Source organism: Lactuca sativa, chromosome 8 (assembly GCF_002870075.4).
Source record: "Lactuca sativa cultivar Salinas chromosome 8, Lsat_Salinas_v11, whole genome shotgun sequence".
NCBI classification, from domain to species: domain Eukaryota; kingdom Viridiplantae; phylum Streptophyta; class Magnoliopsida; order Asterales; family Asteraceae; genus Lactuca; species Lactuca sativa.
The window spans coordinates 81535228-81607316 of NC_056630.2; the positions used below are offsets into that span (position 1 = coordinate 81535228).

Sequence of the window (72089 nt, forward strand, 5' to 3'; positions counted from 1 at the left end):
AGCTTATTAGTTTATTACAGTGAGAATAAACATTTTTTTAAAATGTATTTGGATTAGCTTATTACGGTGGGAATAAGTAATAAGCCATAAGCATTTTAAGTGATTGGCAAACAAAACAGTTTATATGAGTAAAATGACTAATAAGCAATAAGCAATAAGCAATAAACAATAAGCATTTCTCTCCTTGCTTATTAAAATAAGTTTGTTTTGCTTATTCCTACTGTAATAAGCTGATTTTTAAAGACTCCTATCCAAACACTTAAATTTGCTTATTGCGGTGGGATTAAACAATAAGCAATAAACATCCTATTTTTTCCCAATCCAAACACCCCCTAAGAGATATCACATTGATGAGTAACATCCTGTTTTCACTTTAAGATTATTAAAGAATAAGCTTTAGTCTTTAAAATAGTTAGTAAAACTCTATTACGTTTAACCAGTTTGTTAATCATGAAAGTTGTAGTAGAAGGAATTATGAACCCATTGATATAAAGAATGTTGAAATCGGAGATCATATGATAAAGTTATGAATTTTAAAGTTATTAAGAAAATAACATGATACTAACAAATTAAAAGGCAGTTGGCCACACATAATGTTGCCAACCACCCAGCTACCTAGATTAAATGCCACCTACGTGCATTAATGTTGAAGGAGCAGGTCTCCTGCAGGGGTGCAACACGAACATCTATGGGTGTTGCGCATCCAGTGTAATTCTAGTCCTATAAATAGAGGGACACCCTTCACTTCTTCCTTGTACTTTTTTACTTTCAAGAATCTATCAACCTCTCGAGATCTCGGTCCCTCGTGATTCAATTTCTCGTTCTGTAATCGTGTTAGCGGAGTTCTGGAGGTTTCATGATAACTTTAAGGAAAATAAGCAAGCGTCGAAGTTCCGCTGTAACATCCTAAAGATTACAATAAATTTAAAGTTAAAAACTTTATTTATTCAATATAAAATCCTAAATTTTCATTACTTACCCAAAATACATTAAGCTAAAACATAAATAAATCGTCTGACAACTTTCATTTAATTTTGCAAACCAAAACTAACATCGAAAATAAAAACAATAAGTAGTTTTCAAGACAAGGATCAAATCTTCCAATCGTGCCACATGTACAGTCAAACCTTGCCTTTTCCGTTACTTGTACCTGCAACTCCCGAAATAGTTGTTTAAAAGGAAAAGGGTAAGTATGAAGTTTAGTGAATTCCAACAAAACATACCATCAAGCTAAAATATCTTACTCCTATAATTCAGGTACATCTATCATGCCAACAAGTTATAATTTAACCATACTTCACCTAAAAGCAAACACATTCATACAATGTATGCAAGTTCAAGAACACATCAATAAACAAGCATACCATAATGACTCGGTATTACTACCTTCGGTCCATGGACTCAGCGCCACCGCCTTCGGCCCTATGACTCAGCACATATCCCTTCAGTCAACCTACTTATCCTTATGGCCTTCATCCCAATATATCATAAACAATCAGAAAAACCTTACATTCTAGTACTAATCATACATGTCCTAGTACTAATCATACATGTCCTAATAACACACATATGAACTAAGCAAGATATAATACATCAAGGTAATGTATTGAGGAACTCATCTCAAGTCGCAGGTGAGTTGCAACGAGAACGCACCCGATCTCCAATTTGTTACGTCCCAAAAATTACAATAAATTTAAACTTTTAAAATCTTTATTTAATCAGTATAAAATCCCAAACTTTCATTGCTTAACCAAAATACGTTAAGTTTGTAACACCCATATATCAGGTAATATTTTTTATCCAAAAGATAAAATATGTTTCAAAAGAGGTCCCTACTGTAATCTTACTTGGGGCGTACGCTTGGCATAACTCTTTAAAGTGGGACGCACACTTAAGTGAGTACGTTGGGTGTACGTGTCAGGTGAGCAAACCCTAATTTTTAGGGTTTAAGCATTATTTAAGCATCCTTATCTCCTCAAAAGCCTTTGCTTCATCACCCTCCATCTCCCAAAAACGTCCCTTGCAAACCCTAGTTCCTTGCGTGTGATTATGAGCTTGATAAGAGTGTATTCTTGTACTTGTGATTTGTGAAGGAGGAAGAAGGTGGTTGATCATCTTGGAAGCTCAAGGCAACCTAGATCCAAAAGTGTTTCACCCTCAAGCATTCCTTGAAGGTATAAAACATGGATCTTGATGAATGTTTTCCTTGGATCTTGCTAGTTCTTAAGTTTTTATGCATTTTAGTCCCATAATCTTAGTGTTCATGAGTATGGCTTACTCTAAACCATAAGAGCTATCCTTTCAGACGTTTTTGAGTATTAGGAATCAAAAATGTGATCGTGGTCCTTTTCTTCCCTCCATGCAAGAGTTATAATGCTTTGGTTGTGTATTATGTTAGGGTTTTGGTTTTTGGACTCCTTCTAGTCATGGAAAGCCATAAAGTTGGAAACTTTATGACTTAGAATGTTAGTTGGGACTAGATCTGACCTTTGGATATGAGATCTTAACGAAATAAGCACTTAATAGAGAAAAAGGGAGCCAACTGATTACGCTGAGCATACCTAGTGGTACATTGTACTTACCTAGTTGATGCCATGTAACTTGGCCAAGGATGCACTACGCTTGGCGTAGTGACTGAGTACATAGAGCATACTCAGTTTATGTTGATTTTCTTTGACTTTTTGACTGTCTGACTTTTGACCTTTGACCAGGGGTTTGACCAAGTTTGACTGAGGGGTATTTTGGGTATTTTGAGTAGTAGTTTGAGTTTAGGTCACTATTTATTGTATAGGTGACCGGTAGAGTCAGCAGTTGCAGAAGTGATCTGTTCAGCTACATTTCGGACTGTGAGGTGAGTTTTCCTCACTATACTTATAGGTCGAAGGCACCAATGTCGGCCCACTAGATTATGTCTCTTGTTATATTGGATTGATGTCATGTTGGTTATGTGTTAGACTGGTAGATCTATATGATTACCTATGTTCACTGAGTATGTGTTAGACTGGTAGATCTGTATGATTAGTTGTACTTGTTGGTTATTGATTGTTTTTGTATATGTCGACATGTTATGGTTTGTTGGGTTGAGGCGGTCCTGCTTTGTGCTGAAGGCCAAGATACCCAGGGCGGTCTGGATAGACTAAAGGCTCGTGAGGCAATCCAGTCAGGCCGAAGGCCCGAAGAGCGATCCAGATAGGTTGTAGGCCCTATGAGGTGGTCCAGTCAAGTTGAAGGCTCATATATGCATGACGTTATATGTATGGTGGTGTGTGGTACTTTAGGGAAACTCATTAAGCTTTGGCTTACAGTTTGATTGTTATGGTTTCAGGTACTTCAGATGATAGGGGTAAGGTGAAGGCTTGACTGTGCACATCCTTTGGGATTATGAGATTTGATTTGGGATACTTTGATTTATGATTTTGACATTTGGGAACTATGTTTTGAAAACAATTATGACTTTTGGTTTGGTTTTAAAATTGAAAATTTTACCTTGATATTTGGGATGTTACAAAGTTAAAACATAAATAAATCGTGTGACAACTATTTAATTTTGCAAACCAAAAACTCACAACAAAAATAAAACCAATATGTAACGTCCCAAAAATTAAGACTAAAAATTTCGATTTTTAAATTAGTAAAACTATTATTCAAAACAGCATCATAAAAGCCATAGTAATCAGAGTGTATCAATAAACATCCCAATACATCAAAGTAATATAAAATGCGGAAGGATGTGGTGTGCGCACTGCAATCATCCTGGGATCTTCCCTATCGAACTAGAAGTACCTGAAACATAAACTGAAAACCGTAAGCACAAAGCTTAGTGAGTTCCCTAAAATACTACTACCATACATATCAAACATATAATGCCCGTCATCGGGCCCCGTCAGGTATACATATAAACACATAACACATGCAAGAGTCATGCAGAGAACTAGCCTCCTAAATATAACAAACCATGGGTCGGCATTGGTGCCTTCGACTCGCTAAACATGGTGAGGAAACTCACCTCATGCTATTGAGTCTCTCAGATAAAGTCTCGATCTGTTGATCCGGAAAATCCCCGCACTAACATCATCAATAATACCCAATTAATAATTAGGTCTTAATCCAAAATCAAGAGTCTCGATCACTTGTCCAACATCTAGGGTAAAATACCATTTTACCCTTTTTCCTACTTGGCCCAAAATCAAGGCCCAATCCATTTGCTCCCTAAAGGCTGAATTTCCTAAATGGCACACCTAAAGCCCAATATGGCCCAATCTAAGAAAGCCCAAAGTCCAAAAATTATCCATAGGAGTTAGGAGGCCAAGCCCAAATGAAAAATATCCCAAAAACCCAAGCCCACAATTCCTTCGGACTACAGTCTAGCAAACGCTCAGCGTACCAAGCTCGTACGCCCTGCGTACGGGAGCGATTCAGAAACGGGCACGTAGCTAGTACGCCCATCGTACTGAGGAGTAAGCCCCGCATATTGGTCTGGTCCCAAACCTTTGGCCAAACGACTTAATCACTTCAAAACTTATCATCCAATCCACAAAATATCATCATATTAAGGTCCTAACCCATAAAGTCGAAGGCTTTAAGCTTTTGCATTGCTAAAAACCTCGCAATGTCCAATTCTAGCATCATAGCTCCAAAAAATGAGACATCAACTTTGCATGGTTGCACAAAATCCATCAATGTGACATTTTTATGCATTGGGGACATCTAAACATCCAGATCTAGAGACTAAGCTTCTGGGGTAACCTTTACTCACAAGGACAAACCAACGGGACTAAAATAACCCATGAATCACCCCAAACTAGATCTACACAAAGAGATGTCAAGTTAAGAACTTTTTGCCTTCAATAGCTTGCAACAGAGGTGACAACTATGGATCTCTAAGCTTCACTCCAAGAAATGAATCTTTAATGACCTTTTATCTCTTCAAAATGCACAAGAAAACACTAATATCCTTCACAAGACCTCAAGAACACTAAAATGGTGGCTAAGGGTCGAGATTAGGGTTTAGAAGATATGGAAGTTGATAAGAGGAAATACTCAAGGGACATAATGAGCTTATATAGGGGTAAAACCTTAAATGTTAGGGTTTCTAGATGGTTGGAGTACGCCCCCACATTCTTCCATGTATGTGCAGCGTACATGGGTGCATCCACGATCCATCATAGAACCAGTATGCTCAGTGTAACGCCCATGTTTCTGGCTAAGCATTATTATGATGATTTAATAGTTATGGCCAACAATTGTAACCTATTTCATGTAATGAAAAATAATTATTCGAGTATTATGTGATTTATATGTAAATTATGTGCAATATACGTGCTTATATTGATATAATAAAATAGGAATAAAATATGTGTCTAAAACAAAATAATAATTAGACCAAATATCTTTGAAGAAATATGAAGTAGTCGTATTTAGGATTCCGAAGATATAAGGAATGCTGAAACCCGACTTATAACGAAGACGTTATGACCCTTCGAAGTTTTGCGATTAAACCATCATGGCTCTGCGTATCTTAAAAAGTAATTTTTTGACAAAATACTTTCTAGCCGTACCGATCAAAACAAAAGTCGTAGTAGACGTTAAGCCGAGAGCGTACATATAGAGAACGTCCAAATCTGACTTCGTTTGAGGAAATTATGATTTTTCTAAGATTCAGCGTAGCAGTATACAACTCAGAAAATCGAATTTTAGATCGATCGATTATTAGCCGACACAATCTAAATGAAAATTGAAGATCTTGTTAATAGGATCTCAACGATATAAAGACAGTCGAAAACGGACGCCGGACGTGTGACATCCCCATTTTCACGGCCAGAAAAGACCGATTTTGTTTATGCTTTATAAAAGTCAGAGTACTTCTTTTCATAAAAAATGTTGCGGAATTTGTTCCCAGAAAAACACGTTAAATACGTTATTAAAACATTTTTGAAGAAACGTATTTTATTCATTTTAAAACATTTGGGATGTCATTGTCAATACAGAAACATAAGCATAAACAGAACTTACATTTATTTACACTAGTGATCTACATCTCTTTAATCTCTCAGTGTAATGTGACTTCATATCAACACCTGTGATATAAATAAACTGAGTGGGTCAGGTTGGGAAACCTGGTGAGTACATAGGGTTTTCAACCCACGATAATATAATTATTATGTTTAAACAATCAAGCAAATAAGCCCAATTACCCATCCTCATTATCTTCTTTACTCTTAAGGATCTACCCTAAGAATCAGTTATTTCTTGTTCATTCATTCCTAAGGATTATCCTAAGGAATCGGCACGAAGTCCATCGTTACCAAAGCTTATAGATTACAACTGTTGAACACGTAGTCCAAAACATCTGGTAAACACTTAGTTCAAAATACCTAGTGAACACACTCAATTCAAAGATACGTAGTGAACACACTCAGTTCAAAATACCTAATGAGCACCTAGTTCAAAAACACCTACAGGTTACGAGCTTACTAGCGTTCCACCGGACCGTCTAGTATCGCCCATGGTCATCATCTATACTCCACTAGATGACTGGATCACTAACAATATTGATGTCTCCCATCGTGTTATCACAAAACAACTATTTCATCTACCCATGTTTTACCCAACATATTTTGTAGATATAAAATACATATACATTTTAAATCATTTAAAACATGTATAAAAATCTTTCACCCATCATAGACAACAAGTATTCAGATAATATGCACACACAGCACGTAATTTATATTAAAATACTTCATATCTATGTGTAAGATGAAAGAGAGTATGCACTCACCTGAGAAGGTGGTGACTCGGTACTCGGACAACGCTTCGTTTACTTTAAAATAATTTCCTTCGACGAAACCTAGTATTATTACCACTAGATTTTAGTCTAATATTTACCGTGACTAATTATTAGTCTTATTATTATTATATAAGCGTTTAAACAATACTTTCCAACCACTATGTACAGACAGGGGTCAGACATAAAACACCGGAGGACAGGACCATTTTGGCATATAGCACTTCTGAAATCCAACAACCCTATGCGGCCCTTTAAACCAGATTCCCCGTACCGCGAGTAGTTAAAAAGATATTATAACGACACTTATATAAGTCATAATAATAGCTCAAATATTTATTATAAATTTATAATAACAATACTAATTTTAAATATAAACTATATTCAAAATAAGGTAAGCATAACTTACTTACAAGGGGATTTTAGCTAGGAGTCTGGCTCTGTAGGGGCAGAACTTCGTCGCTGAATCTTTCTAAGAAAGATTCGTGCAACGCTTCAGCGCTCACCTTACTATACTAAAACTACAGAAAGAGAAGTCGAATCACGAGGGACTGAAATGCTCGGGGGATAAGGAGAGAAAGACTCTTGAATCAAGAGAATGGTGCAAGAAATATGAGAGCCCAAGCCTCTTATTTATAGTAATTGAATTTACAAAAACTACCCTCCATAATTATTTAATGACCTTATAGTTATATAAACAACTAAACACCCCTTTATAATACTATTTTAAATAGATTTAACAATATTTGCACTAAACTAATGTCGAAAGAACTCAACATTAGTCTTATAATGACCGCATCGTCGATACATTTCTAATGATATATACATATGTATACATATGTGTACGTATATATGATTTATACTTTATTTTAATACGTAAATATGCTATTATAATTTGTAACTCGCTCATACGAACTCCTTTTTCTACGTTCTTTATATCCACGCGTAGGTGGAGACGTACTCTACAACTTTCGTTTAGACTCTGTCGGCTAATTTTGACTTTATTTTCAAAGTTATATTTTTAACAGGCCGGGACAGGATTGGTCCGTTAAATCCTCATAACTTCTTCATCCGGCGTCCGTTTTTGCCCATATTTTTCTCATTATGCTACTCTTAACGAGATCTGCGATTCTTGTTCAGGTCATGTCGGCTAAAAATCGCTCGATCTAATATTCGAATTTCGGGTTGTACACTGCTAATCCGAAACTTCGAAAAATCATAACTTCTTCATACGAAGTCAAATTTGGGCGTTCTTTTTATCGAAGTTCTTAGTTTAACATATTCTACGACTTTCATTTAGAGTGCCAATGCTAAATCTCGCTCTATCGTAAATTCACTATTTACGCCTCCCGGTATCGAGCCGGTTCCGTCGCGAAACTTCGACGGGTCATAACTTCTTCGTTATAACTCGGATTTCGGCGTTCTTTATATGTACGAAAACCTAGTGACATATACTTCAAATTGGTTCAAATTATTTATAAGCTTCTGTCGGAAAGTCGTTTTCGACACTTATTGCCTCTAATTTGACTAGCCCGGATTTGCGAGCGTTACAGGACGACATAGTTATGAATTTTTAACGAACTTTAACTATCTAAGACTGTTAAAATATAACTTTAAGAATAAGCTCAAAGTTAGCTGACAGAGTCTAAATTAAAGTTATAGATTACATCGATACCTACACGTGGATATAAAGAACGTCAAAAACGGAGCTCGTATACAAAAGTTATGGATTTTACAAGATAATTAATTTTCTGATAAACTAGAGAACGACACGTGTCGCGATCTGGTACCACACCTTCTTCCCCATGGCTTGCCACAAGATGCTGACATGTGACACATTATGCCCAGCGTAATGTTTAAGTATACTGGGCACTTCCAGTCTATAAATAGAAGTCAAGGTTCACTCCATTGTTCACACAATTCCATCCTACTCTCTGCCAAACCCCCCAAGGCTTCAATGCCTTTCTCTAGAACTTCCTAGGTGTTAGTAACGAAGCTCCGGAGCGTCAAAAAGCCCCAAGAAGTAGAGCTTTCGGCTTACAAGTTCTGCCCGTGCAAAGTCCGGTTTCTTGCTAAACCACCTATAAGTTGAGTTATGCATACCGTACTTTACGTATAACTTATGTTTAAGTTCATTATCGTTATTATGAACCTATAAAAAAAGATTTATCATTCATTCCAAGTCGTTATATTGATTGATATACTTACGGGGATGATGTCTATGATGGATTTAGTGAGGTGTTTAAAGTACGATTTCCAAACAGTATACTTTGTATAACAAACAGACCCTACCTCCGATATGATCCTACCCGATTGTCCCTTATCAACTATAGATCAGTAGACTTTGAATTAATGATGAATCTAGACTAATATTTAGCTGCAACAAATATTAGACTAAGACTTAGTAATAATGATACTAGATTACGTCAAAGGAAAAGAAAATTGCTAGAAGCGAATAGCTATCTGAATTTCGAATCATCACTTTAACAAGTGAGTGCATAGTTACTTTCATCTTACACATAGATATGAAGTATTTAATATAAATTACATGCAATATGTGAATATTATCTATGTTCCTTATATCTATGTTGGATGAACGATTTATACATGTTTTACTTGATTAAACTGTATATGTATTTTATACCTATAATTATGTCGGGTAAAGATGGGTAGATGAAATATGATATAGATGATGAAAGGTGAAAAATGAATGATAAGAGGCATTAACTTTAAAGATGATCCAGTGGTCTAGTGGTGTAGAGATGACGACCACACACTATTCTAAACAGTCCAGTGGAACACTAACACGCTCGCCACCTGTTTGTGTTTTTGAACTAAGTGTTCACCAGGTGTAATCCATCCCCCTGATGGTTGCCGTACTGACATATATTGCTGAGGAAGACCCTAAGCATTATTTTCTATCCTAAAGATAATCCTTAGGATAAGTCCCTTAAATTAGATGCTTTAGAGACAAAAAGTGAGGATAACGGGAATGGGTAATCGGGTTGAATGATTTGATGAAAACAGAGAATTTAATTATTGTGGGTTGAAAACCATATGTACTCACCAGGATCCCAAGCATGACCCACTCAGTTTCTTGTATTACATGTAGTGGCACAAGAGCATGTGTGTGATGATCAGATGAGAGATTTATGGATTTTAGGCCAATAGAATAATAGATGTTTGTAAGGCCTATGTTATTTCCATTTATGCTTATGTATTGTATTGACGATGACATCCCAATGTTTTTAATATAATTAAAATACATTTCTTCGGAAATGCTTTGATAATATCTTTATCATATTTTGGGAACAAATTCTGCAATATTATTCTTCAAAAGGATACTCTGATTTTTAAATAAAGCATAAACAAACCGGTCTTTTATGGCCTTGGGTGGCGTGGAAGTCGAAGTGGTGACATGGGATGATTTTGTAGTGAGGTTCAGGGCTGAGTTTGCTATAGTGATCGAGTTCCAGCAATTGGCGAGGGAGTTTCAGGATCTTCGCCAGACTACTGAGATAGTGGCAGAGATTACTGTGTGTTCAGGGAGAAGGACTTTTTAGTTCCGTAGTATATGGCAGACGAGGAGATGAAGAAGGCTCGATATCATGATATGTTGAAGGATGAGATACGAGAGTTTGTGAGTATATCTAGTTGTTGAGGCCACTGTGGAAAGTACGGTAATACGCACAATGGGGTCTGTAGGGCGAGTGATTTTGGTTGCTTCAAGTGTGGTAGGACGGGTCACTTCAGCAGGGATTGCATTGCTACCACCACCACCCAGGTATCTGATATGATTATCTTTCATTGGAATCAGAGGGGCCTCAAAAAGGCCAATTGCCCGAGTTTAGCAGCAGCAGGACCAGTTGCAATACCTGCTTCGATGACTCTGAGGATCACTGATGGTTGCCAAGGCAAGGCGAAGGTGCCAATTGTGAGAAGCAGAGCATTTCAGCTGACTGGTGAGGAGGTTGGTGCAATGCCTGATGTGGTTATAGGTATGTATCATCTCCTTATCTTTTTATTTATGTTACTTATCATGCTTATATATGTGTTGTTTTTTAGGGTCATTCCTTGGAATTTGGAGAAACTGTAATATCCCAATAGCCATCTGGTGGTGGTTCAACATATGTGAGAATTGGTCTATAATAAGAACCCAACAGTCTTCGGGTAGGTTTTACCCAGGAGTTGATCAAGGACTCATCAAACATAGTATCAAACCCTTGTTCTTTCCAGATTTCATCAGCGAATTTTGCAGCTCTCCAGTCATGTTTCTTTTGAGATGTGGCAGGGGAGTCATCAATGTGATCTGAAGACATTTTTTCTTCCACTATATTGGGGTGAGGAGAAGATGATGGTTGGGGAGAATCCTGAGGAGTTGGATTTTTAGGAGGCGGCCGATGATTTGGTTCTTTGTTGAGCTCTACACTTGGTGGTTGGTTCTAAGGAGGAGTTTGAAAATTTTGAATTGAAGGGGTTTTGGTCTTTGACAATTCAGATGTCGAAACTGTTTTGATCCTTATCCCTCTATCGGATCACTATCACTCCCCCACCCCCCACCCCTTTTGAGGAAGCAGACTCCATATTCTCCTCAAACCAATGCTTTAAATCCTCAATTTTCAGAAAAGTGGCATTAAATTATGTTTTCATTTGTGCACACGCATCTTTATTGTTGGGGATCTCCAGGTTGAAGAGTTGTTGATAAATCTCCTTTGTGAGACGGAGAATTTCATCAACATTTTGTTTTGTAGTTAACGATCTTCTCAGCCCCTTGATTGTTTCTTGAAGAACCGCAAACCTTGATTCTTATGCATTATGAGTTTCATGAACAAGCTTCTTTGAATTGTTTACTTGAGTTTGAAGGGTTTGTTGGAGTTCGGTTTTTAGCTCTTTCACTTCCTTGATTAGATCTTTGGCCTTGGAAAGAAATTCCTTGTGATCAGTCTTCCTTTGATTGTCGAGTTGCCAAATGCCCATTTCGATGAATAGAAGAATACTTTCTGCAGTCATTCTTTCTCTAGTTTCTTAGACTTCAACACGATCAATGAGTGATTGTGGTTGTTTTGAGCATTCTAACACTCCTATGGTGTGCATGCAACCCTATGTGCCTTGGATCTATGTTTTCACTATTATACATGCAAAAATACAAAATTCCAAAGCATCATTCTAACTAGCATATTATGGAGCAACTATACTACAAAAGTCTAGTTAGATGACATACCTTTTGATGGAGCTTGAAGTCTTGAACCTTTAAGAGATTATCCCCAATAGTTTGGAAGCCTCAAATGGAATCACACAACACCACCAACAAATGGAATAACTTGAGAAGAAGGTTACTTTGGTTCTCCCTATGAAATCGGCCCTTGCCTTCACTATGTGTATCCACTAGTGCCATTTCATGAACCATGGGATCCTTTATATAGTGTGGCTCATTAGGGTTACACCATGTAAACCCTAATGTGCATGACTTTCGATTTCCTTCATGATCCATGGGTTTTAACCTCCATGGAGTATCCATGGGTTACCACATGGGTTAAGCCCAACATCAAGGACAATGGATCACAAGCCTACATATATAAGAATGAATGATTTACATAATCAATCCCCATATATTTAATTAGTTTCTTTTGATCACAAAATTAATTCCAAATTAATTCTTGATCAATACTAATTAAATAATATGATTTCATATTAATATATTAGAACTTATAATATATTAATATAAATCATAAATAGCCTTTTCTCACTTGTCTATCCAATGGTTCCGATGCCATGCAACCCAAATGGACCATGCTACTCTCGGGTCGAGTACATACCAATAATGGTTATGGGCTTAGATATCTAATCAAACAGTCTCCCACTTCGATAAGTCTAAAACTATTATTCAAGTATGACTCCAAGATCCCGGCTAGCAATCGTAGCTCTAAAAGTCGCTGTCGAACTCTGACCTAGTCAAATGACATGTCCATTAGATAAGGGATCATATATTCCTCCATTATAGATATCATATGGACTAAGACATGGATTATAATCATTCTCTTTGTCCATTTGTTATTTCCCAGTTTCCGATTTATGACGACTGACTAATTGAACAAATCAAATCAGTCCAGGCTTGACCAAGCACTTAGGGGTGTCATCACTAAATCATCAAGGGGCCCATAGATATTGCTTTTATCTCTCCAAGGGTAAAAGGAATGGATAAACTTTGACCCAAATGCTCGCTTGTACTTACTCATCAAACCACACACAACGATATGTTTTATAACAACCAAGTTACTGGTTGCGTTCACATATGTCAATGTGCAACCAACTCGCAACTATAACTCATACGTCTCCGTTTGAAGAATATAAGATATTATCGTCTCATGATCACTCATGATAAAATCCATGAAGTTATTCAAATGAGCGTGGGTTGAATCCAATACTCGAATCTCATTCTAGGAACACTCATGAACACTGCAGCCACTTTGTCCCATACAAACTACAGACCCATTCATGACAGTCTTGCCTCAATACCTACTTCCAAAGTATGATCGATTGTGGATGGTTTGAAAAACTTAGTTATTCGGGAAGTCAAAACATGCAAAGTGAAACACAAGAATAATCGAATCCAATATGGTCTCGGAGCTTATGAATATAAATAAAACACCTTTTATTTAATCACCATATTGATTACACATTATTCATTGCATAATGTTTCAAATAATCAACTTAATAGTTGAACTGGAACAATAGTCATGCCATGCTCCAAGCATGCACAGTATGTTTGTCCAAAAAATAGTTATTCCATACTGCAAGTATGCAAATTATGTTTGTCTATGATCCTTACTTTGTGAAATAGAACAATTGAACATGATTCCAATGATGGTCATTTCCCAATCTCAAATCCTTACCGTAAATGTAATAATACCAAATTCTTGTCATTTACTATAATCGGTTAGATTTTAAATTCATATGCATTGGTCCTCTTGTAATGACTATGTACAAAAGTCACAAAGACTTGGCAACAGACATTACAAAGTATTCCAGTGGAGATCAATTCCATGGAAACGAAGTCTAACGTTCAAAGTACATTTCTTTGAACATCCTTATTGCATTAAGTTTTTCTAATCTTACACAGATTTTGAAGAATAACTTCCTCCTATGGAACCATTTCCATATTCCCATTTTAACTCTTACTTCTGAACAAGAGTTGCCTTTTTTCAGAATATGTCAATATGGTCCCTCTCCAAAATTTTACAGCATACTTCCAACTATCCATGAGAAACTAATCTTAGGTAAACCTCGGATTGTCCTCGACAATTGCTTAATCATTTCATTCATAGCCGGTTCTCTTCCTTTTTCCCTCTTAATGCCCTAGGCATTTGGAAAATTTAGAACGAATAAGTATTATAGCACATGCAATCGATCCTATATTTGAAGCATACGAGACACGATTCATGATGTCTCACATAAAGACATGATACTTGACCAGTCTTTTGCTACAATGTTTCTTATAATTTGTCATGTTCTCATAATTCAAATTATGAAAAGGGATGTCGTAATCATAATCAAATTTTAGAACGCAAATAATGTAATCATGACTAAATTGATTAAAATCTCATAATCTAAGCTTTTAGATTTGAAAGGAAGTATAATTCCCTCTCCCTTAATTATAGCAAAACAACCTTTTCAACCCCTGCAACTTCACGAATTGAAACTTTTGTTTTCTATAATTAACATTGCTAACTTGCAATATTTACCGTAATTAATTATGCTCCTACTAGCATAATAATTATTATCTTACCAGCATAACACTTATGCTCCCGCTAGCTCTGACACGTACTTAGAAATCAGCTGGACTTCTAGAAATCGATGCTTCATTGACTTTCATTACGAAAGTTTAGATTTGTGATACAAGATGCTTCGATAAAACTTTATCTAAGCTTCTCAAAATCGTACACTTTTCCTTAGACAGCTCACATGTGTGTCTAAAGAATTATGAAGAGGGATGCCGTAATCATAATGTTTAGACCTTTTGCCATTCTCACAATTCAAACCATGAAGAGGGATGTCGTAATCATGATCGAATTTGAGAATGCAAACATCACAATTGCTATCTCCTTAAAATCTTCTTAGTGAAAGCGTTTCCTCACCATCATTTTCATGAATCGAAGAGAAACCTTATGACACTTAGATTTTATGGTGTATGTGTTCCTATCCATGTGAATTTGTCAAAACCATAATCAAAAGACAAGGTTAGTGACAAATTCTAACTCATATGGACTGAACTTGTTCAATCTTAATTTCTTGCCACCTGGCAGCACAAGGGCCTACCATTTCTTCCAAGTTGTTATTCACACAATTGAGAACTCACAGAACTTGCATACATAGTCAATTTTACCGGAATAGGCACAAAAACAAGAATTATGTCAGCACGATAGGTTACAAACCTCAAGTCGTGTGCTAGTGATAAACTACAGGTTTTATTCTTGATTAGTTCTTGAAACTCTTTCAGGATCTTTAAGACTCCCACTGACCTCTTGACATATAAGTTTCTCTTTGTCAAATACCATTACTTGACAACAAATATTCAAGAGTTAGTGTAGATTCTTATCAAGACAAACACTTCGCATAGTTGGTTCTGCCATACATGGAAACTTTTCCAATGTTTCATAATTATACTTAAACTTGTAAGTATAACCATATTTACTAAACTTTAGTAAATCATGACGAATAGTCTTATCGATATTGGTGGTGGCCTTGACCAGTGCACAAGAACATGTACTCGATCCCTTAGTCCTTTACTTGACTCACATATACATGTGAACAAGGAATTAGTCTCAATTTCCCAAATATGAAAATTCTCATTCATCATACAATACAACTTGCATTATTCCAAGTTTTTGTCCAATTGAAACTTGGGTGATGAGAGTCTTTCCTTATTTGGTAAATTTAGACACTACCACAAATGAAAGAATCAAATTCATATTTCCAGTATTGCTAGAAACATACAAACATCAATTTTTTCATAAATTCCATTGCAAGGAGATAAAAAACAAAAACAAAATTTTATTTATTAATAAAATGCGGAAAAACTTTTCCTTACAACGCAATTACAAGTGAAAAACTATGCTATTACATATTTCCGAGAAATTTATCATAACTCCCAAGTAGTAGCTCAAAAATCCGATCTTCGAACCATGTGATTGAAATCCAAATTCGCGATCAGATTCAACATACTCTTCTTTTAAGCTTCCTTCCCTTTGCTTGATCCTGCCAAACATCAAAATGCAACCAAGTCACATCATGTATTAAGAATCAATAATTAGAAACTTAACAAAGTTAGATAGTGTACTTACCTGAAGCAGAGTCAAACATTTTGTCTCTACTTTTTTTTCAGATCTTTCAGGTAGTCAGGGCAGCTTCGCTTCCATGTCCCTTCTCTTGACAGTAAAAACATACAGACTCTTTGGGAATGGTACACGGGACTATCACAGACTTAGCCTTTCTTTCTACCATTTGATAAATCGGGTTGACCATGGACAATCGCTTTCCATTGGGAAGAGAAAACTTTTTTGTACTTCCATTGTTACCATTTTCAATGTCCATGGAAGTTTGAGAAGTAGATCTTCCACCCAAATTTACTTTTCCAGTGCGCCAAAACATTGTTGATTCAGCAGCAACAAGCAAATAGGTAAGATCAATAAGGGTCATGTCGTGGTATGTCACATAGTAGTCTTTAATGAACTCACTGTATGACTCAGGAAGTGATTGAAGAACTCAGTCAACAGCTAAATTCCTTGAGACTTCGACACCCAACACTCTCAGCCTGTCGATATGTGACTTCATCTCCAAGACGTGAGTACACACAGGCCTTCCATCTTCATGTTTCATTTCAAGTAGGGATTGAGTGACCTTGAATTTTTCAAGTCTTCGAGCTTGTGGGTCAGGGAGAATAATTAGAGGAGGTGGAGGAAGAGAAGTATGATTTCCATGATCCAACTCCGGGACATCATCTTCATTAGGAAAGCTTGTTCCAAGGGATTTGGGAAGACCATAGTTGTCCGAACCAGACATCTACAATGGGAGAAATTCAAGTAAGTTTATTTAAGTCCTTAATATAACACCCAATATGAAATATTAAGGCTAGGACCCAACACAATATTTTATAACTTGGAAGAGGGATGTCGTAATCCAAGCTATAAAACATTTGAAGGTAGGCGAATGACGATTCACCAATTTCCACCATGAAAAATGAAATAGGTATTAGGTTTTAATTGGATTGAAACTCCTAGATCTTTTGAGATTCATTGAAATTTTCAATGGCATGTTTAAATCTCGGTTGTGCCCTCTCAAGTTTGTGACTGGGATGCCGAGGATTACAAACAAGGTGTGAATAAGCATGCAAGTTAACTTGGTACCCTTAACTTTATCACCTAATCGATGTGTCGGTTAACTACACACGCTCCACCAATCTATGATAAACATTAAGTTACCCTTTGTCAGCCTTACTAGTCCATGTTAGTGTGCTAGTTAACCACACACGCTCCACCAATGACTTGGTAAGGTACAAAGTGTAATTTCATGGGTTAACACCATATTCACATTTTCCTAAAGTAACTAAGATTGAGAATTTATAAGTGTTTAGTTACTTTATATTTATCATTATACTTATAATGAAGGGAGAATTAGAGTCCTATCCTACCCGTTCGACTAACGACCCTCCACCAGTCAAGGAAGCGGTGGGTGAGAGTGGCACCCATTAAACTATCATTTTATAGGCAGTAACCTTATACCCCCCCCCCCCCTTACGGGCTTCGTGAATGAGGCCTACTAACGGTAAGATTGTATTTTACTCTTATATATATATATATATATATATATATATATATATATATATATATATATATATATATATATATATATATATTAAACCTATAATATTATAATAGTATAAGGGTTGAACTTTAAACTATTTAAAATTCTAGGGTTTGGAACTAAAGTATTCAAAAGTGTAACTTTACAAATTCCAAAACTTGAGGGCAAGTTTTGAACAATTTAAAAACTTTTGGAATCTATAACATATGAGTTTAATATGGATTTTAATGGCAAGACTCTTGAAAATCCATAAATTGAGGACAAGTTATGGATGTCATAAAACAATTTATGGGAAAAAAACTCTTCAAAACCATTACTCATGACTTTTTAAAGACTCGTTAACAAGAAAGACTTTTGGTTTTCCATAACTTGAGGACAAGTTATGGAATCCATTATAGGTCATTTAGATCATCTAATAAACAAACAAACATGTCAAAAAAAACTATGATCTAGATTAAACGCATATGAACAAGACAATTCAAATCAAACAATTTTCATGTAATTAGCCTAACCATTAAACTAATACAAAACATGAAACTTTTGACAATTATCTTTTGAATTGGATTACAATGATCATTACCACATCAAAAACACGTTTATAAGTTCAAAAACAGCTTAGGGTAATGATTCTAGTCCAATTCCAACCTTAAAAGTCAAAAAACTGGGCTCTGGGCCTCCTACTCGTCGAGTGTATGAACAAACTCGGTGAGTTGGTCAGTTTTTGCCTTGGACTCGGTGAGTCCACTGTTCAGAAAGCCAATTTTTTGGTTTTTCAGCAATTGCATCAAGTATAATTGAAAACCAAGCCTGGGATCTGATACTACTGATGGGTTTTGAGCATTCTAACACTCCTATGGTGTGCATGCAACCCTATGTGCCTTGGATCTATGTTTTCACTATTATACATGAAAAAATACAAAATCCCAAAGCATCATCCTAACTAGCATATTATGGAGGAACTATACTACAAAAGTCTAGTTAGATGACATACCTTTTGATGGAGCTTGAAGTCTTGAACCTTTAAGAGCTTAGCCTCAATAGTGTGGAAGCCTCAAATGGAATCACACAACACCGCCAACAAATGGAATAACTTGAGAAGAAGGTTACTTTGGTTCTCCCTATGAAATCGGCCCTTGCCCTCACTATGTGTATCCACTAGTGCCATTTCATGAACCATGGGATCCTATATATAGTGTGGCTCATTAGGGTTACACCATGTAATCCCTAATGTGCATGTCTTTCCATTTCCTTCATGATCTATGGGGTTTTAACCTCCATGGAGTATCCATGGGTTACCACATGGGTTAAGCCCAACATGAAGGACAATGGATTACAAGCCCACATATATAAGAATGAATGATTTACATAATCAATCCCCATATATTTAATTAGTCTCTTTTGATCACAAAATTAATTCCAAATTAATTATTGATCAATACTAATTAAATAATATGATTTCATATTAATATATTAGAACTTATAATATATTAATATAAATCATAAATAACCTTTTCTCACTTGTCTATCCAATTGTTCCGATGACATCTAATCTAACATTTAGAACGTCAGTACTCTTCGGGGTCTTGGAAGAGATTGCAGCTAGAATTTGATCGACTTTATCTTGAAGGTCGGGGAATTCTTTTCTTGATATGGTAACCTTATTTTTCTTCTTCTATTTTGGCTTCGAAGTGGAATGCTGAGAAGTAATTGATTCTTCATCATCGAGAACTATGATGAAGTCCTCTGAAGGAGGAGGCTGTTGAACATCATCAAGGTTATCATCATCCGAACCAAACATCGGTGCAGAGCTGATCTCAATGGATGTACCATCTTCGTTTGAATCATGAGATTTATTGTTTTGGGGAGGCTTGGAAGGACCAACAATGTTCTCCATCTATTGAGCTTTATGTAGAGTGTTTTCCATATCTGACATCCATTATTGAGCTGTAAGGATGCCATGCACTGTCTTCGCGTTGTTAATCATGGTGGCCCAATATTTGGCCATAAGGAGAACAAATTCTTCTTTCTGTTGTTGTTTTTGTACCTATTGAGTTTTACTTGCATGCAAAGCTCTTTTAAAATCTTCAAACTTCCGCAGCCCATATTCTATTGTTGGGCCATACCCGGAGCAAGAGTCGTCAGATGCATAATCATCACATCCTTTACACACCGAGGTGTCCCTCCAGTTCATGGATCCTTGCACGTTTGTGCTCACCATGTCTAAACCACTTGAGTGTAATGTAGGCGGTACAGGATTTCCCGAGCTTCCTTGGTCTCCTTCCTCTAAAATCAAGTTTGGCCTTGGCTCTGTTCTGGCTAGGGCCTCTGAAGAAGGGGCCTGCGGTGCAACAAGTTTTTGATGTGTATGCATGACACAAAGAAATAAGGATTGCAACTCCTCGGGAGAGGAAACGTGTAGACATGAATCCCTGGATACCTTAGGTCAAGTATTAACATATGGATCCACTTGGACTCCAGATAGGGGTTTGTTTTCATTTTGAGGTGAAACTAATACACTCATTGTATCAGAGTGGTGAGCTGGTTCCTTTTCAGGTGAATCTGCGGGGACTCAAATGGTTACGGGAGTCTTTTGAGAGACTCCAACATTTGCCTTGGTTTGTATATGGCTATGACTGGGGGTGAGCTTCAACTTTTTCCTTCTAAATATATCTCCGAATTCCAAAGGCTCGTCTTGATTGTCATCAGTGACATTAACAGGTGGGTCATGAACCTTAGAAGGAGAAATTTGATCCTTAGGAGTAGGCTCTACAGTTTTAGCCTTTCACTTCTCTGAGGGACCCGCACCCTTAACAACAATGTTAGAGGGTTTTTTCTTAACAACCAAAGATTTGACTCTTTTGGGTTTGGGTTGCAGGTCTTGGACTGCAGTAAGCTGAAAGGGCCTTGGCGGGGAAGAGTGATATGGGGAAATATAACCCGTAGCCATAATGTGGTCAGCTACCTCAATTGTATTAAGTCCAATAGTTTCTAAAATGTACATAGGAAGATGATGAATAGGACCAAAAAAGGATTGATCCTTAGAAGGATTGTACCTCTTGAGGTCTCTAGCAGAAAAGAGATTTGTGTCGTTTCCCATGCTGAGATTGGCATCCTTGTGAAGATCCACAAGGCATAAAGACCAGAACCTAGCAAAGGTGAGTTCTGCCATTCCTTCCTTCGGGGCACCTTTGGAGATGTACTGCAGAAAGTCTTCCCAGATGATTTGCCCATAGTTGACGGGGTTGCTAGTGAAAATGCTCCATACGATATCCAACAATTTTTTCCCATATTGTCCATCCCTCCAGTTTTTCCTAAAAGACAACAGATAACAAAGTGACACACAAATTGCCAAACAGTAGGCTATTTGCATTTCTTGAATTCAGCAACTCCTTTGAGCTTAACTTGATACCCCATTTGGTACAATGCAGAGAAGACATTAGTGGTGCTTAAAGAGTAGAACTTGGTTGAAGGTAAAACCCTTAAGTTGATTGCAACAAGAAATTTCTATTTGGTCAAGACCACCAGAGAATCGTCGATGAGATTGAGATGAACTTCTTAGGGCTTGTCATTAGGTATGAATGCAGAGAATGCGCACTTGAAAAGAACCTCTTGTGGAACAGCTTCAGTAAATGAATCAAAGGCTCCAAACAGAGGATGGCTTGGGAGAAACTTGATCATGATTTTGATTGCATCGTTGTAAGAGTGGTGATCTTCGAAAATCCCTCTGTAATTACTTGTTGCAATTGATGGAGTTAGGTCTTTGATTGTTGATTCAGACTTAGTTGGTCTTGCTGAACCAGAAGCTTTGGATTGCTTCTTCGACAAACCGGATTTCACCATAGTTGGAGAAACGTTTGAAGAACTTGCTTGAAAGAGTTTTTACAAGAAGGTGAAAAAGAAGAAAGAGTTCATCTGTTCAAAGTGCACAAAGCGTAAAAGCTATCTTGGGAAGAAAATGGGGTTTTTATACCTCCGGATTTCAAAGTTTATTGATACTTATTTAATTACAGCTATTAAAGCTAAAAACCTTTGGATTTTTACCATTATCAGATTAAATTAAATTAAATTAAATCATAAAGAAATGTTTTTCCAAGAAAAGAGGATCATTTAATGTTTTGCAGGCCCATGATGACACACCATTTAATCGTGGGGTGAGAAATGGTTTTGTCCGTTGTAAAAATGGGGAAGTGGAACAGATTAGATCCTAATGGTTGTTTGATGTGATTGAATGAGTGAAAAGGATATTCAAAAGATTTTGTTTAAGGAGCACTGGTTTATTTATTTTTTATCCAAAAATAGGCCTGACTAAAGGAAAGTCTCTTGAAAGATGACTGAAAAATCATGTGCGACAAATTGAATGTTTGAAGAATGCTTTAATTTCATTAAGTAGCACACATTGTCATTTAAAGCGTTTGTGAGGTGATGATTGTGGGTTCATTAATGCGTCTGTGGGAGATGAGACTTGAAGACAAAGTAGCTCATAAAAGTTAGAAATAAAAGAAATAAAGAGACCTGAGGAGTACATAGATCATAAATGACTTCAGTATACAGAGTATACCAAGGAGCAATCTATGAAGTATATATGTCATCAATTATTTTAGAAAGAAATAACAGTGAGTAAAGCGCTTCAAGAGTTTTGATTTGAAAAGAAAAGAAGCAGTCTATTCACACCTGAATAACTAATAGGGCCTGCAGTATCTATCCTTTCAAGAAGAACTGCGGGCCAGGGTTCATCATCCCTAACATTTCCAAAAATCCTTTCGCTTTTGTGGAGTCGAGTGCCTTGGTGAAAATATCATCTATTTCTTCATGATTTGGCACAAAAACAAATTCAATATTACCATTGAGGATGTGGTCTTTGATGAAGTGATACCGTAGTTCTATGTGTTTCGTCTTCGAGTGATGAATAGGATTATGAGAAATCGCAATTGCACTCTCTGAATCACAATAGATGGGTACCCGCATCATCATGTGCCCGTAGTCCAATAGTTGTGCCTTCATCCAAAGGATCTGGGAGCAGCAACAGACAGCGTCCACATATTCCGCCTATGCGGTGGACAATGAAATACAGTTTTGTTTCCTTGAAGACCAACTAGCTAATCTTCCACCCAAGAACTGACATCCACCAGAAGTTCTCTTTCGATTGAGTCTGCACCCAGCATGATCTATGTCTGTAAATGCCTAAAGACTGAAGTCGTTACCCGCAGGGTACCAAATACCCAAGGTTTTACTCCCTTTTAGAAACCTGAAGATCTGCTTGACTACGGTCAAGTGGGATGCTTTGGAATCAGCCTGATATCTAGCACATAAACCCGTAGCAAACACAATATACGCTCAACTAGCAGTGAGGTACATCAATGAGCCAATCATTCCTTGATATATTTTGTGATCAACTGACTCTCCGATAGGGTCAGCTGAGATTTTATACCTGAAGGCCATAGGGACCTTTGTCAAGGAACAATTATCCATTGAAAACTTCTTCAACAATTCATTTGTGTATTTCTCATGATGGATGAATATCCCTTGAGGGACTTGTTTAACCTGAAGACCTAGAAAGAAGTTAATCTCTCTATTCATGCTCATCTGAAACTTGTTAGTCATGAGCTTTTCAAAATCATCCACCATTCCCTGATCTGTTGAACCAAATATGATATCATCCAAATAGATTTCAACGAGCATCAAGTGTTTTTCATTTGCTATTCTAAACAGATTGGGATCCGTCGCGCCTCTTTTGTACCCAGATGTGACAAGAAACTTAGACAAAGTCTCATACCAAGCTCTAGGTGTCCGCTTTAACCCGTAGACTACTTTTTACAACTTATAACAATGATTTGGAATTTCTGAGCTTTGAAAGCCTGGAGGTTGTTGAAAATATAGTTCCTCTTTCAATTCGCCATTAAGGAAAACACTCTTCACATTCATCTGATGGACCTTGATGGTTTTATGAGCTGCATACACTAAGAAGATATGTATGGCTTCCATCCTTGCAACTAGTGCATATGTTTCATCGTAGTCAACACCCTCAAGTTGACTATACCCCTTTACAACCAAGTGTGCTTTGTTTCGTACTACCACACCAGATTCATCTAACTTGTTCTTGTAAACCCATCTTGTGCCGAAAATAGTGTGACCTTTTCGCATCGGTACCAATTTCCAAACTTTATTTCATTCAAACTCAGCTAGTTCCTCTTGCATTTCAATGATTTAATCAGGATCCTGAAGTGCTTCTTTTGTGGTTCGGGGCTCGACCGTTGACATGAATGCTGCATAATGACAATGGTTATTTAAATCAGAAGAGAAACGAGTTTGAATACCTGAAGATGGGTTGCCAATGATTTGACCCAATGGGTGATCTTTTGTCCAAATATATAAATGAGATTGTAGATGGTCTGCGGCTACATTTGATGGAATATTCTCTATGTCAGAGGCGTCTTTGGGTCTGTTTGAAGAAGGTAGTTCCCCCTTGATTTGAGAGCAACCCGTAGATGAGTCTTGGACTGTTGGGACTGCAACTGCAGCTGGTAATGGAAGTTCCCCCTGGATTGAAGATGGGAGTTCCCCTTGAACCAATGACGGTTCCCCCTGAACCAGTGATGTTGGTTCCCCCTGGACTGACGAGTGATTAATAATCCTTGGATCTGTTCTTGTATCAATATTTTCAACTTCTTCATCCTCAAAGTCTTCAAACACGGTTGATGGATTGATCAGGTTGTGTATAGGTTTCAGAGTAGCATCTTCAAGTACTGGAACCTCGAAGGTTGTAAGTTCAAAAGGAGTTGAACATTCCCCCTCAACCGGCGAAGTGGAAGTATTGAATGACGTTCCTTCAGAAAAGATTGGTCCAGATACTTCTGCATGTTATTGTTGTGCTACTAGAGACACCAAAATTTCTAAAAGATGTGTTGTCTCTTCGGGATCAAAGAGGTCATCATAGTTAACTTCAACTATATTTAACGGACCCGAGGAGGTTGGGATATCACTTTCCAGGATGAACTTTATTTCTGTTAAAGGAACAATGTTGCAGACATAATAGTCATCGCATTTAACGTCAAAGCTTTCGACTATTAGTCTTGTATGTTGTATAAGAACTTTGTATGCAACCTTATTGGTTGAATAACCCAAGAAGATGCCTTCATCAGACTTCAGTGCAAACTTGTTAAGATGATCCTTGTTGTTGACCACAAAACACGTGCAACCAAAAATATGAAAGAAACGTACATTGGGTTTTCGATTGTTTAGACCTTCATATGGAGTCTTGTTGAGGCATTTGCAAATGATGCTTCGATTTTGAACAAAGTAGGTAGTTGTCACTACTTCCGCCTAAAAGTAGAGAGGTAAGTTGGCAAAATTAAGCATCGATCTAGCTGCTTCGACCGATGTTCTATTCCTTCTCTCCACTACTCCATTTTATTATGGTATGTAAGGTGTCGAGAAGTTGTGGATGATTCCCTTGGAGACTAAAAAGTTATTAAGAGCTGATTACTAAACTCATTTCCATTATCACTTCTTATCCGTCTGACAAGTAGTTTGATCTGAAGCTCTATTTCTTTGATGAAGTTGATCATGATTTGCGCTGTATCTGACTTTAGTCTTAAAAAGAAGACCCAAGTGAAATAAGTGAAATCGTAAAATATGACCATAAAATATTTCTTATGGTGAAGATTGGCTACAGTTGATGGACCACAGAGATCGATGTGAAGGATCTCTAGAGGTTCAATGTTTGAAGAATCAACTATCAGAGGATGGATACCCTTAGTTTGTTTACCATATTCACATGTTGGGCACAAAGTATCGTTGTTGAACTTCAAGATTGGTAGTCCTCAAACTAATTCTCTAGTTATTAAGTTGTTGATGTATCTAAAGTTGAGGTGATCAAGTTTTCAATGCCATAACCAACTCCCTTTAGACACAACTTCTCTAAATGTGATTTTTGGATTCAAAAAGTCCAATTCTTGGGTCATGTGGTTAATCAAGAGGGAATAATGGTTGGCCTAGCAAAGATTGAAGTTGTAATGAGATGGGAACGACCAAAAAGTCCCACTGAGATTCGAAGCTTTCTAGGATTAGCTGGATATTACCAAAGGTTTATCCAAGGCTTTTCTTCGATAGCTACTCCATTGACATCTTTGACCCATAAAGGAGCTACATACACATGGAGTGAGAAACATGAAGAAGCATCGTATGAAGTACATATTCTTTCTTTACCTGACGGAGTTGAAGACTTCGTAGTCTATAGCGATGCATCTGGAGTTGGGTTAGGTTGTGTTCTGACCTAGAGAGATAAGGTGATAGCATATGCATCTCGTTAATTGAAAGAGCATGATAAGAACTACCTCACTCATGATCTAGAGTTGGAAGAGGTAGTATTCACATTAAATATATAGAGGCATTATCTTTATGGCACAAAGTGCAAGCTCTTCACTAATCATAAAAGTCTCCAGTATCTCTTTGATCAAAAGGAATTGATATGAGGCAACGACACTAGCTAGAGTTACTCAAGGATTACGACTGTGAGATACTTTACCACCCTGGTAAAGCAAATGTCGTAGCTGATGCTCTAAGTCAAAAGGTAAACTTGGAAAGAAAAAGGCCAAGAGCATTAAGAATAGAAGTTGTCTCAACAATTTTGCAAAGCATCGAGAAAGATTAGGAAGAAGCTTTGGAGAAAAATGACTGAAAGGAAGAACGGTTAGGCAAAACATTGGTATTCGGTACAAATAGTCAAGGATTGAAGGTATTCCAAGATAGAATTTAGGTACCTAAGATGGGAGGAATATGAGATCTTCTGTTGGAAGAAGCTCACAAGACCATGTAGTCGATTCATCCCAACAACACTAAGATGTATAGGGATCTGAAACCTTACTACTGGTGGCCGACGATGAAACTCGATGTTGCAACGTATGTGGCAGAGTGTGTTACATGTGCGAGAGTTAAAGCACAAAATTAGAAACCGTTTGGGAGTTTAGAACCTTTACCTGTACCCATGGGTAAATGGGAAGACATCACCATGGATTTTTTGACTAAATTTCCCAGGACGAAGAACGGTCAAGACATGATTTGGGTAGTCGTGGATCGGCTCACAAAGAGTGCACACTTCATAGCAGCCAATGAGAGGTGGTCTATGGATAAGCTTGCAAATGCTTACCTGAAGGAGGTAGTAAGACTTCACCGTGTTCCTTTAATGATTGTATCAGATCGTGATTGTCATTTCACATCAAGATTTTGGAGAAGTCTACAAGAGGAAATAGGTACGAAGTTGTGTTTAAGTACAACCTACCATCCGCAGACTGATGGTCAGAGCGAAAGAACGATTCAAACATTGGAAGATATGTTAAGAGCATGTACCCTAGAATTCCAAGGTAACTGGGATGAGCATTTACCCCTAGTAGAGTTTTCCTACAAAAATAGTTACCATTCGAGCATTAAGATGGAACCTTATCAAGTTTTGTACGGTTAGAAGTGTCGTACGTTGTCTTATTGACTTGAGGCCGAAGAAAAGCAGTTTATGGGTCCCGAAATAGTCCATCAAACTGCTGAAAAGTTAAAAGTGATTAGAGAAGGGATGTTAGCAGCTCAAGATCACCAAAAGAGCTATGCTGACAAGAAGCGACGATCGATGACATTCGAAGTTGGAGATTCGGTATTACTCAAAGTCTCACCATGGAAGGGACTTATAGGATTTGGAAAGAGAGGAAAGTTGAGTCCAAGGTTTATTGGACCATTCAAGGTTCTTCATAGGATTGGGAACCAAGCTTACAAGCTGGAATTGCCAGAAGAACTAGATGGTATTCATAACACTTTCTGTGTGTGTTATTTGAGGAAGTTCACGGGAGAAGTTCCAGATATAATTCCACTTTCAGAGTTAAGGATGGATGAAAATAAGATGATAATCAAAGAGCCTAAAACGATTGTGAAACGACCCAAAAATACGACCCAAAAATTTCAATTTTTATTATAGCAAAACCATGAAACTGAGTATCACATAATAAAACCATGTGTTGCGTGTTCAAAAACCATAATAAAATACTGTGAGAAAAACTGTAACACAACTGAATCCAAACATATCAAGAAAACTGAATCAACTCCCAGGACAAAACTGAAGCTGTGGTGTGTGCGATGTCATCATCCCGAGCTCTTCCCTTTGCTTGCGGAAGTACCTGAAACCAAAACTGAAACTGTAAGCATGAAGCTTAGTGAGCTCCCCCAAACTACCACATACCATACAATACGTAAAAAGCACATACTGGGCCTTGCCCACTGACTGGGACCCCCATCCCCTACATCGGACCGAAGTCCGAAACTGACTGGGACCCCCGTCCCCTACATCGGACCGAAGTCCGAAACTGACTGGGACCCCCGACCCCTACATCGGACCGAAGTCCGGACTAACTGAACACGGCATAGCATAACATATCATCTAGCATAACCACATAAATCCTGTCTGAGCCACGGAGGCATCAAATATACTAACTACTGCATTGGACCGAAGTCCAGAAACTACTGCTAACTGAACGGGCCGACATTGTGGCCTTAGACCCGTTCCTACTGGAAGGAAACTCACCTCGTGAACTGGCTGCTGTGTGTATGGCTCTGGAAGCTAACTGCTGCTGCTCCGGTATCTCCCCGGCTACAATTCCATAAACACACTCAGTCAAATGCTAATCACTGCACTGGGGTAAAATGACTCTTTTACCCTTGGTCAAAGTCAACTCTCCCGGTCAAAGTCAACCTACAATTGACCTGACTCGCCGAGTTGGGCCGCCAACTCGCCGAGTCTCTAGTCTCACTTCTCAACCCTACTCGTGGCTACTCGTCGAGTATGGCATCGACTCGACAAGTACCCTCTAGATTCAAAAGCTCAGGCAATCTGCATCCGACTCGTCGAGTCATATGAACAACTCGACGAGTTGTTCTTCGATCTAAGAAGATTGTCTTGGACTCGCCGAGTTGTATGAACAACTCATCGAGTCCCACCATTACTGAGTCTACTTCCGACTCACTGAGTCCATCCTACTGCTCATTGGCCTCCACTCGGAATCACTCAAAGGGTAAAGATCGGGGACTCGCGACCGGACTCGCCGAGTCCGAAGAACGACTCACCGAGTCACATGCATCCAGATCCTAAAAACTCGATTCTGATCAAACCACCGCATACAATTTATAGATCTGAGTTTCTAAGGCTGATTTACCACGTAAAGTTTCCAACTTTACGTGTACAACACATGAAAAAGGAGATAAAGGCTAAAAAGGCACTTAGAAGAGTAGATCTAGGGTTATCATGCAAAATGGCTCCATAAAGGTGATAGATCTACGATTTTGGAACTGAAACATGGCTAGATCCGAAGGCTAATCAATCTAATGTGATCTCTCTACTAAGAACAAGCTAAGAAATGGATAAAAGAGGCTAAATATGCTTGTTAAAGAGAAATCATTCATAGAAACAACAGGAATTCGGCTAATACCTCAAGGAACTTTGAAATGGGAGCAAGACCTTGGATCTTCTTCTTCTCCTTTGGATCTAGCCTCCTTCTTCTCTTCAAAACTTCAAGATTCACACAAGAATGCACAAATAACCAAGGAAACGATTAGGGTTCGCTAAATGATGCTCTGAGGGTGAAGGGGACGAGTTTGGGGGCTTATAAGGTGGTTTAAATAGGGTGCAAACCCGGGGATTTAGGGTTTCTACCTGGCAGGCAGACTCGCCGAGTCCCGAATATGGACTCGTCGAGTCACCGACTAACACGTGCTCGAAATCTCGTCCCTACTCGACGAGTCGGGCCATAGACTCGTCGAGTCCCTCTCAAAAACTTCTAAATAAATGCCACGGGAGCAACGTACCAGGAATGGGGCGTTACAGATTGTTGATCGTAAGACAAAGAAGTTTCGATGCAAGATGGTCGACTTGGTGCTTGTGCAATGGAAACATACGAATGGGTCAAACCTCACCTGGGAAACAGAGAGTGATATGATGAGTCGCTATCCACATCTGTTTGCTGATGCATGATTCCGGAACGGAATCATCCTAAGGACAAGAGAATTGTAACGCCCGTGTTTCTAAGCTAAGCATTTGATGATGTAATTGTTAGAGTCAACAATTGTAACATATTTTGAAGTAATGAAAAGAAATTATTTGAGTATTATGTGAATTATGTGATTTTATATGCATTATACTTGCTATTAACGATGTAATAAAATAATAATAATAATATGCGTCAAAAATAAAATAATAAATAGACCCAATATCTTTGAAGAAAGTTGAAGTAGTCGTAACAAGGATTTCGGGGATATAAGGAACGCTAAATATAATCCGACTGATAACGAAGAAGTTATGACCTGTCGAAGTTTTGCGGCAAAACCGGCACGACACCGGGAATCATAAAAATTGAGTTTGCGATAAAATACTTTTTTGCCTTAACAATCTAAACGAAATTCATAGTATACATTAAACCGAGAGCGTTCATAAAAAGAACGTTCAAATCTGACTTCGTATGAGGAAGTTATGATTTTTCTAAGATTTGGCATTGCAGTGCATAACTCGGAATTCGAATTTTAGATCGATCGATTTTTAGACGACACAACCTAAATGAGAATCGAAGATCTCATTAATAGGAACCCCAATGATATAAACACAGATGAAAACGGATGTCAGAGGACAACGTTATGAATTTGTAACAGACTTTACCTGTCTAAGCCTGTTAAAATATAACTTTAAAAATAAAGTCAAAATTAGCCAACAGAGTCTAAATAAAAGTTGTATATTACATCTCCACCTACACGTGGATATAAAGAGCGTCAAAAATGGATCTAGTATTCGAAAGTTACAGAATTTAGAAGTCAGGAATATGATGATGCAAGGAGGGTGACGTGGTCGAATCTTGACCCTTGCTTTGTCCCCACGGCCTCACATGCGGAGCTGACACCTGGCCTCGTACGCATAGCGTAGCACTTCGAACACCCCACGTACTGATTATGCCCGACGTACACCGACATTACGCCCCGCTCACTCGCATCCAGCCTCCTATAAATAGGTGCGAGGTTTCTCCCATTTCTTCACACCTCAACCTTTCTTTCTCTCTCAATACTCCAAAACTCTCCCTCCCCTTCCCTAGTACTTACTAAGTGCTAGAGGCGAGTCTCGGAGCGCCATAAGGCTCTGAGAAGAAGAGCTTTTGGCTCGGAAGGTCTACCCTCGCAGAGCCCGGTTCCTAGCCAAACCCCTTTGTAAATGAGTTATGCTTACCCTACTTTAAGTATAACTTATGTTTAATTTCAATATCATCATTATGAACCCATAAACAATATATGCATTATAAAATATAATATAAAAAGTGTTATTATAATATCTTTTAACTACTCGCGGTATGAGGAATCTGGTTTAAAGGGATGCATAGGGTTGTTGGATTTTAGAACAACTTAAATGCCAAAATGGTCCTACCCTCCGGTGTTTCATGTTTGGCCCCTGTTTGTACATAGTGGTTGAAAAGTATTGTTTAAAACTTATAAAACAATATCGCTCGTAAATAGTTGCAATAAATATTAGACTAAAATCTGGTGGTAATAATACTAGTTTCTTCGAAAGAAAATAGAATTGTTAGAAGCGAAGCGCTGCCCGAGTTTAGAATCATCACTTTAACAAGTGAGTGCATAGTTACGTTATGAAGTATTTAATATAAATTATGTGTTATGTTTGCATATTATATGTGTTCTTGATATCTATGTTGGATGAACAAAATTTACATGTTTTATTTGATTTAAACTGTATATGTATTTTGTACCTGTAATTATGATGGGTAAAGATGGGTAGATGATATAGATGATGAAATAAATTATGAGAGTCCTCAAAGTTTAAGATGATCCAGTCATCTAGCGGAGTATAGATGACGACCACAGACTATTCTAGACAGTCTGGTGGAACGTTGATAGGCTCGCAACATATAGGTGTTTTTGAACTAAGTGTTCACCAGGTGTACTCCATCCCCCTCATGGTTACCTTATTTGACATATATTGTTGATGAATCCCCTAAGCAGTGTTGTCATCTCGATGAAAATCCTTTATGCTAGGTCCCTTGAATTAGATGATTTATGGACAAAAAGTGAGGATAACGGGAATGGTAATTGGGTTGATTGATTGATGAAATTAATAAACTTAATTATTATGGGTTGAAAACCCTATGTGCTCACCAAGCTCCCAAGTCTGACCCACTCAGTTTCTTGTATACTGGTAGTGGCAAGAGAGTATATGAGTGATGATCTGATGAGAGATCAATGGATTATAGGTCACTAGAATAATAGATGTTGTAAGGCCTATGTTGTTTTTGTTTATATTTTTGATATGTATTGACAATAACATCCCGAGGTTTTAGTTTTTCTGGCCATGAAATTGGGGACGTCACAAGTAGTGCTGATCAGATGCTATACATGTTATACAGGAGCACAACCACTATGCAACCAAATGGCAAACATACTTCAGAACTAGAAACTTTGTACCCAGTTGAATACCTAAATCAACTAAGTTTACAGGAATTCCACCACATAAACTGTTGCTAAAACTGAAGACCCCTATAATGTTATTGAGGAACATCAATCTAAGATAGGGTTTATGTAACAACACACGACTGATCATTTCACAATTGTTTTCCACAATAATCAAAGCAACAGTAATAACGTGAACATGTATCAGAAAACATGTGTGTGTGTGTGTGTATATATATATATATATATATATATATATATATATATATAGGAGTAGGATCAAATGAGAACACCTAAAAGGTTGAGAACGCGTGAATAGATCTAGAGCATCTAAATATTCAAATCTAAGGCTATTATCAGACGGACCATTTATGTAAATTCTAAAAATTATTGGTATTAAAGTGTAACTTTAAATGGTGAAAAGGGTATAATAGTAATTTAATGTTTATTTAATTTCTATAACTTCTCACACACTGATATCTTTCCTTTTAATTTGCCGTCTCTCTCTCTCTCTCTCTCTCTCTATACCTAGGGCACGCTTCGTCACCTCCCTTGTCTATACACCACCAGAGCATCTAAAAATGTGAAACAAATGAGAGAGTACACTAGGATTCAGAGTGAGATCGAGAAGGAGGAGGGGGAAGCAGTGGTGATGGAGTTATGTTGGCGGCGAACAGTCGCAGACCCCAACGATGACTTTCGTTCTTCATCATCTCGATGCAGGTATGTGAGCAAGAGAAAAAATGGCGAGACCCACTTCCTCTTCTTTTCTGATTCGAATCGCAGCCCTTTTCTTCAGAATCAAGTTTTTCTTTTTCATTCCCTTCTCTCACCCCGTCTTAATCTTGGTTGCAGGTAGAAATCGAAGAACAGGGAAAAGACAGGGACTGGGAATTCTTCATTTTCTCTGCGCGATTTACGTATTACAGTAGAGTGCTGGCTTGGTGGTGGTCGAAAGTGGCGTTTTACAAGTGTCTTAATCTTGGTGCAGGTAGAAGTCCACCTCTTCTCTGGATTTGAGCCTTACAATGCTATATATTGTTCGAATCTGTACATGTGCGGTCTTTTTTTCTTGCAAAATCAATTGGAAAGCCAAATGTTATGTTGATTTGAACCTCTTCTGTTGTTTATTTTATTGTATGCACCAAAGCTTCACAATTTTTTTGCTTGAAAATGTTTCTCAGGTATGGTACTTTACTCATTTAAATTGGCTAATAGGGGAAGAATATAAGTTAAACACATAAGGTGCTCGATGAAATGCCCGAATTCAGAAAAATGGAACTTGAATGCTTGCAGTCGTAATCTTATATGAATATAATGTTAGATGTCTCATTTTGCAGTTAATCATCAATGAATACTCCATGAGGCTGGTCCGAGAGGAGCAAGGCAAGCAACCACAACCAGTATATTTATGTGTGAATTTATGTTTGAATGACTATATTTATTTATGAATAACATGGTATTCATTTGTGAATATCAGTGTATTTATGTGTGAATGGCTATATAATTATACATAATTGTTTCATTAACATTTTTGCAGATACAATGAATAAACATGCATATAGTGGGAGGTGGGAGATTTACCAAATGAAACACCAACACCAATACCTCTTTTGGAAGGAGAAAAAAATGTGTTTTATTCATTTATGATTGTAATTGTAGCACTAGTTTTCGTGTTAAAAAAGTATATATATTGTAACTTATTTATTTACTATTATAATTATATATACTATTATAATTATATTCTTATATGAATAGAAATGTGTTTTATTTATTTATATATGAGTACCATTTTAGTTGATTTTATAATCTTTTTTTGAGTTTTATTCATTTATGATTTTACAAGTGTATTCATAAATACAACTGAGTTAATTCATTTATAATTTACAATTTTATTCATTTTTAAATGTAATGTATAAATCATTATTTATGAAGATATATTTTTTTTTAAAATAAATGAGGTAAACCGATAAATTACTCATTATCAAATGTTGTTAGTAAAAATAAAAATATAAAACAAATAAACATTTTTTTTAATTCATGTTAAATGATATTTTTATTAATTTATTAATTAAAAGGAAGATTTTAAGTATTCTTAATAATTGGGGAAAAAATTCCCATGATTTTCGAAATTGATTAATTACTTTCCATTTATCCATATTTAATTAAATTGTAAAATGCCTCTAATGCCCTTATAAAATAATTGGTCCACAACTGTTCTCGCATTCTCAACCTTTTAGGTGTTCTCATTTGATACTTTTCCTCTCTCTCTCTCACTCTCTCTCTCTCTCTCTATATATATATATATATATATATATATATATATATATATAAAATTTATAAACAAAACTCTCGATCTACCCTTCGTCTTCACACGAAAACAGTTTCCAATTAAAGTTTGTTATGCTATGACCATAAACAAAGTTAAGGTCAGTCACCGAAAAAATTGGTTTGTATCTATCTCAACCTGTATTTACACACGATTAACTCTATGTCGCCTTATCTCGAGTAACATCCTCCGCTTCACTCAAAGTTCTAATACATGCCGATGCCGATGAGTATATATCATATAATAATTGTTATATCTTATATATTACTACCTCCGTCCCATATTTATTGTCCACTTTTGACTTTTGAAGTTTTTATTCTTCAACTTTGACTTTAAATATTTTTGTTCTTGATATATAAAACTTAATGCAAAATTTATGAATGGATTGTATTTTAAATGTTTTTTCATTGCTATAAGTTTCAACGAGTAATACATAACACAAATAACAATATTTAAGGTTAAAGTTGATGAATAAAGATTTCAAAAATCAAAAGTGGACAATTATTATGGGACACATGAATATATATATATATATATATATATATATATATATATATATATATATATATATATATATATATATATATATATATATATAATTTTAAAAATGTATTTAGGTATATTAAATTTAATTTTACGATCATCTATAAATGAAATAAATACTTAGGAAAAAAGCATAGCAATATTATAAGCTCAAAAGTTTTAAAGAAAATTATTTAATGATAATTTGGTATTATAATGACAAAACTTAAAATAAGTTTTAAAATTTCGATTTTAATTCACCACAAAATAATAAAATAAAACAATATTTTTTTTTTAAAAAATTATGGTTTTCATGTCGATATCCTTTTTCATTTTTCAATCACTTTTTCAAAAATTGGCAGCTGAGACGTTTACTCCACGGTGTCGTGAACGAGGCAAGTGGAGCCTTCTATCATCCATTAAATTTGTACTTGACTCATCTCGTTTTAGCATTGTTCGTTGCTTCACAGACCCACCCTCCTTTCTTCACTCTTTTCGAGCCCTTCGGCGTTCTCTTCTCCATCTCTTCTGACACCATAATCTTTACGCCACTGTAGATGCGGAGTCTTGCTCCAGGTTTTCACCAACGCAAACCATCTGTTCGATGAAATGCCTGAACGATGATGTTGTTTATAGCCTCCACAACTCCGTATCATTTGATTTCCCCTGTCGTCCCCATTCTTGGGTTGGGAAGTAAGTTCAAGATTAGTCCACGCGTTTCGTTCATTTTGGTGAAAAAGGACCGAGTTTTCGGGTATAAAAAGTATAAAGAAACTATAACAAGAAGTGGGTTCTCGTGTGAAGGGTATTCGGATAGTGAAGCAGAATTGGCTTTGGAGAGAGAGATTTTGATGTTCATGAAGAATTCGAGTAACCCAAATGAGTTTCCGACTAAGAAACAACTATTGGATGCTGGGAGAATTGATTTAGTGGACGCGATTTCTAAAACAGGTGGGTGGCTGGCATTGGGTTGGGATTATTCAGATGATGAAAATGATTTCGAGAGCAATTATTTCGATGATAATAGGGAGTTACAAACAAGGGTTGAGACTCTTCAACAAATACAAGATGTATATGACAATTCTTCGGGTTTTCAGAGTTCATCTCATCAATCTGCTTCACCCTCTGGTAGATCACTGTAAGATTTTGTTATTAAGTCTATAATCTTTAATACAAGTCCTTGATTTAGGGTTCTTTAAATGAAAAAACACGCGATAGTATATAGAAAAGTAAATGTTCAAATTTTGAAATGTAAGATTCACCTGAAAAGCTTGCCTAGTACATTCAGCCTTATTGCAAGTAATAGAAATTAAATGCCATTTCCAAAGACGGATGAAAATTCTTTTTGATTCTTGAATAAAGAATGAAAATTGGTTTTACCCCATTTAGCAAAATCAAGAATGGTGTAAATGCATCTACTTAAAAAAGAGAAATTGATACCCATTGAAGGAAATTGAGTTCAGTGACATAGAATACTCCATGTTGACTCAATACAATTCTTCTGATCAGTGAAATGGAAGCAGATGAAGATACAGGGGTAGAAGGCATTTTGAGTAGATTGAAGAAACATAGAAGTTTATCATTTGATGTTCATATGGAGAAAAGCATAAACGATACATATTCTTCTAGCAAAGACAACGGTAATATCTCTCCAAGAAAGCACTTCTCAGACTTTCAAGGTATTTCCTTTATAAACTTTATACCCTTAAAGATTTTATATCTGTCTTTCTTCACCCATATTATTTATCAATATCAATCCTTTGTTCATATGCAGCTGCAGAGATTGATTATGGAAAAGATTACACAAAAGAAAAAACACCCAACATCCAACCTGATTTACAACTTGAAGATAGAAATAAGGAAGCAAGCCCAGATCATATAAGATCTAGACTCAAGCAAATGCAACTTGAGCTTTCCTCTGCCCTTCATTCATTGAAGTCAAAAAGTCAGACACTTACCCCAAAGGTACTTTACAGATTATCAATCATAACTCTTACATTTTACCTAATATGTTTTATGCATGACTTATAAAATTATGACCAATTTTGTTCATGAATATGTTCACCAGGTTTATGAAAACAGTTCCAGTGAGTTGCAGCAGCTTTCTGATGCATGGGAATTCCAAGAAACCGAGCTTATGAAAGCTGAAGATAAGTTGAGATCAATACGAGCAAAACTAGCTGTGTTTGAAGGAAAAATAGCACTCTCAGTAATGTATGCATTCTCTTTTTCCATCAAGACCCTATCTGTCTACTGAAATTACAATTTTGTGTCCCACCTAAAAAAATGTGTGACAGGACTTGCTCTCAATGTCCCGTTTGTGCAAAAGGCTTTATTGGTCTCATCCTCATCATCAAAATGACAAAATTAGCCCTGAAAAGTATGTGTAGTGTAAAAGGCAAGATGTTTATAATTTGCTTTCAGTGATACACAGAAGTTAGTGGAGGAGAAGCAAAGAAGAATCAACAGTGCCCGTAAAACTTTGCAACTTCTTCGCACCACTTCTATATTCTGGACTCATTCAGCTTCAGAAGTTCTGTTGGTTGGATCATTTGATGGTTGGACCTCTCAGGTTATTTTTTTAAAAATCTCTAAACTATGATATAATAATTATATTTTTAGATTTTAAAAAGTTTATATTCTGAATTCTTATGCAGATAAAGATGGAGAAAACAGTAACAGGGATTTTCTCCACTTCTTTGAAGTTGTATCCTGGAAAATACGAGGTAAATAATCTTTAACCTTTGACTGACAGACAGAACAGGACAGGTTGTACTGCCGACTGCTTTTGACATGTTAATATTTTGTGGGCATGATGGGCTTACTCTTTTGATTTGAAAAAAGACGTAAATACCCTCCCTAGTCCTCAATATTGTTGATAGATATAGACTTAATAGGAATTCAGACAAAAGAAGATAACAAACAGACTATCTTTCTTTCTGTTATTTGGCTAAATGTTGCTTTTTTTGTGTAGATCAAATTTATTGTTGATGGGATTTGGAGAGTTGATCCGATGCTCCCTATAGTTCACAATAATGGGTATGAAAACAACATGCTTATTGTCCATTAACGATCTTCATAACTTCTTTATCTGCAAATTCTTGGTGACAATTAAAAGATTGTGTACAGTTTTTTACTTTTTTAACCCACATTCATATACTCTTGATTCTTTTATTAGATTAGTTTTGTCAAATCTACAAAAAAAGATTCATTTGTAACAGTTTATTATTCCTGTTTATGATGTTTTTGAGTCACATGTCATGTCACATGTGTGGTTGGATCTCCATCATATTATGTCCATGTTTTTGGTGTAGGTCTGGTTTCGCTTGACCAGTCAATGTTTCTTGTTCATGTCTTGAATTGTATTAATAATAATTGAGGCATTAAGGTAGTAATTGGACATTGGTAGTACTGAATCGGAGATGGAATGGAATGGAATTAAGCATCAAAAAATGACAATTGTTTACAATTAAGTCCCAAAAATTGGCAGTTGCTTACGAGTAATTCCAAAAACCAGCAGTTGTTTACAAGTTTGGATTTTTTACACCGGTGATGCCAACAGAGCCGGAGAATACCAGTGACCCAATCTCCATTCTTATTATTATCCCCGAATTTTCATTCTAATCCTCATGCCCATCCCCATTCTCATTGCAGAATATAAATGAATCTTCATTCCCAATGAGTATCGTGATTCCTAACGGGGAATCATGAATTTTCTTTTCTATTTTAATATGAAAACTTTTATGTAAAAAAAACTATAAATTTCAATTTTACAAACATAAATTTAAATATTTTATAAAATATAAAAATATTCATATATTACATAAAAATTATAAATAGATTTTCTACCAAATTTTAAATACATACATAGAGAATCAAGTAGAAAAGAATATCATCATAGTGATATTTGAGGTAATAGTAGATAAACCAAGAATAAACGCAAATTTTTAAATGTTAGATTAGATAAATAAAAAAGAAAAAATATAATTTCAATGAAATAGTTATTAATGAGTTGGATTACTTTTATCAAATTTTAAGTATTGTAAATTTTACTATAAGTATATGTTTTGTATTATTTTTTATATTAGTATCTACCGGGTTTAGGTCAATGGTAGAAGACTAGAGAAATTTTCATCCGAATCCCTTTTCCCGATTTTTATTTGGAGATTCTATATCCCCGATCAACTTGGGGATTCCCAATCAACATGGATGTGGGTTTCGAGTTCCTCATCGAGTATGGGTTCCTTTTCCATCCGAGTAGTAGTGTTTTTTTAGGGACGACAAATATGTATCATAGAGAACAAACCAACATGTTACCAACCGAGCCAATTAAATTAGTAGCCAACAGTATTACAATACCAATTAAGTAAACTTGGTATGGTAACTGTTATATATATATATATATATATATATATATATATATATATATATATATATATATATATATATATATATATATATATATATAGGGCTAGGTTATAATGTGGATAAACAATTATTGTGTGGACGTGTGGGGTAACATCCTGAAAAGAGGTATAGCTCTCTGACCTTAATCTTTTATGTATTTGTCAGGACTAGTCCTTATTGAGAAAATGTGGAAATTAAGTACGTGGGGCGTATGCATGTGTACGCACATCGTACTCATGCACTTTGCTTGATCGTAGAGGTCACCTGGTACACTGGGAGTACCAGAGGGTATGTTGGGTGTACTAGGCTCAGTGTAAAACCCTAATGTCCTTTTATGCCCCTATTTAAGGAACATGATGGCCTCATTCCTAGCCACCATTTCCAGCCTCCAACCTCCCTCAAACCCTAATTTCGTATTCCTAGCTTATGTGAGTCTTTGTGGCTCATTTGAGTGTTGTTGTGAAGCTTATGGTGAAGAAGGAGCCTTGAAGGAAGGATAGCTTGTGTTTCTAGCTCTTGGATCTGAGTTCTACTCTTGTTGGTGCATCTTCCAGAGGTATCAAGTTCGAAACTTTCTCGTTTTTGTGTTGGTTCATGTTTTGGGTCCATTTTTAGGGTTTTTTGTCCCAAGTTTGGAGCTTTGTGAGTTTGGTGAACTCCAGAGCATATCTCTTATCCTTTTAAGTGTATTTGGTTATCTAGACTCATAAAAATGGGAACTTGATCGTCTAAACCTCTCCATGCATGAGTTATTTGGACTTTTGTGTTGGGAAGGTTAGAGTTTGTGGGTTTGGGACTTGTTCAGTCAAGCTAAGACTTAAAGTCCACGAGTTTATGAAGTAATAGGCCTTAGTTAGCTCAGATCTATAGTTATAGCATTTGTCTTAACAGATTAAGGCCAAGTGAAGTGAAGATTGGAAGTCTGAGGAGTACGCCGTGTGTACTCCCAGCTACGCGCAACGTAGCTGAGACCCCTCGATGCATGCATGGTTGATTGTACGCTCAGCGTATTGGGCTGTACGCCCAACATACTCGTTGGGTGTTGACTTTCGATTGACTTTTGAGCTTTTGGTCAATTTGTGGACTTTTGGCCAAGGAGGGGCAAAATGGTCTTTTCATCCTCCTGCGATTTTGTAGAGTTCCTCCTTTCAGTCATTCTTCTCAGAAGCTTCCTCTTGAGCTTTCTTTATACTCTCTACAATTGTCGAGAAAACTTTTATTCTCAACGCTCTTGGCCTTTTCCTTTCAAGATTGACTTTCTGACTGAGAGCATCAGCAATAACATTTGCTTTATAGGGGTGGTAAAGTATCTCACATTCGTAGTCCTTAAGTAACTCTAGCCAGCGTCGTTGCCTCATATTCAATTCTTTCTGATTAAAGAGATATTAGAGACTCTTATGATCAGTGAAAAGTTTGCATTTCGTGCCATAGAGGTAATGCCTCCATATTTTCAGAGCGAAAAATACCGCTGCCAACTCCAAATCATGAATCGGGTAGTTCTTTCCATGCTCTTTAAACTGTCGAGACGCATATACGATCACCTTATCTCTTTGGGTCAAAACACAACCCAATCCAACACCAGACGCATCGCAATAAACAGCGAAGTGTTCAACTCCATCGGGTAGAGAAAGTATCGGTGTCTCGCATAGTTTCTTCTTTAGCTTCTCGAATGCTTCTTTATGCTTAACACTCCAAGCATAAGTAGCTCCTTTGTGGGTCAAAGCTGTCAATGGACTAGCGATCGAAGAAAAGCCTTGGATAAACCTTCGGTAATATCCGGCTAATCCTAAAAAGCTTCGGATCTCCGTGGGACTTTTCGGTTGTTCCCACTTCATCACAGCTTCGATCTTCGCTGGATCAACCATTATCCCTTCTTGGTTGACCACGTGACCCAAGAATTGTACTTCTCGAATCCAAAAATCACATTTAGAGAACTTTGCATACAACTTCTCCCTCTTCAAAACTTCTAGCACTTCTCGCAAGTGTCTGTCACGCTCCTCTTGGCTTTTCAAATAAATCGGAATGTCATCTATGAACACTATCACAGATTTATCTAGGAACAGATTACAAACCCTGTTCATTAAATCCATGATTGCTGCTGGAGCATTGGTTAGTCCAAACGACATAACCAAAAACTCGTAGTGCCCATATCGTGTTCTGAAAGCAGTCTTCTCTATATCCTGCTCTCTTACTTTCAGCTGATGATACCTGATCTAAGATCGATCTTCGAGAAATAGCTCGAACCTTGAAGTTGATTGAACAGGTCATCAATCCTCGGCAATGGATATCTATTCTTTATTGTTGCTTTATTCAGCTCTCTGTAATCAATGCACATCCTCATGCTCCCGTCTTTCTTCTTTATGAATAACACCGTAGCTCCCCAGGGCGATGAACTAGGTCTAATGAAACCTTTGTCCAATAACTCCTGAAGTTGCATCCTCAGCTCCTTCATCTCCGTCGGTGCTAATCGGTAAGGTGCTTTTGCTATTGGCGTCGTCCCTGGTAACAAGTCTATTCTAAACTCCACTTGTCTATCAGGCGGTAATCCGGGAAGATCTTCGGGAAATACTTCTGGATAATCACATACGACAGGAATGCTCTGCATCGCCTTTTTCTCCTTCTTAGCATCTATCACAAATGCTAGATATGACGTACATCCTTTGGCCAAACACTTTCTGGCTTTCATCAATGAAATGATTCCAGAATTTACTCTGCGTTTCTCTCCATACACCATAAACGACTCTTTCCCAGGCGGGTTTACCTTTACAATCTTCTTCTTGCACAATATCTCGGCGTCATTAGCGCTAAGCCAATCCATTCCCAACACGATGTCGAAACTCTTAAGTTCTATAGGCAATAAATCCTCATGGAACTTATTCCCATTTAAGTAAATTAAGATGTTTTTCATACGATGGCTAACAGGTACAAACTTGCCACTAGCAACTTCGACTAATAAAGCATTATCTAGTCTATCGACATGCAAAGCTAGTTTCCTACCAAATTCATGCGAAATAAAGGAGTAGTTGGCTCCAGAATCAAATAAAATTTAGGCAGGCAATGTGTTTACAAGAAAGGTACCTGAAGCGACATCAGCTTCATCTTTAGCAACTTCCAGTGTCATATGGAATGCTCTCGCCTTCGGCTTTGGCGGAATGTTGGATCTTGCTACCTCCTTCTTTTTCGGGCAGTCCCTCGACATGTGTCCCTCCTCGCCACAACCATAGCAAACTTTCTTAGCGAGGGTGCATTCATTGGCATAGTGCCTTGGCTTTCCACATTTGAAGCATGTGGCCACTACCTCCCATTTTCCATGATGCTTCTTCTTACATTTTTCGCACCATTTCGTTTCCCCTCCTCCTCCTCTCGAACTAGAATTCGAGAACTTGTTTCTTGTTGGACCCTGAAGTTCCATCGAACTTCCTCTTTTCACAAACTTTTTGTTGGATTAGTGTCTAAGTCCATAACTATTTTGGTATGTACTTGATCCGATGGTGCATGGTCCTTTTGGGTTGCCTTCACCAAAGCAACTTGATAGGATGAATTATGGAGAGAAAGGATTAATTATGATTTATTAATATATTATGAGAATAATATATTAAACAAGAAATCATATTGTTTAATTAATATTAGTCAAGAATTAATAAGAATTAAGTTTGTGGCTAAAAGAGATTAATTAAACTTAAGGGACTGAAATTGTAATTATAAGATAATTGCAATTGGGCTATGGATAACCTTATTATATTAGGTTGGACGAATTCTATGGGGAAACCCATTAGAAATCATCCAAGGCTTGTTAAGGAAGGGTCCATGGGTTGCTTAGGGCCTAAGCATCCAAATTAGGGTTTCCTAGTTCAAAACCCTAATAGCCTACATGTATAAATAGTACCCTTAAGCCTCAAAACGTGGTGAACTAATTGGTTAGGGTTTCCACACGTTTTGTGCAGCCTCCTTCTCTTCTCCTTTTCATCCTCTTGTTTTTGGTGTTTGTGAACTATTAGAGGAGTGACATTTGTGACTCTAAGCTTTCTAAAGTCAATACAAGAAGGATTTGAGATTGTTATTGCTACATAACAATCAAGGTATGATCTAAACCCTATTTTATATGTTATATTGATTATCATATGCTAGATCTAGGGTTTATAGTCTTGGATGAATTGCATGTACAATAGAGAAACCTAGATCCAAGCATTAGGGTTTGTATGAGCACATAGGATGTTCTTATGGCTAAAACCCATCAGTGGTATCAGAGCCTAGATTGGTTTCTATTGTATTGATCGAAATCAGCACTGAAAATCGAAATTTTTTTGATTCTGAGTGTTTGACTCGCCGAGTCACTTGGTGCACTCACCGAGTCAGCTGTACTCGACGAGTCCAGGTCCAGACTCGACGATTCAAATCGTCTGACAGCTAATATTCGCGATTTTCTTCCTGTTTTAGCTTTGGATAATTACCATAAACATATTTTTGTTATAAAATCCGAATTTTATCAATATTTGGTGATTATCCTTACCTAAATTGAAGATAATTGTCAAAATTTTGATAATCACTTGTTTTATTAGATAAAATTTGATTATTTGTAATTTAGATTTGAATTATCTTGTGAAAAGTTTCAATTTTTCCCCTCTAGGTTTTATAGTTTAAATTTGAACTCAAAAGTTTTGTTTTTGAAATTTAAATAGTTGAAACCCTAATGTTTTGAAAAAGGTTCAAAGCTTGCCCTCAAGTTTTTGGAATTTAAATTTTGATTGAAAAGTTTGATTTTGAAATATTTAAATTCTAAACCCTAATGTTTTGAAATGTTTCAAAACTTGCCCTCAAGTTTTGGAATTTAAAAGTTGATTAAAAGTTTAATTTAGGAATTTTAAATTCTAAAAACCTAGTATTGTTTTGAAAAGTTCAAATCACACCCTTATGGTTTGATTAATTAATTAAGGTGTTTAATTAAAAGAGATTTAATAAATCCATATAGTTTTGGTGTACAATTTAATTAAATTAAAAGTATAATTATTAAATTAGAACACCTAGTATTTTAAAAGTGTAAAATACACCCTATACTATATATAACATTAAAAGTCTAACATTATATATATGTATGAGTAAAAGTCAGTCTTACCGTTAGTAGGCCTCATTCATGAAGCTGGTCTATAAGGGGTGTTTAAGGAAATTGCCTATAAAATGGCGATTGAATGGGTATCCACTCTTACCCACCGCACTCTTGACTAGTGGAGGGTCGTTAGCCGAACGGGTAGGATAGGACAAAACAATCCATTATAAGTATAATGAAGTATAAAAGTAACTAAATATTTTCATAAAATTCCCAATCTTAGTTACTTTAGGCAAAAGTGAATTGATGCAATTCCATGAAATTACACTTTGTGCCCTTGCGAAGACATTAGTGGAGCGCGTATGGTTAACCGGCACACTAAATGGTTCTAAGCAAAGGTAGCAAATTGTGACTCAATGTTTGTCATAGTTCGGTGGAGCGTGTGTGGTTAACCGGTACATCGAATAGGTGACTGTAACATGTGGGGGCACCATGTAAGTTTGCATGGTTATTCACACCTGCTTTGTGATCCTCGGCATCCCAGTCACAAACTAGAGGGCCATATCGAGATTTAAACATGCCATTGAAATGTTCAATGAATCTCAAAGGATCTAGGAGTTTTCAATACATTTAAGACTTAATTTGTTTTTCGTTTTTCATGGTGGAAAATTAGTGAATCGTCATTCACTTACCTTCAAATGTTCTGCAATTAGGGTTACAACATCCCTCTCCCGAGTTGTGGAATATTGTGTTGGGTCCTAGCCTTAATATCTCATTTGGGTGATTTATTAAGGACTCAATCGATCAACTAACTTGAATTTGTTTTCTCCCATTTTGTAGATGTCAAAGTTCGACAACCATGGTCTTCCCAAATCCCGTGGAACAAGCATTCCACATGAAGATGATATTCCATGATTCGATCGAGGAACAAGAAATCATGCTTCACTTCCTCCTCCTCCTCCCGTTGTTCTCCCTAACCCACAAGATCGAAGAATTGAAAGGTTCAATGTCACTAAAGCCCTATTGGAAATGAAACATAAAGAAGGTAAACCCACGTGTGCCCACGTTCTAGGAATGAAATCACACATCGATAGGTTGATAATGTTGGGTGCGTCATTCCCGAATAAGTTGGCTGTGAACTGGGTTCTGCAGTCACTTCCCGGATCATATAATGAGTTCAAAAGAAAGTATTATATGATGGATCGTGACGAAAACCCCATTGACCTAACTTACATGCTCATTGATGCTGAATCAGAAATGATTTAACAAAGCAATGGAGCGTATTTGTTGGGAAAGTCAACCAACCATGCTTCCGAGGACGTTCTAGGAGAACCGACCTGCGTTTGCTGCCAAGAGAAAGGGCGTTGGATACAAGTCTGCCCTAAGAGCCTGAAGAGTCCAGAAGATGGAAGAGTCAAAGAGTATGGTTGTGCTTCAGGTAAATCCACTATCTAACTCCGTTAAGTTCCTATTCATTGATTCTTAATACATAATGTGATAAGATTGCATTTGAATGTTTTGCAGGATCAGTGAAAAGAGAGGAAGCTTGATGTGAAAGCAAGATGAGTCTAATCACGAAGAAATGAATCTCGATCGCATGGATTCGAAGATTAGATTTGAGCTTAGAAAGTTATGATAGAGTTGTTAGGAATATTGATTACATAGTTTTTCAGTTGATTTTGAATTGTAAGGACAAATGTTTTCCGCTGCTTTTATGAATAAAATAAATTTTGTTTGACGTATTTATTTATTTCCTTGCAATGAAATCATTATGAAAAATTGATGTTTACATATTTCTACAAGAAATGGATGTGATTCTTAATTATGTCAATTGTGGAAATGTCAAGAATTTACCAAATAGGGAGAGTTTCTTATCGCCCAAGTTTCAATTGGACAAAAACTTGGAATCATGCAACTTGATTGCATGATGAATGAGAAGTTTCATATTTGGAAATTAGACTAAGTCGTTGACAAAGTGTCAAATGAAGGACTAGGAGATCGAGTACACAAAGTTGTGTGTTGATCAAGTCCACCACAAGAGTAACAAAGATATTCGTCATATTCACTAACGATTTAGTAAATATAAGTATACTTATAAGATTAAGTGTAATTTTGAATTGATTGAAAAAGGTTTAAATCAATAGCAGAGCAAATAAGAAGAATCAAGTAGGCAGAAAGATAAAAGTTTCTCTATTCTAAGAAGAAGGGAGAGTACCTTTATTATGTTTATGATAGGTCTTAATGATTAAGAACCATATCTCAATTGATCCTCTAAGTAAATCTTAGTACAATTGTATGTCTAAGAAGAGGAATTAAGAATTGAAGAAATGGTTAAATCAAGAAGTCAATCATACTTCGTTCCAAAACAAGTCCTAGAGTTAAGATTGTGACATTGAGTGACAAGTCTTAAGAAGGTTTATAACATTCATCAAATGTGGAAAGTTGTGATGTCTTGGATAAGACAAAGATCAACTAGGACCAATTTTATGAAGTGTTTTGTCATGATAAAAGCTACACTAACTCTTGAATATTTGTTTGTCAAGAAATGTTTAATGACAAGAGAATCTTATATGTCAAGGAGTCAGTGGGAGTCTTAATGGTCTTGAAAGGTTTCAAGAACAAATCAAGAATAAACCTTATCGATCATCACTAGAACACGACTTGAGGTTTACAACCCATCATGTTGACATTATCTTGTTTCTGTGCCATTCCAATTAAGTTAATTATGCATGTGGGTCCTATGAGTTCTCATTGAATGCATAAAATGCAAGGACCTTGATCAATGAAAAGTACATTGATAGGAAAGGGTGAGCTGCTTAACTACTTGGAAGACATGGTGGGCAGCCGTGTTACCATAAGGCAAGAAATCAAGATTGAGAAAGTTCGGTCCATATGAGTTTAAATTTGTCGCAAACCTTGGTTTTGACAAATTCACATGGATAGAAACACATACACCATTAAAATCTAAGTGTCATAAGATTCCCTCCTTCATGAAAATGACTGTAAGGAAATGCTTTCACTAAGAGAGATTTTAAGAAGATAGCGATTGTAAAATTGTATTCTCGAATTCGATTATGGTTACGGTATCCCTTTCCATGATTCGAATTATGAGATTTGGCAATTAGTCTAAATTGTTTAAGACACACATATAAACTATCTAAGGCAAAGGTGTATAAGTTTAAGAAGCCTTGATAAAAGATTATCAAAGCATTGGGTATTAGAAATATGAACTTAAAGAAATTCAATAGGCATTATTTTTCTGAAAGTTAAGCTGTTTCTGAATACATGTCAAAGCTAGTGGGAGCATAAGTGTTATGTTTGTAATAATCATCGTGATAGTGGGAGCATAAATTTTATGATTGAATGATTATTAAGGCAAGTATTGCAAGTTAGCAATATTAATTATAGAAAACAAGAATCATACTTTGCAAAGTTGTAAGGGTTCAATAGTTGTTTTGCTATTATTAAGGGAGAGAATATTATGCTTCATTTCAAATCTAAAAGCTTTGGTTGTGGAATGTTAATAAATTTAGTCAAGGATACATAGCACGTTCTTAATAAATTTCGATTATGATTACGGTATTCCTCTTCATATTTCGAATTGAGAGAACGTAGCACATAAAATATTATGGCAGAAGATTGATAAAGTATCGAATCTTTATGTAAGACATTATGTATCGTGTCCCATACGCTTCGGGTATAGGATCGATTGTAAATGCTATAATATTTGACCATTCTAAAATTTTCCAAATGTCTAGCGCATTTAGAGGGAAAAGGACAAGAATCGGTTTTGACTAAGATAATTAAACAACTATCAAATGACAATCCAAAGTTCGCCGAGGATTGGTCGCTTGTGAGTAGATGGAAGTATGATATCGGATGGACCATATCGACATCATTATGAATAGATAAGATTCTATTAAGAATGAATTATCATATGGAAAATATGGAAATGTTTCCATATTGGCAGTTAGATATTGAGAATCTATGTCTAGATTAGAAACTTTTATGCAAAAGGATGTTCAAAGGAATGTACCTTGAGTGAGAGACATCACATCTATGTAATTGTCTCGTAACAATCTCCGATAGAGAGCTTTGTAATTCATTGGCAATAGTCATTGTGACCTTAGTGCAGTGACATTACAAAAGGGATCATTGCGTACAATGTTAGAATCTAACATATTCCATAAGTGGAAAGAATTTGATATTCCTTCACTTATGGAAAAGGATTAGGAGTTGTGAAATGAATATGATTGGAAATGTGTTCATTGGATCTATTTCACAAAGTAAGAACCATAGGTAAACATTGTGTGCATGCTAAGAGCATGGGACAAGTGTGGTGATGATTTAAGTAAGAAGTTGATTACCCGAAACAACAAATAATGAGTAATCAATATGGTGATAAATAAAAGGTGTTTTATTTATACTCAAAGGGTTGAGACCATATGAGATTAGTATTATTCTTGTGTTTCACTTTGCATGTTTTGACTTCCTGAATAATTTAATTGGTTTAGGACAATCAAATTATTCGAACGGACCACAGTCGTTCATATGTTGGAAGTAGGTATGAATGAAGATTGTCGTGAATTGGTGTGTGGATTGTCTAAAGTGCATTAGACATAAGCAAATGTTTGCTGCAACGTTCATGAGTGCTTATGAATATGATTTGAGCATTGGATTAAACCCACGCTCACTTGGATCACTTCATGGATTTATATCACAAGTGATTAGTGAGACGATAACATCTTATATTCTTGAAACAGAGATGTGTGAGTTGTATCTTGCGAATCGGTTGCACATTGATAATATGTAAACGCACCAGTAACTTGGTGTTATAAAACATATTGTTGTGTGTGATTTGGTGAATGAGTGCAAGCAAGCATTGAGTCAAAGTTTATCCGTTCCTTTTATCCAAAGTAGGATAAAATCAATATATGTGGGCCCCTCGATGATTTAGTGATGGAACCTTAGCGCTTGGCCAAGCCGGGAATAAATTGATGTGTTCAATTGTAGTATGTTGTCAGTCGTCATAAATCTGAATTTAGGAAACAGCACATAGACAGAGAGAATGATTTAGATCCATGTCTCAGTCTATGTGATATCTAGAATGGAGGAATATATGATCCCTTATCTAAAGGACACGTATATCTGATAAGATCAGAGTTGACAGCGGCTTTAGAAAGCTACGATTGCAGATCAGGATCTGAAGTCATACGAGGAATAGTTATTAGACTTATCCAAGTGGGAGACTGTTGGATTAGTGTCTAAGTCCATAACTATTTTGGTATGTACTTGATCCGATGGTGCATGGTCCTTTTGGGTTGCCTTCACCAAAGCAACTTATTAATATTAGTCAAGAATTAATAAGAATTAAGTTTGTGGCTAAAAGAGATTAATTAAACTTAAGGGACTGAAATTGTAATTATAAGATAATTGCAATTGGGCTATGGATAACCTTATTATATTAGGTTGGACGAATTCTATGGGGAAACCCATTAGAAATCATCCAAGGCTTGTTAAGGAAGGGTCCATGGGTTGCTTAGGGCCTAAGCATCCAAATTAGGGTTTCCTAGTTTAAAACCCTAATAGCCTACATGTATAAATAGTACCCTTAAGCCTCAAAACGTGGTGAACTAATTGGTTAGGGTTTCCACACGTTTTGGGCAGCCTCCTTCTCTTCTCCTCTTCATCCTCTTGCTCTTGGTGTTTGTGAACTATTAGAGGAGTGACATTTGTGACTCTAAGCTTTCTAAAGTCAATACAAGAAGGATTTGAGATTGTTATTGCTAAATAACAATCAAGGTATGATCTAAACCCTATTTTATATGTTATATTGATTATCATATGCTAGATCTAGGGTTTATAGTCTTGGATGAATTGCATGTACAATAGAGAAACCTAGATCCAATCATTAGGGTTTGTATGAGCACATAGGATGTTCTTATGGCTAAAACCCATCACTTTTATCCTTTCCAGACCCTTTTCCTTCTGCTGGGCCTCCACATTCTTAGCTGCACGAACAGCTGTTTTCAGAGTAGTTGCCATCTTGACTGTCGAGCCAAAGTCGGCAAGTAGTCCATTAGCGAACCTCTCAATCTTGGAGAGTTTCGTTGGCACTAGGTACGGAAATAACATTATTTTCTCAGTGAATGCAGTAGCATAGTCATCTATGCTCATCCTCCCCTTCTTCAAGTTTTGAAACTCATTGTTCAGATCAATCAGATCTATCTCTGAACAATACTGCACCCTTAACTGTTCTAAGAACTCCTCCCATGACATTTTCAGGGCTTCTCCTCGTGGCATAGTATCTGCCAGCAACTTCCACCAACTCAAGACTCCAGTCTTCAGTTGTCTAACTGCAAAGACAGTCTTCTGTTTGTTGCTGCAGTCGCAACTTTCAAATACCATCTCCATTTCGGAGATCCAATCCATAATCTCAACAGGCTTTGGGCTTCCAGAAAGACTTGGCGGCTTGATGCCCAAGAAATTCTTGTACATTCGCCAATCCTTGTTGTTTCTCCTTTCCGGGTCGTTCATTCGTTCTCCTTGAGTCCCAACTTGACTCACCATGCGACTATTGTTCCCTTCCTCCGATTGCTCGGGAATCAATTCGGGTTCCTCAATAGGTATGATAGGTTCGTCCCTATTATCATGCAACATCTGTCGCATTTCATCCCTTTGTTCGGCTAACATAGCCCAAATCATGGCTTGTACCCCAGCCATCGTTATTGGATCTGGTGCTGCTGCTACAACAGGTGCTTGCCCAATCACTGGTGGTTGATTCCTGTTTTCATCCGCGTTTCCAACGCCACTCTTAGTTCTTACCATTTTTGATCTACACACCGAATACGGTGAAATTAGATCCTCATCCATGATAGATAATTAAATCATCCTTATCACTCCGAAACGTTTACATGTTAGTTCTAATACCGTAGATGTACGCTTAGAATCCTACACACATAAGGTTTCTAGATCCGGTCAGCAACAGACCATAGATCCGAACAAATAATATCATATATGGCTACATATAACATTTAGCACATAAAAGCATTTTAGGCAGCTTCCTAAAATATACTAGTGCTCGTGTCTATATTATAACAGACACACATCTCACAATCTCCACTTAGCATTCTAAGTTTAAGTCTAGAAATCCTACAAATTCCTAGTTCGCTTAAACTAATGCTCTTATACCAATTGTGACATCCCCAAAATCACGGCCAGAAAAGGCCGATTTCATTTATGCTTTTTAAAATAATTTCAGAGTAAATCCTTTTGATTTAAAAGAGTTGCGGAATTTGTTCCCAAAACAAAATATGATAAAATAATATTTATCAAAGCATTTCATCAAGAGATGCATTTTCATTATATAATCAAAACTCAGGATGTCATGTTCCGATACAGACCATAAAGCATAAACGATAACATTACAAGTCATTTAACAAATATATACATATACAGACTTGTAAACAAAACAACTTGATGATTCAACCATCTTATGCCCTCGCGCCAATACCTGTAATACGAATAAACTGAATGGGTTAGGTTCGGGAGTCTGGTGAGCATATAGGGTTTTCAACCCACAATAAATAATTATATTTAATTTCACCAACCAACAATAACCCGATTACCCATTCCCGTTATCCTCACTTTATGTCCCTAAAACATCTATCTCGAGGGACCTAATCTAGGATTTTGATCGAGACGGACATTACTGCTAAGGGGTTTCCTCAACAATAGATATCCTAAAGGCAACCATGAGGGAATAGAGTACACCGGTGAACACATCGTTCAAAACACCTACAGGTTATGAACCTACTAGCGTTCCATAGGACTGTCTAGAAAGAGTCTGTGGTCGTTATCCATACTCCGCTGAATAACTAGATCAACAACAACAACATCGAGGCCTCTTATCTGTTTATCACCCATTAACTATCTACCCATATTCTACCCAACATATTAGTAGATAAAAATATATATTTTTATACATAGTTTAAAACCTGTATAGCATTCTCATTCAATACATATTCCAATCAACAAATGAGACACATACACATAACACATATTTCATAGAGAATAAATCATATCTATGAGATAGAAGAAAGTGAATATACATTCAGACATATAACAACAAAATATACACATAACACGTATATCATATAAAATACTTCATAGTTATGCGTTAGAAGAAAGTAACTACACACTCACTTGATCAGAAGATGATCGGACAGAACTACGACTTGCAGAAGTAGTATTCTTCAGTAGATCTGAAAGATCTTCACAAAAACCGGGCTTCTCGCGAGCAGAGCTACGGCTCGAGAATTACACTTCTCGGGATCTTCGGGGGCTTCAGGACTTGCTTCGGGACTCGGGAATGATACCGGGGCTTCGGGGGTACTTCTTTGCACGTAAATCGATGCAATACAGGTGAGAGATGAGAGAATGAGCAACCAAACTCGGCTGGCCCTTCAAATCTATTTATAGGGCAAAACTGGCCCTTACCACGTCGTGACACCTTTTTCCACGTCGTGGGATTGGCATGCGCCATCGCAAGTTGCATCTGGGGGACTCCTAGAGGTGTCAGAAGACTGGTCACGTCGTGGCACTGCTTGTCACGTCGTGGTATCTGACAATTTTGGGGTTTTGCGCCCCGAACTTCAGAAATTCATAACTTTCGCATACAAACTCCGTTTTCGACGTTCTTTATATCGACGCGAAGGTGAGATTATTCTCTACAACTCTCGTTTAAACTCCATTGGCTAATTTTGACTTGATTTTTAATATATTATAAGTATATTACTTATATATTATTTTTAGTAGGCCGGGACAGGAAAACTCTGTTCGAAATTCATAACTCCTTTATCTGAACTTCGTTTTCGTCTGTCTTTTTATCGTTGGACTACTATAAATGAGATCTTCAATTCTCATTTAGAAATTTTTGGCTAAATATCACTCGATCTCTATTTCGAGTATTCGGGCTGCATACCGCTAAGTCGAAACTTCGAAAAATCATAACTTCCTCATACGAAGTCAGATTTGGGCGTTCTTTTCCTGCACGCTCTCGGTTTAAGGAACTCTAGAACATTCGTTTAGATCACTAAGGCTAAATATCGCACTAACGTAAATTTCACTTTTTACGTCATTCAGCGTTGCAGGTTCTGTCGCGAAACTTCGACAGGTCATAACTTCTTCGTTATAACTCGGATTTCGGCATTCTTCATATATTCGGAAACCTCGTTTCAACTACTACAACATTATCCATAGATATCAGCTTTATTTAACATTTCATTTTGACGCTTATTTTTATTCTTAATTAAATTAAGATACATAATTAAGCACATAACACATAATACTCAAATAATACACTTTTATTATTTCAAAACGGGTTACAAAGGTTAAACTGGACTACTATATCAATATTAATGACGAGCACGGAAACACAGGCGTTGCATCTCTGACCTTAATCTTTTATATATTTGTCAAGACTAGTCCTTATTGAGAAAAGGTAGCAATTGAGTACGCGGAGTATATACATGTGTACACGGAACATACTTATACACTTTGCTTGATCGCGGATGTCACCTAGTACACTAGGAATACTACGCTCAGAGTAAAAGCATAATGGCCTTTTGAGTCCCAATTTAAGGAACATGATGGCCTCATTTCCATCCACCATTTCCAGCCTCCAACCTCCCTCAAACCCTAATTTCGTATTCCTAGAGTGTGTGAGTGTTTGTGGCTCATTTGAGTGTTCTTGTGAAGCTTGTGGTGAAGAAAGAGCCTTGAAGGAAGGATAGCTTGTGCTTCTAGCTCTCAGATCTGAGTTCTACTCTTGTTGGTGCATCTTCCAGAGGTATCAAGTTCGAAACTTGCTCATTGTTGTGTTAGTTCATGTTTTGGGTCCATTTTTAGGGTTTTTTTGTCCCAAGTTTGGAGCTTTGTGAGTTTGGTGAACTCTATAGCATATCTCATATCCTTTTAAGTGTATTTGGTTGTCTAGATTCATAAAAATGGGAACTTGATCGTCTACACGTCTCCATGCATGATTTATGTGAACTTTTGTGCTGGGAAGGTTAGAGTTTGTGGGTTTGGGACTTGCTTAGTCAAGCTAATGTTGGGTTTTGAGCAATCTAACACTCCTGTGGTGTACATGCAACCCTAAATACCTTGAATCTATGTTTTCTCTATTATACATGCAAATATCAAATTTCCAAGGTATTATCCTAACTAGCATATTATGAAGTACAAGTAATATAAAACTAGTAGAATTACATACCTCTTTGTTGGTGATTGATTCCATGGAGCTCAAGAGCCTAGTGCCCCAAATGTGACACCTCAAATGGTTCACACAACATCATATACACTTGGAATAACTTAGAGAGAAATCATCACTTCATGAAATCGGCTTGCCCTCCACACATAGACTTAGTGGACGATTTTGACAAGAATGATATGTTTATATAGTGTGACACAATTAGGGTAAACCCTAATTGTCATGGCTTTCCATTTCCTTGGATCCATGGGTTCATATACACCATGGAGCATCCATGGAGCATCCTATAGGTTTTAGCCCAACTTGATAATCCATGGAGCATTAGCCCACTATATAAGTATGGATGATTTATACAATCAACCCATATATTTAATTAGTCTTCTTTTGATCACTTAATTAATTTTAGATTAATTCTTGATCAATACTAATTAAATTATCTTATTAATATATTAGAACTTATAATATATTAATAAACCTTAAGTGTTATTTCTCTTATTTTAGTCTATCCAAATGCATGATGCCATTCAACCCAAATGGACCATGTCGGGTCGGGTCAAGTATATACCAATTATAGTTATGGACTTAGACACTAATCCAACAGTCTCCCACTTGAATAAGTCTAATAACTATTATTGCAAGTACGCCTTCACAACTTGACCAAAAATCGTAGCTCTTAAAAGTTGTTGCCGAACTCTGAACAAATCAATGACACGTCCATTAGATAAGTGATCATATATTCCTCCATTCTAGATATCATATGGACTGAGACATGGATTATAATCATTCTCTCTATCCATTCCTTGTTTCCTGATTTCCGATTTATGACGACTAACTAATTGAATAAATCAAATCAGTCCAGGCCCGGCCGAGCTCTTACATTTTATCATCACTAATTCATCGAGGGGCCCACAGATATCGCTTTTATCCCATTAAGGTTAAAAAGGAATGGATAAACTTCGACTCATATGCTTGTATTGACTACTTGTTAAATCATACACAAATGCATGTTTTATAACATCGAGTTACCAATGCGTTTTCGTGCAATCAATGTATAACCAACTCATAGTCAACAACTCATATCTCTAGGTTTGAAGAATATAAGATATTATCGTCTCATGATTCACTCGTGATAAAATCCATGAAGTGATTCAAATGAGCGTGGATTGAATCCAATAGTCAGAACTTATGAGCACTCATGAATGTTGTAGCAACCATTGCTATGTCTAATGCACCTTAGACAAATCTTACAAGCCAGATTCATAACAGTCTTGATTCATATCTACTTCCAACATATGACCGACTGTGGATGGTTTGAATAACTTAGTCATTCAGGAAGAACGACCTAGTTATTCTGGAAGTCAAAACATGCAAAGTGAAACACAAAAATAATACTAATCATGTATGGCCCCAACACTTTGAGTGTAAATAAAAATACCTTTTATCTAAGCACCATATTGATTAATCATAATTTCATGTTTCGATTCATCAACTTAATACTTGAATTGAAACAATAATCATGTCATGCTCCAAGCATGCACACTATGTTCATCAAAACAATAGTTATGCCATACTCCAAGTATACACACTATGTTTACATGTGGTCCTCTCTTTGTGAAACAGATCGATTGACAACATTTCAATGATACTTATTTCACAATCCCAAATCCTTTACAATAAATGTAAGAACACCAAATTCTTGTCATTTACCGTAATCTTGTTAGATTCTAAACTTATATGCAATGATCCTCTTGTAATGAATATGCACACAAGTCACAAAGACTTGGCAACAGACATTACAAAGTATTCCAATGGAAAGCAATTCCATGGAAATGAAGTCTCAAATTCAAAGTACATTCATTTGAACATCCTTCTTTGCATTAAGTTCTTTAATCTTACACAGATTCAAAGAATAACTTCCACCTATGGAAACAATTCCATATTCCCATTTTGACCATCACTTTTGAACAAGAGTTGCCTCTTTTCAAAATATGTCAATATGGTCTCTATACTTCCAATTGTCCATGAATAACCAATCTTTGGTAAATCTCAATTTGTCCTTGACAATTGCTTAATCATTTTTAGTCATATCCAGTTCTAATCCCTTTTCCATTCTTAATGCCCTAAGCATTAGGAGAATTTAGATTGGATAAATATTATAGCACATGCAATCGATTCTATATCCGAAGCTTATGGGACACGATTCATGCTATAAAAAATTTTATTTGCCATGTTCTCATATTTCGAACTATGAAGAGGTATGCCGTAATCATAATCGAATTTTGAGAACACAACATTTATAGAATTTCCTTATGTTGAACCATTCCAACATAACATTCATATATATCCTTGAATAAAGTTGATTAAAATCTCAATCTAAGCTTGTATAATTGGAATGAAGTATAAAATCATCTCTCTTAATTATAGCAAAACGACTTTTCAAAGAAAATTGAAACTTTTGTTTTCTATAATTAACATTGCTTACTTGCAACACTTAACATAATAATCATGCTCCCACTAGCAGAATGATTATTATCTTACTAGCATAACACTAATGCTCCCACTAGCTTTGACATGTACCTAGAAATCAGCTGGACTTCTAGAAATCAATACTTTATTGACTTTCTTACCAAAGTTCAGATTTCTTATACGAGATGCTTTGATAATACTTTATCAAAATCATACACCTTTCCTTAGATAGTTCACATGTTTGTCTAGATCTTTTGCCATTCTCACTAGTTAGTGTGCCGGTTAACCACACACGCTCCACTAACGACATGAGAATGCAAATATCACAACTTCTATCTACTTAAATCTACTTAGTGAAAGAGTTTCCTCACCATCATTTTCATGAATCGGAGAGAAACCTTATAACACTTAGATTTTATGGTGTTAGTGTTCATATCCATGTGAATTTGTCATAACCATAATCACAAGACAAGGTTAGTGGCAAATCCAAACACATATGGACTGAACTTGTTCAATCTTAATTTCTTGCCACCCGGCAGCACAAGGGCATACCATTGCTTCCAGGTTACAAACCTCAAGTTGTGGGCTAGTGATTAACAATATCCTTGATTTTTTCTTGAAACTATCTCAAGATCTTTTAAGACTCCCACTGTCCTCTTGACATATAAGACTCTTTTTGTCAAGAACCATTCCTTGACAAAACAAATATTCAAGAGTTAGTGCGGATTCTTATCAAGAAAAAACACTTCACACAGTTGGCCTTAATTTGTCTTTGTCTTATCCAAGACATCACAACTTACCAATTTCAACTGTACAAGAGTAGAAAACATTTTACTCTACATTTGACAAACGTTTTAAACCTTTCTTAAGATTATGTCACTCAAGGCTCAATCTTGGAATATGAATCTAAGATTTGATTTTGGAACGATGTATGATTTATCTTTTGATTTAACCATTTCCACAATTCACAATTCCTCTCCTTAGCCAACAAATGCGCTAAGGTGTCCTTAGAGGATCAATTGTGATATGGTTTCAAAATCACTAAGATGATCATAAAACAAGATACTCAATCACTCTCCCATCTCTTCAGATTGGATAAACTTTTATCTTCCTGCCTTATTTGATTCTTCTTATCCGTTCTGTCATACATTGAAACTTTTCCAATATTTCAGAATTACACTTAAATTTGTAAGCATAACCATATTTATTAAACTTTAGTAAATCATAACGAATAATCGTATTGACCTTTGTAGTGAACCTGATCAATGCACAACCAGGTGTACCCAATCCTTTAGTCCTTCACTCGACTCACACATACATGTGAACAAGGTCTTAGTCTTAATTTCCCAACGATGAAAATTCTCATTCATCACTCAATACAACTTGCATGATTCCAAGTTTCTATCCAATTGAAACTTGGGTGATGAGAATCTTTCCTTTATTTGGTAAATTATGACACTACCATAAATGAATGAATTAATTTTTATTTTCCAATATTGCTTTTAATGGAAACATATAAACAACAATTTTTCATAAATGCCATTGTAAAGATACTTAAAATAAATAAATCAAAACCTTTTTTTATTATTTTTTAAAACTTGTGGAAAAATCTTATCCTTACAATGCAAATACATATGAAAACTATGTTGACATCTATTCCTAAGCAATCTATCGCAACTCTTAAGCAATTGCTCAAAATTCTGATCAACGAACCATTTTCGCGATCAGAATCAGCATACTCTTTCTTTAAGCTTCCTTTGATTTTATAAAGCATCAAAATGTAATTAGATTATATTATGTATTAAGAATCTCCAAAAGATACTTAATAGAGTTAGATATAATGGGTTTTGGTCATAAGACATCCTATGTGCTCATACAAACCCTAATGCTTGGATCTAGGTTTCTCTATTGTACATGCTTTGAATCCAAGATTATAAACCCTAATTCTAGCATATGGAAATCAGAATTCACATGTAATTAGGTTTAAGAACATACCTTGATTGTTATATAGCAATAACAATCCAATTCCTCCTTGAATTGACCTTGGAAAGCTGAGAGTCACAAGTGTCACTCCTCTAATGGCTTACAAACACCATAAGCAAGTGGAGAAGGTATAAAGAGAGAGGAGGGAGGTTAGAATTCATCCTTAGGACCTCTTGGGAAGGGTTAGACGAATTCCTAAGCCCTAGGGGGTTTATATAGGTGTAAAGATTAAGGTTTTAGTTCTTATCCTTATCTAGTTGCTTGTCCACCAAGCAACCATAAGATAAGTCCTAGAAACCCTTATCCTAGTCGAATTCTAAGGGATTTACACCTCAAATTCGTTCACCATATATATAAGATAATCCTTACCTTATTTTGTAACTATCACATAATTACAACTCAGCCCCTCTAGTTTAATTAATTACACTTGATCACAAAATTAATTCTTAATTAATTATTGACCAATATTAATTAAAGAAATATGATTTCTCCTTTAATATACTATTCTTATAACATATTAATAAATCATAATAACCTCTCTCTCTTTATTTATTTCTTCAATCAAGTTGCTTTGGTGAAGGCAACCCAAAAGGACAATGCACCATCAGGTCAAGTACATACCAAAATAGTTATGGACATAGACACTAATCCAACAAGATAATGGACTTTACCTGAAGTAGAGTCAAACTTTTGACTTTACCAGATCTTTCAGGTAAATCTGGCAGCTTCACAACCAATGCCCATTCTTTTGGCAAAAGAAACACATGGAATCTTTGGAAATAGTACATGAGACTATCTCAGAATTAGCCTTTCTCTTTACCATTAGGTCAAATGACTTGACCATGGTCGATCCCTTTCCATTGGGAAGAGAAAGTGTTTCTAAACTTCTAATGTTACCACTGTCAATGTCCATGGAAGTTTGGGAAGTTGATCTTCCAATCAATTTTTTTTTACCAATGCTCCAAATCATTGCTGATTCAGCATCATCAAGCAAATAGGTAAGATCATTAAGGGTCATGTCGTGATCTGTCATCAGGGAGTGACTGAAGAACCAAGTCAATAGCCAGCTACCTCGAGACTTCGACACCCGACTCTCCCGGCTTGTCAATATGTGACTTAATCTCCAAGACCTAAGCACATATAGACTTTGTTTGCCAATAGGGATTGAGTGACTTAGAACTTATCAAGTCTTGAAACTTGTGGGATAGGGAGATTTATTGGAGGAGGTGGAGGAAGTGAAGTATGTTTCTAGTCCCACTAATGCACAACAAAAGGATTGATCTTTCACCTTGATTGCCATTTGGGATATCATCTTCATTAAGATAACGTGTTCCTAAAGATTTGGAAAGACCATAGTTGTCTAAAGGAGACATTCATAAGGGAGAAATTCACGTTAGTTGATTTAAAGTCCTTAAAATAACACCCAATATGAAATATTATGGCTAGGATCCAACAACCTATTTATAACTGGAAGAGGGATGTCGTAATCCGAGTTATAAAATAGTTGAGGGTAAGTAAATGACGATTTACCAATTTCCACCATGAAAAACGAAATATAATTAAGTTTTAATTAGATTTGAAACTCCTAGATCTTTTGAGATACATTGAACTTTCAATTTCATGTTTGAATCTCGATTGTGCCCTCTCAAGTTTGTGACTGGGATGCCGAGGATCACAAACAAGGTGTGAATAACCATGCAAATTGACTTGGCACCTTTAACTTTATCACCGAATCGATGTGTCGGTTAACCACACACGCTCCACCAATCTATAATAAATTCAAGTTACCCTTTGCCACTCTTACTAGTCCTTATTAGTGTGTCGGTTAACCACACACGCTCCACTAACGACTTGGTAAGGTGCAAAGTGTAATTTCATGGGTTAGCACCTATTTCACATTTTCCTAAGTAACTAAGATTGGGAATTTATAAGTGTTTAGTTACTTAGTATTTATCATTATACTTTTAATGAAGGGAGAATTATAGTCCTCTCCTACCCGTTCGGCTAAAGCGGTGGGTGATAGTGGACACCCATTAAACTGCCATTTTATAGGCAGTAACCTTATACCCCCCTTATAGACCGGCTTCGTGAATGAGGCCTACTAATTGTAAGATTGAATTTATCTTATACATATCTAAATAATTAAAATTATAATAATAATATAAGGTTGTATTTTAAACATTTAAAATACTTGGTGGTCTAATCTATTAATTAAACTATACTCTTAATTTAATTAAACTTAAATCATGTCTTTATGGAATTATTAACTCTTTTAATTAAACATTTTAATTAATTTAATGAAGTCCATAAAGTTTGAATTTTAACTTTTAAAATCGTAGAGTTTGGAATTAAAGCATTAATGTGTGTGAGACTTTACAAATTCCAAAACTTGAGTGCAAGTTTTGAAACTATTCAAAACCTTTCATTTCATAACTTATGAGTTTAATGGTTCATTAAAATGAAGACTTAACCTCTTATTCTTTAATAACACATTTAAAGAAGTGACTCTTAAACATCCATAACTTGAGGACAAGTTATGGAGTCATCAAAACAATATAATGAAAAGACTCTTCATTTTTTGTGTAACCTATGGAACTTTTATGAGCTTTAATATTCATAAATGTGACCTTTTATGCAACTTTGATGACAAGTTACAAAAACACCTTTTATGAACTTCTTTTAGATTAATTTGGATTGAAAGCAACTAACAAATAATATTTTTCATCGATCTAAATTACTCATAAAACAATGCAACACAAAAAAAAAACTTTTGGTAATCCATAACTTGAGGACAAGTTACGGAGTCCATACAATTTCATCAAGATCACGAATTATACTAACAAACAATTTGCACATAATTTCTATGATCTAACAAAACTCATAAGCATGAACATTCATAATCAACAATTTTTCAAGAATTACATAAACAGATATAAAACTTGAAATTTTGATTATAGCATTGAAATTGGTTTAGCATAATCATTACCACATTAAAAAATAGGTTTTATAAGTCCAAAACAGTCAAAGGTAATGATTCTATACCAATTCCAGCACCAAAACTCGAAGATATGCTGTTTGGGGGTCCAACTCGTCAAGTGCATGAACAAACTCGGCGAGTTGGATGAGTTTTGCCTTGGACTCGTCGAGTCCCTTTATGGACTCGTCGAGTCCTCTGTCCAGACAGCACAAAACTTCGTTTTTTGGAGCCAATTTTGCAAGTATAAGTGAAAACAAGCCTAGGCTTTGATACCATTGTTGGGTTTTGAGCAATCTAACGCTCCTATGATGTACATGCAACCCTAAATACCTTGGATCTATGTTTTCTATATTATACATGCAAATATCAATTTTCAAAGGTATTATCCTAACTAGCATATTATGAATCACAAGTAATATAAAACTAGTAGAATTACATACCTCTTTGTTGGTGCTTGATTCGATGGAGCTCAAGAGCCTAGTGCCCCAAATGTGACACCTCAAATGGTTCACAGAACATCATATGCACTTGTAATGACTTAGAGAGAAATCATCACTTCATGAAATCGGCTTGCCCTCCACACATAGACTTAGTGGCCGATTTTGACAAGAATGATATGTTTATATAGTGTGACACAATTAGGGTAAACCCTAATTGTCATGGCTTTCCATTTCCTTGGATCCATGGGTTCAAATACACCACAGAGCATCCATAGAGCATTATCCTACTATATAAGTATGGATGATTTACACAATCAATCCATATATTTAATTAGTCTTCTTTTGATCACTTAATTAATTCTAGATTAATTCTTGATCAATACTAATTAAATAATCTTATTAATATATTAGAACTTATAATATATTAATAAACATTAAGTGTTATTTCTCTCATTTTAGTCTACCCAAATGCATGATGTCATGCAACCCAAATGGACCATGCCGGGTCGGGTCAAGTATATACCAATTATAGTTATGGACTTAGACACTAATCCAACAGCTATGGCATAAAGTCCACGACTTTATGAAGTAATATGCCTTAGTCAACTCAGATCTGTAGTTGTAGCATTTGTCTTAACGAATTAAGACCAAGTGTAGTGAGGAGTGTAAATCTAAGGAGTACGTCGTGCATACTTCCAGCTACGTGCAACGTAGCGTTGAGACCCCCCCCCCCCCCCCCGATGCACGTATGGTTGGTTGTACGCCCAACGGATAGGGTTGTACGCCCAACGTACTCACTGGGTGTTGACTTTCAATTGACTTTTGAGCATTTGGTCAATCTGTGGACTTTTGGCCAAGGAGGAGCAAAATGGTCTTTTCACCCTCCTGAGATTTTGTAGAGAGACTCAGTCTAGCATTTTGAGATTATTAATAGTATTCATTAATTAGAGATGACTGTGACATAATTAGGCGGAGTCTAGACCGGCAGTTCGGGTGCGAGATTGATTGCTTTCTAGCGAGAGGTGAGTCTTCTCACTATACATACCTACGTGGTAACTTTTGTGTGACCGAAGGGTCTTATCTGTTTATGTGTTATTATGCACTCTGTCTTTGTGACTTATTCTGTTATATTATTCTATGTATCTGTTGAGACATGACCGGAGGGTTTATACCGAGACGTGATACTGGAGGGTCTTCACTGAGACACATAACCGGAGGGTCCTTATTATGATTGAGCCACGAGAGGCTAATTATTTGTGTATATGGTATTTTGGGGAACTCACTAAGCTTTGTGCTTACGATGTTGATTAACCGACATGATTGTACACACCAGCTTGATGATTTGGTTTTATATGGATTCTGGGATACTTGACTTTGTTTCATGATATTTTATATTTGACTATTACATTTTGGCATGGGTTGATGCTATGAACAATGTTTCGATAAATTTAAAAATGAAAATTTTGGTTGAAATTTGAGCTGTTACATGTGGACAATGCTATTTTATGAAAATTACTAAGAGAATAGGTTGTTTAGTAATGTGAATATGTTCAACCTCTAACAACTATCGTCATTTTTATCCATTCTCACTAATTCTTATTCATTTTTGTTTTCACACATCGTTTTTCACTCATTTTCATTCTTACAGAATACGACTCAATAAACATTCAGACAGAATGAAAATAATAATAAAAAGTCTATAATAACCTTATAGACGATTTAATTAATGAGAATGTGTGATAATGACAATAGTTATGTAAAATTGAACGTATTCATATTATCAAACAACATATTTTTTTTGTCATTCTCACAGAATAGTATTTGTACACACGTCTGCACAATAGATATTAACCCACATTTGAACCTAGCTCTCTCTCTCTCTCTATATATATATATATATATATATATATATATATATATATATATATATATATATATATATATATATCAATTAATAAATATGAAGAAATATTAATTATCACATTTTTATGTTTCAATTAGGAATATCAAGTCTGCAATTGGCATTACATATACATTACTCAATTACTTATACATTACTCAAAACAAGAAAATTAAAAACAATTAACTAACCACTTCTTAGACTAGTATATCATTTTTTGCTATTTATTTATAGATAATGTTTACAATCAAGGGGGTTAGATAGTCGTGTAGTTACTGTATAACAACGTGATGGTTGTATACATTTACTTTACATTGTACTTGATAGTTATTTTATTTTATATGTAAATAAAAAATACTAAACATCGATGACAATTTTTTTGATTATTTTGTTTTCGATTTTGGAAAATTTCTAACCACTGGGTGATGATTATAATGTGAAGCCTAATATAGCTAATCAAGTGACAAACTCTTCAAATATAAAAATTTGTTAAAGTTTTTTGTATATACCAATACCAATATGTACTAACCAAATTTTTGTAGCCAAATAAACTGGTACTAAGTATAGTTGTTAAGGTACTGGTAGTTAAATTCTCCCGCCAACTATCGTTGGTATAGTATGCGGTTTGAAGAAAAAAAAGTCGGTACTGTACTAATTCCACCCCTAGTTTTTTTACAAATGTAACCAAATTTTAAGTTAGTATAATACAAAATATGCACTTAGTCCAATACAAAATATTAGATAATAGTTATTCTAAATCCATAAACATTGATCACATTTATGAAAAAAAAAACACACTCATATTTGATTCGCAATCGGTTTATTGGGGTAAAAACCCAAAAATTACCGGTTTACCGTGTAACATCCATAAAATTCATGAAAATTTTTATCTTTTAATACAACCCATAATTCATCGTTGATTACAAAATAGTTTTCAAAACATCTTTAATTTCAATGTTTTCCCAAAATCATAGAACAAAACACGAGGAGGTGCACGATCACGCCTTTGCCTTTTTGCTGTTATCTGAGGTACCTGAAACATAACCCAAAGCTGTAAGCCCAAAACTGAGTGAGTTCCCCCGAAAATACCAACACAATACAAAACTAGCATAATAACAACAAACAACATGCATACAAAGCCTTTGGTCTTACTGGAATGCCCCACCGGCCTACTGTCTACCTAGACTGCCCACAGAACATTCAACATGACTAGTACGCCACATCGGGCCTTCAGCCTATCTGGACCGTTCTCCAGGCCTTCAGCCTGACTGGTACGCCCCACTATCCGAGCTGCCCTGGGTCTGTTGGCCTTCAACACAAAGCAGGACCGTCTCAACCCAACCACACATACACCACATCGACACATACATATAACAGACAAGCATATGAATAACTAGACAATAACGAACAGACAGATCTTACAGATCACTACGTCCATCCTATCTACTAGGATACTGATCTAACAGATCACTACAACACTCAATCATACGATAATCAGGATAACAATCCAAAGGGTCGACCTTGGTGCCTTCGACCCATTACAATCCAAAGGATAACGTCGTGCTTTGTTTGACAACATCGTCTTCCGCAAGCATAAGAACAAGCAGGAAAACTTCAGCCAACACGCTGTGTTGGCTTGCAGACACTTCGTGTTCGCCAGAGTTCCAACAACTTAATACATTCAGTTGTCTTTTCGACCCCAAGAGCTCCATAGCTCAGATCTGGACTAAAAATGTGATTAGTAAGGATAAAGTTTCCAACTTTATCCATTGGGACTACCAAAAGGGTCCAAAACCCAAATTACAAGCTTGACAATGCAAGAGCTTAACCACAATACTCTTAATCCTTAAAATCTAAAATCCATCCCTTCCGGAAGTGTTTCAAACACCTAAACCATCCCACAGTTTGGTGCTTTTTAGACATGCATGAACAATGCATGTCTTGAACTCATATTTGGTCAATAAGGGGATTTATGACCTATCTCTAAGCATGGCCTCAAAACTTGGTTAAGGACCACATCCAAGCCATTACTAGGTCACCTTGACATGGAGATTCATAAAATTGCAAGCTTTATGAGATCCATCCATTGCAACATCCAAGAACAAGGAGAAAAAGGGAGAAAACTTAAGTTCTAACAACTTTGAATGATAAAAATCAAGTCTTGAACACTTACAAAGGTCCAGGAGAGTGCAAATTGAAGAATGCGGCTTGCTTGCTGGATCTTTGCTTTATTCTAACACCTTCTTCCTTCAAACACCAAATAGCTTCACAAATAGGATAGAGAAATGTTAGGGTTTCTTTCAGAGTTGAGGGGATGATGGAGGTTGAGGGTGAATAAAACCCTAGCCTCCACTTTCCTTTAAATATGGAGAAAAACTACGACCATTAGGGTTTCACTTTCAGCAGCCAACAAGTCGTGTCCCTAGAGGAAACGCACCGTGTTGCCCAAACAAATCCTACGCCTTAAAATATTCAGACACGCCATGTTGGTGCCTCCAACATGTCGTCTCCAAATCCCAAGAATGCAACCACTTGACCTATGAGCAGTATGTCATCCACATACAATACGAGAAAGCTAACTATACTCCCACTAGCTTTGACATATACACAGGACTCATCCTCACTTCTCGAGAAACCAAACTCTTTGACTTTCTCATCGAAACAAAGATTCCATCTGCGAGATGCTTGTTTTAATCCATAAATGGATTTGTCAAACTTACACACTCTATTAGGGTGCTCTGCATTGACAAAACCCTCTGGCTGACTCATGTAAACATCTTCAGCCAACTTTCCATTAAGGAAAGCAGTTTTGACATCCATTTGCCATATTTCATAGTCATGAAATACAACTATGGCTAGCATAACCCTTATATATTTAATCTTCGCTACTGATGAGAAGGTGTCATCATAGTCAACTCTAGGAGTTTGAGTAAAGCCCTTCTCAACCAATCGCGCCTTATACGTGTGTACTTTCCCATCCATGACGGTCTTCTTCTTGAAGATCCATTTGCACCCGACCGTCTTAAGACCTAGCCCATTATCAACCACGTTCCAAACTTGATTGTCATTCATGGACTGAATCTTGTTGTCCATAGCCTCTTTCCATTTTGTAGACTCCAGGCCCGCCATGGCTTCCTTGTAGGTTTTAGGTTCATCCAAATTTATTAGTGTGATATCACTAATAAACATATCACCTTCACTTTTTATATCGAAACCATACAAAACATGTGGAACACTAACTCTACTGGAACGTCTAAGAGGTAAGGACTCGTCAATCGGTTCAACATGAGTTTCCTCCTCGGGTTGATCGCTAGTGTTAGAGGTTCCTTCACCACTTGATTCTTGAAGCTCTTCAAGATCAATTTTCCTCCCATTGTCCTCTTGTCATATGATTTCTCGCTCTCGGAAAACCCATCTCCTCGCAATGAATACAACATTGTCATTCGGTCTATAGAAGAGATATCCAAAGGACTTCTGCGGGTAGCCGATGAAAATACATCGCTCACTACGAGGTTCAAGCTTGTCGTGAGTCTCTCATCTTACGAAAGCCTCGCAACCCCAAACCTTGATATGTGACAATGAGGGAGCTTTCCCTGTCCAAATCTCGTGAGGTGTTTTGGCAACCTTCTTCGTTGGGACTAGATTAAGGATATGGGCGGCAGTCTCTAAGGCATACCCTCGGAATGAAATAAGTAACGAAGCTCGACTCATCATGGAACGAACCATGTCCAACAAGGTTCGATTGCGCCTCTGAGCCGCACCATTCAACCGCGGTGTCCTAGGTGGCGTCAATTGCGAAACAATTATGCATTCCTTGAGGTAGTCGTGGAATTCAATGCTAAGGTACATACCTCCTCGATTAGATAGGAGCATCTTCATTTTCCTACCCATCTGATTCTCCACTTCTTGCTTAAACTCTTTGAACTTTTCAAAGGTTTTTGATTTGTGCTTGATTAAGTAGACATACCCATATCTACTATAATCATCAGTAAAAGTCATATAGAAGCGGTTCGCATCCCTCGTAGTGGATCTAAAGGTCCCCCATCCATCGTTATGTATGACATCCAATAAACTCTCACCCCTTTCACAAGTACCGGTGAAGGGTGACTTGGTCTTCTTTCCAAGTAAACAATACTCACATGTGTCATCATCCCCAAGGTCGAATGACTCCAACACTCCATCCTTTTGGAGTTGAGCTATGCGCTTCTTGTTGACATGTCCAAGACAACAATGCCACAAGCATGCCTTGTCCAAACCATTGGAAGAATCGATATGCAACACATCATTTCCTAAGTTGTCTACAACCATCACAGTTTCATATATTCCATTAGAAGGCAATACTTCAAAATAGAAAGTACCATTAAAAAAGCATTAATAGAACCAATTTCATTATTAAACGAAAATTTATAACCTTGTTTATACAAACCATGAAAAGAGATAATTTTTCGTGTCATTTCTGACGAGTAGCAACAATTATTCAAATCTAAACCTAACCCACTACTAAGCACTAAAGAGTAAACTCCAATCTTGGTGACAGGCGACGCTTTCTTATTCCCCATGATCAAGTTTATCTTCCCACGCTCCACATCCCTACTTGTTCTTAGACCCTCCAAATCAGAACAAATGTGAAAACCGCATCCTATATCGAGGAACCAAGACATAGCATGCGATGAGTTATTAGATTGAAGGTGGGCTTTATCTTCCCATCCTTGATATCTTGCAGATACTTTGGGCAACTTCGTTTCCAATGCGCTTTGTCATGTCAGTAGAAGCACTCTGCATCCTTCAGGTTGGAAGAGGGAGTTCCACTAGAAGAGGTATCATCATGGGACTTTTCCTTGTGGCTCTTAGAAGGAGCCTTTTTCTTCTTTCCTTTTCCTTGTCCAATAGCCAAGATAGGGGCAACAATAGTAGGAGTAGATGCAATAGATTTGCCTTTTAGACTACTCTCAACAGTCCTTAGCAGGCCTTAAAGCTTGCTTAGAGTGACCTTTTCCTTGTTCTTATGATAAGTCATACGAAAGTGATTATAATAGGGGGCAAGGAGTGTAGAATGATATTTATGGTCAGCTCTTCATTGAAGTTGACATTCAACTTCAGCAAGCAGTCCATATATCTTTGCATTTTTGGCAAGTGGGTCGTGATAGACTTTCCATCCTTCATTTTAGTAGTGATCATCGCAGTGATGATCATGTACCTTTCCTGCCTAGCACTTTGATGGTAGCTTTCCATAAAATCTTGGTGCATCTCGTATGGATAGTAGTCCTCGTAGGACTTTTGGAGTTCAGTTGTCATTATTGCGAGCATGATGCAATGAACCTTCGTAGCATCTCTTTCATGAGTCTCATACGCATAAATTTCCTCGAGAGTAGCAGTGTTATGGTCAATCTCCTTCAGCTCCTTTTCGAGAACATACTCTTTCTCCTCGTAGCGGGTGAGCATGCGAATGTTACGGATCCAATCGTTAAAGTTGGACCAGTCAGATATCACCCTCCCACACAAGTTCATGAGTGAGAATGAGCCTGAAGGGGTTGAGCCAGAAGCGTTGGTGTTTGGAGTAGACATCTGAAAAAGAAAAGAGACAAAGTTTAGTTTAGATAAGAATCCCCAATTTAACACCCAAATGAGCAATTAGGGCTAGGACCTAACACAATTATTTACAATTCAGAAGAGGGATGCCGTAATCTAATTACAAATAATTTGAAGGTAGGTAAATGACGATTTACCAATTTCCACTATGAAAAACAAAAAAGACAATTAAGTTTTAAATGAATTAAAATTCCTAGATTCTTTTGAGATTTATTGAACTTTTCAATGGCATGTTTAAATCTCGATATGCCCTTCAAGTTTGTGACTAGGATACTGAGTATCACAAACAAGGTGTGAATAACCATGCAAATGTACTTGGTACTCTTGATGTCATTTACCACCTAATCAATGTGCCGGTTAGCCACACACACTCCATTGATCTATGATAAACACTGAGCTACCCTTTTCCACTCTTGTTAGTCCCAAATTAGTGTGTCGGTTATCCACGAACGCTCCACTAACGACTTGGCAAGGTGCAAAGTTTAATTTCATGCAATAGCATCATTTTCATATTTTTCTTAAAGTAACTAAAACTGGGAATTTATAAAAAAAAAACATTTAGTTACTTTATAGATCATTATACTTATTAATGACTAATTAGTTGCCCTATCATACCTGTTCGGCTAACGACCCTCCACTAGTCAAGTGTGTGGTGGGTAAGAGTGGATACCCAATGGTGGTCATTTTATAGGACGCTTCCTTAAATACCCCTTATAGACCAGCTTCGTGAATGAGGCCTACTAACGGTAAGACTAGCTCATCTTATATATATATATATATATATATATATATATATATATATATATATATATATATATATATATATATATATATATATATATATATAATTATTAATCTTATAATAGTATAAGGGTTGAATTTTAAACTTTTAAATTTCTAGGGTTTAGAATTTAAATATTTCAAAACTAAAACTATTAATCAAAATATTAAATTCCAAAACTTGAGCGCAAGTTTTTGAAAATTTTCAAAACCTTCTAGATCAAATTTCAGATAATTTGAACAATTTAGCTATGCATCAAATACAATAGAAAAACGGCCTAGGATTTGATACCACTGATGGGTTTTGAGTAAAACAAAATCCTATGGTGCACATGTAAACCCTAAAGCTTTGGATCTAGGTTTTTCTAATTGTACATGCAATAATCATCCAAAGCTTGTAAACCTTATCCTAGCATACAAAATCGAATACTATGACAAAACAAGTTAGAAACATACCTTTCAATTGTAGCTTGATAACCTTGAACCTTTGAGAACTTAGCACCTCAAATGTGATGCCTCTAATAGATCACAAACACCAAAATCAATTGGAGAATATTAGAGAGAGAGAGGAGGAGGAAGGCTAATTTCGACTCTGAAGATCCTTAGGGTTCAGTGTAGCCGAAAATCAGATGCCAAAGGGTTCCTTATATATGTGAGGAATTAGGGTTTCAGTCAAATACCTAATCCGGCTGCTTAGGCCATAAGCAGCCCAAAGGAATCTTTCAGAATACCTAGCCTTGGACGAAATCCTTATGGGCTTCCATAAGATTTCGTCCACCTCTTATCCAAGAGATCCTCATCCCATTTTTCAACTATCTAATAACTACAATATCAGTCCCCTTAATTCAATTAACCTCTTTTGACCACAAAATTAATTCTCAATTAATTATTGACCAATATTAATAATATAATAAGATTTCTCTTTTAATATATTATTCTCATAATATATTAATAAATCACATTTATCCTCTTTCTCCATTATTGATCCAGTTAAGTTGCTTTGATGAAGGCAACCCAAAAGGACCATGCTACTATTGGGTCAAGTACATACCAATTATAGTTATGGGCTTAGACACCTAATCCAACATAATCCCCATAGACAATCTATAATCTGTTCATGGCAGTATTGATTCACTACTTAATTCCAAAAGTATGAGCGACTGTGGAATTTTTGAATAATCAAATCATTCAAGAAGTAAAACATGCAAAATGAAACATAAGAATAAATAATTGAAAAAGGCAGTAACCATACTCATAAATAAT

General features: G+C 36.4%; 1 protein-coding gene across 2 annotated transcripts; it reads left to right on the plus strand.

Moving 5' to 3' along the window:
* The first annotated feature begins 35318 nt into the window (after positions 1–35318).
* On the plus strand, positions 35319–38256 carry LOC111896136 (protein PTST homolog 2, chloroplastic). 2 transcript variants are annotated; one of them, XM_023892157.2, is made up of 7 exons: positions 35319–36108; positions 36480–36649; positions 36745–36935; positions 37039–37184; positions 37395–37542; positions 37628–37696; positions 37945–38256. In XM_023892157.2, exons 1-7 carry the CDS (start codon positions 35591–35593, stop codon positions 38038–38040), a joined length of 1338 nt encoding a protein of 445 aa, XP_023747925.1. In that variant the 5' UTR covers positions 35319–35590; the 3' UTR covers positions 38041–38256. The 2 variants fall into 2 exon arrangements, with proteins under 2 accessions (XP_023747925.1, XP_042753558.1); XM_042897624.2 differs by lacking the exons at positions 37628–37696; positions 37945–38256 and having other exon boundaries at positions 37268–37407.
* The last annotated feature ends 33833 nt before the right edge of the window (positions 38257–72089 follow it).

Bases quoted from the DNA above. Each gene is read 5' to 3' on its own strand.
- LOC111896136 (XM_023892157.2), top strand. From the start codon at position 35,591: ATGATGTTGTTTATAGCCTCCACAACTCCGTATCATTTGATTTCCCCT. The intron at 36,936-37,038 runs GTACTTTACAGA...TATGTTCACCAG, and splicing joins GTCAGACACTTACCCCAAAG to GTTTATGAAAACAGTTCCAG. The intron at 37,543-37,627 runs GTTATTTTTTTA...ATTCTTATGCAG, and splicing joins TTGATGGTTGGACCTCTCAG to ATAAAGATGGAGAAAACAGT.